This window comes from Gossypium raimondii, chromosome 7 (genome assembly GCF_025698545.1).
Source record: "Gossypium raimondii isolate GPD5lz chromosome 7, ASM2569854v1, whole genome shotgun sequence".
Lineage (NCBI taxonomy): Eukaryota > Viridiplantae > Streptophyta > Magnoliopsida > Malvales > Malvaceae > Gossypium > Gossypium raimondii.
Genome location: NC_068571.1, coordinates 5,068,422 through 5,138,766, shown reverse-complemented (window position 1 = coordinate 5,138,766; position 70,345 = coordinate 5,068,422). Strand labels below are relative to the sequence as shown.

General features: G+C 33.8%; 8 protein-coding genes and 1 non-coding gene across 15 annotated transcripts; 3 read left to right on the top strand and 6 right to left on the bottom strand.

Moving 5' to 3' along the window:
* Positions 1–429: 429 nt before the first annotated feature.
* LOC105804541 (RPM1-interacting protein 4) lies at positions 430–2,890 on the bottom strand. Its single transcript, XM_012637211.2, has 4 exons — positions 2,652–2,890; positions 1,366–1,929; positions 934–1,128; positions 430–836 (listed from the first exon to the last, which is right to left on the bottom strand). The coding sequence occupies exons 1-4, from the start codon at positions 2,655–2,657 to the stop codon at positions 807–809; spliced, it is 795 nt and encodes a 264-aa protein (XP_012492665.1). The 5' UTR covers positions 2,658–2,890; the 3' UTR covers positions 430–806.
* Positions 2,891–26,841: 23,951 nt separating this feature from the next.
* On the top strand, positions 26,842–30,027 carry LOC105804624 (uncharacterized). Its single transcript, XM_012637313.2, has 2 exons — positions 26,842–27,432; positions 29,522–30,027. Exons 1-2 carry the CDS (start codon positions 27,147–27,149, stop codon positions 29,890–29,892), a joined length of 657 nt encoding a protein of 218 aa, XP_012492767.1. The 5' UTR covers positions 26,842–27,146; the 3' UTR covers positions 29,893–30,027.
* Positions 30,028–30,036: 9 nt separating this feature from the next.
* LOC105804597 (putative pentatricopeptide repeat-containing protein At3g25060, mitochondrial) lies at positions 30,037–31,902 on the bottom strand. Its single transcript, XM_012637271.2, has one exon. It carries the CDS (start codon positions 31,808–31,810, stop codon positions 30,059–30,061), a length of 1,752 nt encoding a protein of 583 aa, XP_012492725.1. The 5' UTR covers positions 31,811–31,902; the 3' UTR covers positions 30,037–30,058.
* Positions 31,903–31,918: 16 nt separating this feature from the next.
* Positions 31,919–31,991, bottom strand: TRNAK-UUU (transfer RNA lysine (anticodon UUU)). The gene has a single exon. It is a non-coding gene; the product is annotated as a tRNA-Lys (tRNA).
* A 78-nt stretch (positions 31,992–32,069) lies between these two features.
* On the top strand, positions 32,070–36,059 carry LOC105804586 (uncharacterized). 2 transcript variants are annotated; one of them, XM_012637262.2, is made up of 13 exons: positions 32,071–32,308; positions 32,411–33,065; positions 33,290–33,374; positions 33,459–33,548; positions 33,707–33,780; positions 34,030–34,114; positions 34,207–34,296; positions 34,577–34,707; positions 34,953–35,034; positions 35,113–35,160; positions 35,256–35,328; positions 35,448–35,551; positions 35,696–36,059. In XM_012637262.2, exons 1-13 carry the CDS (start codon positions 32,131–32,133, stop codon positions 35,813–35,815), a joined length of 1,815 nt encoding a protein of 604 aa, XP_012492716.1. In that variant the 5' UTR covers positions 32,071–32,130; the 3' UTR covers positions 35,816–36,059. The 2 variants fall into 2 exon arrangements, with proteins under 2 accessions (XP_052489302.1, XP_012492716.1); XM_052633342.1 differs by lacking the exon at positions 34,207–34,296 and having other exon boundaries at positions 32,070–32,308.
* A 69-nt stretch (positions 36,060–36,128) lies between these two features.
* LOC105804664 (uncharacterized) lies at positions 36,129–53,676 on the bottom strand. 3 transcript variants are annotated; one of them, XM_052633344.1, is made up of 6 exons: positions 53,189–53,675; positions 38,532–38,608; positions 38,153–38,424; positions 37,217–37,291; positions 37,045–37,107; positions 36,129–36,540 (listed from the first exon to the last, which is right to left on the bottom strand). In XM_052633344.1, the coding sequence occupies exons 1-6, from the start codon at positions 53,296–53,298 to the stop codon at positions 36,496–36,498; spliced, it is 642 nt and encodes a 213-aa protein (XP_052489304.1). In that variant the 5' UTR covers positions 53,299–53,675; the 3' UTR covers positions 36,129–36,495. The 3 variants fall into 3 exon arrangements, with proteins under 3 accessions (XP_052489304.1, XP_012492791.1, XP_012492819.1); XM_012637337.2 differs by lacking the exon at positions 53,189–53,675 and adding an exon at positions 39,412–39,861; XM_012637365.2 differs by lacking the exons at positions 36,129–36,540; positions 37,045–37,107; positions 37,217–37,291; positions 38,153–38,424; positions 38,532–38,608 and adding exons at positions 49,956–50,357; positions 50,874–50,936; positions 51,053–51,127; positions 51,950–52,221; positions 52,330–52,391 and having other exon boundaries at positions 53,189–53,676.
* LOC105804605 (uncharacterized) lies at positions 43,905–47,396 on the bottom strand. 4 transcript variants are annotated; one of them, XM_012637292.2, is made up of 12 exons: positions 47,317–47,396; positions 47,156–47,195; positions 46,983–47,081; positions 46,775–46,851; positions 45,946–46,025; positions 45,735–45,795; positions 45,605–45,672; positions 45,428–45,509; positions 45,269–45,349; positions 45,111–45,188; positions 44,311–44,430; positions 43,905–44,230 (listed from the first exon to the last, which is right to left on the bottom strand). In XM_012637292.2, exons 2-12 carry the CDS (start codon positions 47,169–47,171, stop codon positions 44,036–44,038), a joined length of 957 nt encoding a protein of 318 aa, XP_012492746.1. In that variant the 5' UTR covers positions 47,172–47,195; positions 47,317–47,396; the 3' UTR covers positions 43,905–44,035. The 4 variants fall into 4 exon arrangements, with proteins under 4 accessions (XP_012492746.1, XP_012492756.1, XP_012492737.1 ...); XM_012637302.2 differs by having other exon boundaries at positions 46,983–47,078; positions 47,317–47,389; XM_012637283.2 differs by having other exon boundaries at positions 47,156–47,370.
* A 5,697-nt stretch (positions 53,677–59,373) lies between the features above and the next one.
* On the bottom strand, positions 59,374–60,882 carry LOC105764852 (uncharacterized). Its single transcript, XM_012583633.1, has 2 exons — positions 60,657–60,882; positions 59,374–60,248 (listed from the first exon to the last, which is right to left on the bottom strand). Exons 1-2 carry the CDS (start codon positions 60,880–60,882, stop codon positions 59,374–59,376), a joined length of 1,101 nt encoding a protein of 366 aa, XP_012439087.1.
* A 5,499-nt stretch (positions 60,883–66,381) lies between these two features.
* On the top strand, positions 66,382–69,577 carry LOC105764858 (uncharacterized). The gene is made up of 12 exons (XM_052633812.1): positions 66,382–66,618; positions 66,729–66,854; positions 66,955–67,092; positions 67,186–67,250; positions 67,340–67,426; positions 67,530–67,732; positions 67,810–67,925; positions 68,015–68,146; positions 68,247–68,336; positions 68,822–68,951; positions 69,057–69,238; positions 69,454–69,577. The coding sequence occupies exons 1-11, from the start codon at positions 66,382–66,384 to the stop codon at positions 69,161–69,163; spliced, it is 1,431 nt and encodes a 476-aa protein (XP_052489772.1). The 3' UTR covers positions 69,164–69,238; positions 69,454–69,577.
* Positions 69,578–70,345: the final 768 nt, after the last annotated feature.

The window sequence follows — 70,345 nt, the reverse complement described above, 5'->3', positions numbered from 1 at the left end:
GAGGTCAGTGTATAAATTTTCCATTTACTAACATAAAATTATATAAAACGTAAAAGATTAAAAATTAAATTTCACATTTTAGGGACACAGGAGCCCGACAACTCCCTCCCGCCATCCCATTCATATCATGAATGTGTTATGTTATAATTATATTTAGTATATAAAAAATAAAAAGCATATGACTTATATATTTAAAAAGCCTTAAACTATAATGATTTATTTAAAATTCCATCTCATCAAATCTATCATATCTGTTCTTTTTTCCCTCCTCAACCCATAAATAGTAAAATAATACGTTTCAGCGCACTCGAACTCACGTCCTAACAATGTTCATACCAATTAAGCTAAGACTCAATCGGCTAATCATTAAATAGTTATAATAATGCATGCACAACATAGAATCTTAACAATTCTGACCAGACAAACGAGTTAAAAATCATCAACTATCATTAGCCAGACAGTTTTGAAAGCTCAACAATGGACACCATACATTTAGAATACAAATAAAAGAATATGCGTCTGCTGTTTGTTCTTGTTTTTTTTTTCCTCTAACCAAAACATAATTGCGATGTGAAGTGGTATACAAAAAAAGATAATCTAAGAGAGAAAGGGGAAAGAGCAAAAACATAACAAAACATGTGCAACAAACATAATACTATGTTTGTCATTACAAGAAACACACACACACACACATACATAGCAATGATAATCCGCAACTGCAGTGAAATTACTCTGCTCTGAAGGAGCCTTCAATGTATTTACAGTGTTCCACGCGAACTGATAAGGAATCTGCGAATTCACAGATCTTATTTCCTCCAAAATGGGAAGCAACAGCCCTGGGGAAAATGAAGAAATACAGAATTAAACGTTTATATATGTGAGATTTTCAGAAACGACGATTGAACTGCTTGATGAGGTTCCCGAACAACGTACCTTTGCACTGTTGTTAGTTGGTTTCCGATTGCGGCCAGTGTTGTATGGAGATTGCTGACCAGGCATGCCTGATACCCTGCCTCCGTTGTTCCGCTCTTCTCGCACCTGATTAAAAATGTGAGTGTAGCCATCAGCGGATGACGGGTTATTCTCATCCCAGTCACCGAATTTTGGAACAGCAGCAGCTTTATCAGGCTGTCACACCAGAAACCGGATTATTAGCAACAAGCCTAAGAAACCAGATTATTAGCAACAAGCCTAAGGGACAAAGAGCGAGACAGACATAATGCATTATCAATTCCAAGGAACACGTAATCATGATCTAAGATAGGGAAGGCTTTCATGAAGGAAGTGCCATGTAGGCTGCCAATCATGAAGACTTTCAAGTTGTTGATAAGCTATGCATATGATGGGAATAAGAAAGATGATTACACTTTCATCGCCTTTACTTGGCCTCAATTTGGATCTCCCAGGAGTACCATGGCTGCTATCATTCAAAGTCTTTCCTTCCCACGCAGGTGATGCCATGCTACCCCTCCCTGTTCCCCGTGCAGGGTGGAGTGGTGATTTATCTATGCTGTTTTCAGATCCAATACTTGTTCTCGTGGAACGTTTCTGGGATTCACCAGAACTTACTCCACGACCATAACGAGAAGGTGTAGAGTCTCCAGCAGCTCTGCGGTTGACATTCTCGTTACGTGCTGGAGAGTCAGCATATTGCCTGACGTCACCTTCTTCCCTGCTCCTTCCTCGTTCGTGTCCCCTTCTTGCAGGTCCATGTCCTATTGGTTCATCCGATTCTGGTTTTGGTCGTGAAGCAGGGGGAGCTCTAGTTGGAGCTCCGTAATCTTGATGTAATTCCGGACTCTCTTGGGGATCGTTCGGATTCACAATCTTTCCTCCACTGCGACCCTGACGTGCCTTATCAAAATAAGCTGTGTAAGGAACATTACCTTCACTCTCCCAATTGCCAAACTTGGGTACATGAGAACGTTGCTGAAATGGCAACAAAAGCTCGTTACAGATAAAACACAAACAAAATTCCCCTCCATCAACAATGAGGACTAAGTGTAGCAGATCAGAGATGAGGCAAAAACAAAATATTTACACTTTATCACCTTCAAACGAATCAAACAAGGAAATAGTGAAGTTGTTCAATTGAAAAGGAAGGCTGGAAACAATAATATTATTGCTTTAAAGAAATCAGACAAAAATTGTTTCTTAACTGATGAATGTAATCAATTGTATTACAATTATTGGGGTTTTTTTTTTTTTTTTAATTCAATCAATTTTCGAATCAAGCCGGCCAATTCATGGAACCTTAGGTTGAACAGAGATACAAGGTCAACCAATTCATCTTCCATGGGGGAATTCAATATAATTGAGGAAACCAAATGAACACTAAAGAAAGCTAACATTCCAACATGAGCTTAGTAGGCATGAGAATTAAGTAATCTAATCATGCTTCTTCATACGATTCCAAAAGAGTTTTAGTCACAAACAAATTATAGAAGATCGGGGGAGATCGAGAATGCGAAAAGTGAACAGTAACATGGCTTAAAAGTTAAAACCACAAACTCCATAATTCTCGGCGTTCATTTTGTCTTTGGCAAATTTTCTCAGGAAACAAACAGAAGCATAGCGAAAACTAAACCAAAGCAAAAACAACAAACGACAGAGAAAGAAAAGGAGATTAAAAGGAGAAAAAAAAAACTTACTGCCATTTATCTCTCGAGCAAACTTAAGAAAGAAAACCCAGAAATCCACAAAATAACCCAAAAAATAAAATAAAAAATCAGTTTCTTTTGGTAATCAAACGAATTGCAAACAAAAACCAAAAAAAAGTTCTACGACCAAAAGAACCTTTCAACACAAATTCAAAGACAAAAAGAGAGAGAAATAAGGGAGAGATGAAGAGAGCTTTAAAGAGAGAGAGAGAGAGAGGGGGGGGAATATCAACCATTGACCGGCGCCACCGGTAATGTTTGACCATTCTTCCCCCCCTCTCTCTCTGTAAAAATCTATGCTTCCTCTCATTTTCAGTTGTCTCTCTCAAAGTCTCTAAAAACCAAGTCGCCGTAGGTTCACTATCTTCCAATTTCGATTTCCCTTTTTTTTTTTTAACAACATTTAAATTATTTTTCACTCCTTCCACGCCAAATGTAACAAAGATTCCCAGATCACTGCTGTCATTCGAGACGGGAAGGTATAAATTTGGTGCTGCAGATGGCACTCTTTATGTAATGATTCTTTAAAGGGTTAATTCCATTAAACACCATCCAACTATCGCATAAATTTTAAATTGATCCTTTAAAAGTTTTAATTAATTCTTGAAAGTATCCCTATCCTATCAATAATATTCTTTTGTAGTTCAAATGTATATTTAAAACTTGTTAACTAAATTATAAATACATGTATATTTGAGATTATTTTTAATTTCTAAGCAAATAATTAGGTTGACAGAAGAACTTAATTTGTATGATATTTATATTTTATGGGCTAAATTAAAATATTTTAAAATTTGAAGACTAATGCAAATTTTAAATCATAATTTAAAGACATATCATTCAATTAACTCTTATTCTAAATTTAATTTTATTTATATTATAAATTAATAAAAGAAAATTTTCTCCTTAGTACTAATTCCCCCTTTGGATACAATTGATCCTTAAGCGCGTTTAGATTTCAAGCCAAAATTTACTTTGGGTGGGTTTGGATGGGCGATTGGGTGTTATGCGGTGCGTTTAGCTTACTTTTTGTCTCACGCTACAATATCGCTACCGTATCTAATCTTACCGCCACCGCTGTTTTTACATTAACCGCAGATAAATGCACCGTCCATCCAAACCCATCCTTCAACTAGAACGTGACTCAATTTGGCTTTTATTGGAGATATATTTAGATAACACTGTAGTTGAAATTCTAATTGCATTGAAATCCTAAATTTTACTAGAAAACCTGAAACCCAGTTAGAGTTAAAAAAAATCACTTTACCCATTTCATTTGCATTTATTTTTAATATTTATTTTAACATAAATTTTAATGATTATTATTTAAAATAAATATGTTTTCTTAAATATAAATATTAGTTAATAAGTTTTAATGGCTATTATTTAACATAAATATAATTTTGATATATATATACTTAATATTTATTTAATATATTTTTATTAATCAGTGTAAATAAAATTTAGTTATCTATTATATTTAAATACATATTTTAATTTAATATCCTTATAATAGTCATTTCATGTTCTCACCTTACCACTACAGCTTTGTTTGAATCCAAACACACACTCTATCATTGTTTCTAATCTCATTACTACAATATCTAATCTCATCGTCGTCGTTCTTTTTAAACACATCGTCCATCCAAACTAAGCCTAAAAATGACAATAAAAAAGTGGCAGTTTTTTCTTACCCTAATCTCGTCCTAATTTTTATACATTCTGCTCCAACACCATCTTGAACTCCATTTTATTGAAAATTTTCTCCCTCAATCTTTTCATTTAAAAGATTGAGTAAAACAAGATAGGAGCAAATTATTCGTAATCCGAACTCCGAAGGGGTAAGTGGGAAAATTTCCCAATGTATTAAAATTAACGCGAAGAAATTCAAATTAATCCCAAACTGAGTCTTATATTTAACGCCGTTACTGTTAGTGGCGGCTGACTTGTTCATAATAACAGCTGGGAGTTCGGCTTTCGCTACGGTTAATAACTTTTCTTTTTTAATTTCATTTGTCGGCTTATGTCCAGACATTCCAGATTCTCTATTTCTCTTCTAAGTATTTAATCCTTTTCAAAACATTGCTTAATTTAGTTTTTTATTTTTATTTTTACCTTTTTTAAACTAAAATTTCAATTTAATCCTTGTTTAAGGCTTAAGCCTTCATCTTTTTTATATATTTCTTAAAATAAGCACATGTTGTCCACTTCTACATTATTATTTCATAATAATATTAGTATGGTTTCACCCATGTATCGCGTTAGGTTATTTATTTATTTATTTATTAAATTATAGTATAAATTTTAAAATGTTACAAATTGTTCCAAAATTTTATACTCTTCGTATATTTGAGAATTTAATCTCTCTATTTTTGAATTTAAAAGTTAGTTCCATTTGTTAACACTGTTAAAAATAATTGCGTTGGTGTAGCATTTTGAGAAGAAGAAATAAACTTCGTACCCATGTAGAAAAAAATAACATTGTGACGAACTTGAATTTAATAAAGAAATTTAACACTACTACAAAAATTTTAAATTTCATATCATCATTTTAATTAGAATAAAGTATTTAGACTAACTAATTGTAACACCTCTCACCTAGCTCGGTTGTCGGACCCAAATTACGGAATGCTACAACAAACACCAAAATATTCACACACAAATTATAACATTGAATTTAATTAAATTAAATTCATTAAATTAATCCAAATTCATGCAGAATAGAAGTTATTAGTAAACTAGGGACTAAATCAAGCATACAAACATAGTTTAATAGATTCGAGCATGATTAAGGACCAATCTGAAAAATTTTAAAAACTTTGGAACTAGGTACTGGTACTTGATCATATGAACAATAAAACAAACAGAATGCCATCTAGGAAAAAAAAAATTAGTCTCTCTACTTATCGAGTTTAAAAATTTAGGTCTATTTGTTAACATTGTTAAAAAAATTTCGCGTTGGTGTGGCATTTTGAGAAGAAGAAAAAACTTTGTACCCCACGTAGGAAAAAAGTAGTAATGTAACGAACTTGAATTTAATAAAGAATTTTAACGGTACTAACAATTTTTAAAATTTCATATCATCGTTTTAATTAGAATAAAGTATTTAGACTAACTAATAGCATTATAAAAGCTAATATTAAATATTAAATATTAAATATTAAATCTCAAATTTAAATAAAATATAATGATCAAATTGAAATTTAACCATTCTTATAATCTAAAAATAAAGGGATTGGAATTGAAATTTACTGAAGGTGTTAGAGCCTACCTTTTATATAAAATTGTATAGATATCATAGATTAGATTTTAATGTGAAATTAAAACAAAATTTTCTTTGCAATTGGAAGTTAAAATTTTACAAAAAATTTATATTTTAACTTTTTTATCTTTGACACTTTCTTCGGCCATTTGAGAAGGGAGAAGTAAAAAAAAAAGCTAAAATTAAATTGTAATTTTATAATAGTAAAAATTTAATTTCATCATTTTAACAGTCTATTTATTTACAATTTTAAAAATTAGATTAATTTTTATTATTTTTAAAAAGTCAAAATACGAATATATCTTTATTAATTTAAAATTTTAAAATACTTAAAAGGACCGAGGTGCATGGTGCTTGTCATCCCCTAACTACCCCTGCATTTGAGAATAATGGAAGTTAAATTAATCAATGCGATTATTATATAAACTCCATTATAGGTAAAATTTCAGTTTCCTGAAAAAAAAAATAATGGTAAGAATTAAAATTAGACTAAAATTTCAGAAAATACCATTTTTAAAATTATGAAAATAGGCTGAAATTTTGAAAATTTACGAGAATGGGCTAATAGCGTTTATCAAAATCGACCCATTTCCTTAAATTTTCAAAATTTCGATCTATTTCCATAATTTTTTAAATGACATGTTTTGGTATTTCGGCCTTCAAATTATTTTCTAGACAAATTAATATTGTAATCTGCCTCGTCATAAAATTTTAATTAATCTATTTTATTTGTTTTCTATTTTTAAAACTATATAATTTTCCAATTTATAAAATTTATTTTTAAATAATTAATTTTAATTGTCTTTTTTCAAATATATTATTTATATTAGATTTTATACACCCACGATGTGAGTGAACAAAAATATTTTATATGAAAAGTATATTTATAAAATATTTCAACAAATAATTATTAATTATATAAATTTGTTGTTTTGTGTTTAATTCTTAGTTAATGTTTTCCAATTATTTTATTTTAGTGTTTTCATAACTGGGCTGGTGTCAAGTTGGTTCGTGACACCAACTTAATCAACCATTTTATATATAGTATAGATAAAACCATGCCGCAAAGTTTGTTTGGATTTTACTTTATGAAATATTTTCACTTGAGAAATAATGATGAATTAATTTTATGGGAAAAGTATAAGAATAGTCACCCAACTATTTAATCTATTCTATTTTGGCCATCGAACTATTAATTTTTTCATTTCAGTCACTCTTCTGTTAGTTTCCTAACAAAACTCTAACACGGGCTTTGCTTTATTGACCTAATAACAAATGTAACCCTCTAATGTTTACATATTCTATCAATTTGATCCTAAATATAAAAATTAACAAATTTAACCCTCAATATTTACAAGATTTATCATTTTGGTCCTATTTATAAATTTTTAAAAAAAATCTTAAATTTTTAGAAAGTAAATATAAAAATATTTTAAAGACTTTTGTACCTAAAATGATTTTCAACAATATCTTCTACTTTGTTATTTCTTTCGTTCAATTGACGAAGTTAGAAATATCAAATGTCATTACCTTGACTTACAATCTCCCCAATACTTTAGGTAGAAATGATAAAGACACAAGAACACTTAAGCTTGGAGCTGATATTATCTCTTCAATAAAGAGTAAGGCCGTTGGAGTTTGTGTCATCAACCCAATCATTTTTTTAGGTTTATAAATTTGTTAATTTTGAGCTTCTTCTGGGGGTTTTAATTTGAACTAGATTGACAAATTTTGAAAAAAATTAAGAGCTAAAGTTGTTGATTTTTAAATTTATGATCAAATTGATAGAATTATCTAAACATTAGAGGTATAAATTTATATTATGCCAATAAAAAAGCTCACTTTAGATTTTCATTACTAAGTTATCAGCAGAGTGACAAAATATTTAATTTCAAAAGTTGAATGACTAAATTGAAAATGAATAATTAGATGAACAAAATAGAACAAATCAGATAGTTCAATAATTATTCTTGTACTTTGCCCTAATTTTATATCAAGAACGTTGAGAAATTTTATTAAAATTTTTAACATGTAATTTTATAAAAGGACTGTATTTAATAAATATATATTTAAGACATTGAAAATATGACTAAGTTTAGTCATGGAAAGAAAAATATTTGACTTATAATTTTTTATTAGAAATAAAAATAATGTGATCCCTTTGTATTGATTTGCAGCGGCGAATTTAAGGGGCTTGTAGGGCCCGGCCCTCCTAAAATGAAATTTTGTTATTTTTACCTTTTAGAAAGTTTTAAAATTTTAAGTTAGTAAAGATAAAATTGCACTTTGGCCCCCCTAAAATTATGAAAATTTAATTTAATCATTTAAAAAGTATAAAGACATAGACTATTAAAAATTAAAATTTCATTTCGGCCCTCCTAAAAAAGTTTTTTGGCTTCGCCCTTGTAGATTTGATGATCAGGGTGTTCATTACCTCAAATGTGGCTTGAATTCGGGTCACACTAATCGCATTGTTGTTAAGACTTTATCCTTCTTTATAATTCAATATATATGTTTTATAAAACAATACATTAATTTTACTTAATTCACATTTTTATCTATCAAACATTAATTTATGTTAGTATTGAAGTTTTTATGTTATTAAATTAAAGAGAGAGAGAGAGAGACTTAACTGTTTTAAAAAAGCTTAGTAATCTTCATTTATGTTGCAAGCTGTTTAAGAGAAAGGGTGGTTGATGTGACTTGTCCGCATTGCCAGACTTTTTCCTTTGTACTAGTTCAATTCTTATTCATTTAATATCAACATAAGGTGTTTTGGCCAAAATTAAGCGTATGTCTCGGTTTAAAAGAAAAAGTAGGGTTTTTTCTTGAAAAATAATGAAATAGATCGATTATGAAGAGAGAACATATAAATGCATCTTGTAGGATACTTTCTCAAGTGAAGCGGCATAAGGCCGGTAAAAAATGCACCTTATAGGATGTACTTTCAAGTGACGTGGAGAAGAAAGGGTGAAAATGCGTTTTATAAGGCCACCAGTGCAAGTTGTAGGGAGTATACCATCATTTATTAACAATCATATGTTAAAACCCAATATTACTTGTGGATTACCCACCAGTGTAACTTGATAGCATGCCCACATAAGTGTTTCCAACATAGAACTTCAATGTCCCGAAGTTGAAATCAAAGGCAATCACAGGATGTCGAGTTGGGGTCTCCAAGTTTGGGTTACCAACTAACCCTGACTGTATGCCAAAGTTGTAATCGATGGCTGAAATAGATGAATGTCTTCCCGTTGATGATTCTAGTATTTTCCGATACGAGCTTTGTAATAACGCTGTGAAATCGCCGCACAACCATGTGGTTGAACTTTCTGCTTCCTATTCCAAAAACAAATTTATTTGAATTGTTGTTGAACTCGAACCACCTTCCACAACGTCGACAACTTGAGTATATAACTCTAGTATAACATTTCCACTAGAGCAATGCGTATCGAGCATTGCTTTGACTTCCATGTCGTCTTTGAGCTCAAATGTATCATATCTAACAAGGCTCATTGACGTTAGATATCTATATTTCAAGCTCAAAATTATCCTCTAACTTGATGTCAATAATTTCCTTCTAATTCTTGACCGAAGCTCATTCAATTTTATGCATTGATTGAAAGCAAATTCTGTAAATTGGGATGATATAAAAATGACCCTAATGTCAATTTCATGAATTTGACTATCGTAATCAATAACGGCTCTAATTCGTCTACTCATCTTGGCCAAAAAAACTTGTTTCACATGTTTAAAACAAAAACATTATACACAAAAATAAGTATTCATTAATCAAATTCAAACAATGACACTTGCTTGAACTAATTTACTTTGTTCGATCGATTTTTGAACTTCGGATTTTTAACATCAACAATCTTCCCCTTATACAAATCTTCTGCTTTAAAATTAACTATGAAAACCTCTTCACGTCAATATTCATTTTATAGGAAACTCTACTCTTGAATATGAAACATAATTTCAAATTGTTGAAAAAGATTGGACATGACAAGTTAAAAAAAAAACGCTTCTAACAAGAAGTGGTTTTTTTTGAAAATTTTCTGAAGATTCCTATTGTCCCACAGAAAGATGGGATGTAAATTTTATCCTGAGATTCTCAGGTTTTAGAAACTTATCCCGAGATTCTTAGTTTTTTCAGAATTAAAATTGGCACGGGGCAAGGCAAAAAACACACCTTATAGGATGCGTTTTCACCCTCTCTCCTCCACGTCACCTAAAAGGGTGTCCTACGAGGTACGTTTTTGCCTTCTCTCTCCAAAATCAACCTATTTCCCTAATTTTCAGAAAAAGTGACCTAAATCCCTAGTTTTTCTCTTAAGTCGACATATATACCTAAATTTGTCAAAAATTCACTTGAATGTAGTAAAAATTTTAATTTATTATCAAAATATGTATTCTAAAAGATATTTATAAAAAAATTACAATTCAATACTCAAAAGAAAAGTACTGCAAAATACAATACGTTGGATCTCGACATTAGTGAGTATTATGGCTAGTTTGACATTACTATTGTACTTGAGAAGTGTTTTTAAAAAGCTCAATTTTAAAAAAGTGCTTTTAGAAAGTGTTATGGGAAATGGATGTGAAAATGTGTAGTTTGTAATTTAAGGTGTTTGACATTGTTATAAAAAATTGCGATGGAAAGTTAAAATTTTCATTTTAGACGTGATATTGAGAATTTTAAAAATTAATTTAAACCATACTTAAATAATTTAATATAATTATATATAAAATATACATTTTAAATACTTTCCAATAATTAATAAGCTATTTGTAAATTTAATTATATATGAAATATATTAAAATTTTAAATATGATAATAAATCATATTTAAACAAATTAATATAATTATATTTATAAATAATATTTAAATAATATAATATAATGATACATAAAATATTTAAATTAATCTTAATTTTTAAATATATTTTAAAAATTAATACAAATAAGGATATTTTAATTATTTACCCTTCAAAACGCAAAACTCAAAAGTCAAAACACATACCCTAAAAGCATTTTCGAATTACAAATAAGTTAAAATATATAGTAAATCTTTATACTTTTCAAAAATTTAAATTTTAGTTTATATATATTTTTAAGAATTTAACCCTGTACTTTTTAAATTTCAAAATTCATGTTCAACTTTTAATACGATTAATTTTTTAGTTAAATTTAAGTTCATTATAACATCAATTTTAATTATACAGCTACCAAGTGAGTGTACTTTTACAAGATATCACCCCAACAAATTTAACAAAAATATTACAATGTTAATAACTGGACCTAAATTTTAAAATCTAAAAAATAAAAAGACTAAGTTCTTAAAAATAAAAATATGAGATTTAAATTTTAAATAATAAAAATGACATATTTTAACCAAACAAATATTGTATCCAAATTTTCTTTGAAAATTAAAGAATTTAATCTAAATAAAAGGAATAAAATTATTCTATATTACTTGTTGAGACCTATGGCTATACTTATAAACTCCACGGGTGAAGGTAATTCTTTTTTTAAATTATAAGAGAAGGATAAAATTCTAACCGCAACATAATTAATACAACTCAAACTTAAATCGTACTTGAAACGATAAGTATTTTAATCCTCGTGTCAATATTTGACGGGTGAAGGTAGATTTTGGCACACTCTTTAGAGGCTTGAACTAAACATCCTTACATTTATTTTCTTTCTTTTCAAAAAGGGATTGTAAATTTTTTAATATAAATATTATCACACGTGACTCGTTAAATATTATCATTCAAATTATACTCGGGATAATGGAATTTTATTTATACATAAAAATTTAAAAAAAATTGTTTGACTAAGAATTTAAAAATTATGACTGTTTTAAATAAAATTTTTATAAATAAATTATAAATAAGGCTGGCTTGTTTGACAGAATGCCACTTGATCCACTTTACAGCCCACACATTCGTGTCATGCACTTATTTATTTAAAAAATTCCAATAAATTATCTAAACATATTACTTTTTTTTTAACAATGTATTTAGAACTGTTCATAGATCGGATTTGATATGTGTCAAATTTAGGTTCGGGCCTAACTTAGAAATGTATTTAACGTTTTGACCCAGTTCAGATAAAAAAATATTAAACTCGAGTTTGACTTGCCTTGTTCATATTAATTTTTTTACATAAAAATAAAATTAAAAAATATAATACATCAAATACACTAAAAATATTAAAATAAATATTTTCCTAACAAATTGAAAATACATTAAAAAAATTTTATACTTAACTAGCACTAAGATAATTGCAACTTAGCAAGCAAATGTTTATATAATAATAGCAAAATTAACAATAAAATAAGAGTTATATAATATTCAAACAATAACAACAAAATAGTAACAATATAATAGCAAAAGCACAACAATCAGCAGAAGGAAAAAAAAATTTAGGTAGATTCGGGACGGGTCAAACCTGGTCGAAAAAAATTTATCTGAGACCTGACTCATTTAGAAAACGTATCTTATTTTTTTTATCTTAACTCATTTTTCAGACTTATATTTTTACTTAAATCCTCTTACTTTTCAGATAGACTTTCAAACCAGATGACTCGACCTATGATCAGATCTAATGTAGATCATCTTGTTATTTAATTTTTAATGATTTAATAAAAAAATGATAAACAAATTTCCAGAAAACCATTGCAATGAAAATTATATATAAATAAAAACGAAAAAGTAAATGAATTTTCTACAAAAGTTGATAGAATTTATTTTCTTACATTTCATTTAAAAACAGAATATGATAGCAATTTGTTGGCAGAGATGAATTTCTACATGAGCGAAGTCAGAACAAATTTTTAATGGGCGAATGAAATTTTAATATTTTATAGTCTATATTTTTATAATTTTTAAAAGATTAAATTATATTTTTATATTTTCAGGAGGGTCAAAGTACAATTTTACTTTTACTAATTTAAAATTTTTTAAAAAAATTCAAATGCCTTAATAGAAAATTTCCATTTTAGGGGAGGCAGGCCCTGCCATCCTCTTGTATCCGCCTTTGATTTTGACAACCAGTTTTGTTTAGATTTTTATTACATCTATTGTTTTAGATTTAGAAATGTTTTCATAATCAAATCACATCAGCCAGTTAATTTTATTGACTTAGAAAATTCATGTCCAACCCAATTTAAAGGGTGTCGTATTATTGAAATTAATCAGAACCGAAAAGCGAAAATAGAGAAAACCGGTTAAAAATAATTAGAATAGGAAAGTGAATTAATCTAACACCAACCTAATTGATAAATAATTTAAAAGTGGTTCTTTTATAAAATAAATTATATTATAATGATCATTTTTATTTTTATATTTTATATAAAATTAATAAAATTCACCGTAAAATAATTTAAATGTAAAATATACCTTAAACGTTATTATTTCAATCAAAATTTTATTTAAATTTTATATAAAATTTTAATAAATAATAATTTTACATATTCTTTTTATTTATATCATAAATGTGTCATATAACAAGAAGAAATTATTTTATAGACCATTCTCACTACATCATCTATGGTCCCCTTCCAATTATTTAATGATATTTCAATAATTTTTTCTATGTCATTGACACATGATATTGATATTTTTTTACCTCTAACCCTAAATCCTAAACTTGAACTTAAACCTCGAACTCCGAACTCAAACCTAAACCCAATTTTAGGGTTCAAGGTTCGATATTCAGGATAAAAAAGATACCCAAATTATATGTCAATGACATGAAAATAATTGCTGAATTGTCATTAAATAATTAAAAAGTAACCATAAATATCATGTCTATAAAAACAACAATAAAAAAAAACTTACCTGAAATTTGTTTGAATTGGACTCATAGCCAACTTATAAGGTTTACGCAGAACCCATTGCGTTATTGTTGCCTTACTTTTATTTTGGGTTTTTTACTAATATAATATAAAATTTAAAAAAATCAAAATAAAATGTAACAAAAATTATGTACCAAAATGGTACATCCAAAGTGGTGGAGGGTGGTGCATAGGCGGCACCACCCTAATTTCTGACGGATCTGACACAAAAAAAAAACAAACTAATAAAAAATTTGATGAAAAAATAAAGTGGTGATGAGACAGCACCGGTCACGTCTGGAGAAGAGGCGGCACTGGTTGCTGCAGCGATGGGACATGTCATGCATGAAGGCCCGTGACTTGTTTGGGCCCCAATGCCCATTTTTGGCGCCTGAAGAGAGAAAGAATAAGAAAAGAAGAGAAGAATGAGAAAGAGAGGGCGGGACGGGACGGGAAGGGAAGGGAAAAAGAAAGAAAAAAAGAGAAGCAGAATAGAGAGAGGGAAAGAGAAAGAGAAAGAGAAGGAAAAATAGAAAAGGAAAGGAGAGTGTGGGTGCCGCCTATGGGGATGGCGTGACCGGTGCTGCCTCTTCCCAAGGCGTGACCAGTGTGCTGTCCCATCAATTTTTTTTCAACAGTTTTATTTATTATTTTTTCATCAGTTTTTTTGTGTCAGATCCGTCAGAAATTAAGGTGGTGCCGCCTATGCACCACCCTCCACCATTTTGGATGTACCATTTTGGTACATAAAATTTGAAACATGCCATTTTGGTATTTGTTTTATTTTATATTATTTTAGTAAAAAAACTCGTTTTAAAAGCTTATAGACAATGTGAAAGCAAGCTATGGGGTTTTTTACTAAAATAATATTTAAAAAAATACCAAAATAGTATCTTTAAAAAATTATGTACCAAAATGGTACATTTAGGGTGGTGGAGGGTGGTGCATAGGCGACATCACCCTAGTTTTGACAAAAAATAAAAAATAAAACTGCTTAAAGAAACAAAAAAAAATAAAACTGTTAAAAAAACAAAACTGATGGGACATCACACACTGGTCACGCCTATAGCAGAGGCGGCACCAGTCAAGACATCTCCATAGGCGGCACCCACTCCCCCCCAAACCCCATCCGGCTCTATTTAAGGCATCAATAAAAAAATTGCAGAAAAAGAGAGGGAGAAGAGAAGAAAGAAAGAAAATGTATTTTTTTTGTTATTTTCAAATAGAATAGATTATGATAAAAAAATTATTTTGTTAGTATTATATAGTTTGTTTAGAGTTATTTTTATGTTTTGTTTTAAAGTTATTTTGTTTATTGTGATTTGTTAGTAAGTTTTGTATTTAGATTAATTATGTGTTTATTGTGAATGTTATGTTTTAAATTTTTTAATATATTTGAAAGTTTTATGTTAGTAACTATTATAAAGTAATTGCTAGTTAGTGATAACAACAGGAAAAAATAGATAAACACTGAAAATATTTTTGTTATAGATTTTGTTAGAAATGTTAATAAATTTGATATTGTCTGGTGAGATAATAACTTCAGCACAAAGGGAGAAGGTTGATAAGATGATGAGAGAATGTCAAGATTACAGAATGAAATCAGAAGAATACATTGTTCAACACCTTATTATCGTAAATCAAAAGGTGCAAGAAGTGTTATGGAAGGGTCATGAATTGATTAGAAAGAATAAAGTGCAATACTTAACCCTTAGAGGGACATTAATAGAATGGGACATTAAATCATTTTAGACCAACTTTGGAAGGCATTGGTACCATGAACCTATTGGAATTAAGTTATATACTTCGTGAAGTTTATAATCTCTTATGGAGTAAGGAAAATAGCGAGACAAAGTGTAGGTTCACAAAACTTGACTGGGAAGCAAAATGTATTTTACATACCATGGATGGATAAATTAGTTGTTAGGAAATTACCAAGAGAATTTTTAAATTCAATACCCGTTATAAAGATTGAAGAGGAAGAAGATCCCTAAGAATTTCCAAATTGGATTGTAGAAGATGAATTTGAAGAGAATTCATATTTTAATATAGAGAATTTCCCAGAGGAAGATACAGGATCGAAGATGGAAGAAAACGTAGAATTAAATTTAAGTGGTTAAATGTAAAGATAAATGTTGTTCATGTACAAAATGAGAACTGAAAAAGTCTGAGCTTATGAATGAAAAAATTGCATATTGATATAATTTTGGTATCTTTTTATTCATTAAATTTTTTATGTAAGTATTTTTTTACTGTTCGAAATTGTTTTGAGAATTTTTGTTTATTTTTTAACAGATTGAGTATTGAAGATAGATAATCAATTTTTCGTATGCATTTATTTTGATGGAATCATCTTGACAACAACCATTGGATGTATTTTGAATGTCAGAAACAAATAGCAATGAGATTTAATAGAAATGTCTTGTTTGATGCTATGAAGGAAATGATTAGCGTAAAAATTGTTAGACGTTGTGGGAGAAGGATCTCGAAAATTTCTACAAGTTTCCAGTTTCGAAAAATCCCATCAAATTCACCGAAATGGAACTTGTAGACGATGAAGACGTGGAGATAATGATCGCTCTTTATTGTGGGAATAGAAGTGACCAAAATGCACCGATTCAGTTATTTGCTGAGTTAGCTGGTGCGGAGCCAACTGAAGATCTCATTGCATCTGGTGAAGAATATAGAGCTGAAGAACCGTGTATGGTGGCTCCAATATTGTACGCTGATAGTGAATCGACTATATGCGAGATCAATATCGATCTTAATATTGCACCCGATATTGATGTGGTTGGTGATGATGGATACGATAGTAATAATCATTGTGATCAAGATGTCGATAGTGATAGTGATTCTGATGTGGACGATGTCCCCGATGATATTGACGACGAAGACGTGAATGACGATGAAAACATTAACGTTTCTTCAGTGGGGAACCATATTCGAAGTATTGTGATACACAATAATCCTAGGCCACACATGTCGTTCATAGACCTCGACACGGCGCACGTAGTCTAGTTTCTAGAGTACCTTAAAATACTACATGCTCACCGGCTGGCCGTAGATTCCGATCTCGTAAGCTAGAGATTCGAAAGTGAGGAATAGTGCGTATTTGCTATTAAGTGGTATAGCATGAATATATCAGTGGACTACAAATTTGCTGTGTTTAAACCGACATTATTAGGGAGTGTTGGAAGTCGGCGGAAGGCTGCAATTGGCGGGTACGAGTTGCATTTATTCAAAATTCACAGATGTGGGAGATACGAAAATTTTTTGGGCCTCAAACTTGTACATCAACACGTATGACAAAAGATTATCGAAAACTTGATTCTAAAACTATCTGTACATGTATCATGCCAATGGTGAAGGACATGTCGACCATTAAAGTTTCGATACTGATTGCTGAAATGTAAGTACGATTCAGTATTGAGTATCATACCGAAAAGCATGGATAGCTAAACAGATGGCAATTGAGCAATTGTACGGGGATTTTGATGTGTCGTATAATGAGCTACAGAGATGGATAGCCGTTATGCGAGAATATGTATCGGGGATTGTCATTGAGTTACAGACCTTATTACGGCCTGGATGACCAACTACAACCGGGAAAAATAATTTTCTATCGGATGTTCAGGACGTTTGATTCATGTGTACGTGTATTTCCTCATTGCAAGCCATTTGTGCAAGTAGATGAGACCTGGCTATACAGAGAAAATATACACAGATCTGACTTTTTACGGTTGCTCAAAACGGTAACAAGAATGTGTTCCCAGTAGCATTTGCCATCGTAGATAAGGTGAACATGGAGTCGTGGAAATTCGTCCTTACTAACTTATTGGGGCATGTTATTAGCAACGATAATATTTGCATTATCTTCAATAGAAGGAAATGATTAATTACCATCATTAGGCGTTCTGGTGTGCCATAAAGATCCGTTTATTGCATCCAGCACATCGCTGCTAACTTCCATCGAGATTATAAAAATGCAGACTGGCAGAGACAAGTTGTGAGAATGGGTAAATGATAACCTTATCTTTTCAATATAAGTTTTAATGTTTTAGGGCAATACTGTAACTTATCTTTTCTTAATACATATACAACGTACGAGCTAGAGCCACACATTTTCCTCCAAAGAATGACTCGACTTGAGAGTGACATGGAAGGTTAAACGAACACATCTTTTCGACAGTGGTTGGGTATCATGGAGCCATGGCAATGGGCTAAAAGTTTTGACGAGGGCTTTCGTTATGGTCAAATGACCACAAACTTGGTGGAGGGGATCAACGCTGTGTTGTTGAAAACACGACATCTTCCGATTTCATCTGTCTTTTCGGCTACATTCTACAGGTTGGCTACTATAATGCCAAGAATGGGTTAGCAACAAGTCAACCAGTTGGAGACGGGACACGTGTTTATCAAAGATGTCAAGGATACAATGGTTGCAAATCGTAGGATGGTAAGGTAGATGAATGTCGAAGTATATTCACGACGTCTTGAAATATTTCGAGTTACGGAGACTATGGGTCGTCAACCCAGTATACCACGTAGGTCTTGTGGAGTTGATCTTCGAAACAGACGGTGCTATTGTAGGAGGTCCTAAACACTTTATTATCCATGTGCGCACATCATGGCACCGTGTGCTAAAGTTTCGCTCAATGTTGAACAATTTGTCGATGATGTGTACACCCTCGAGTGCATGTTACGTGTCTGGGAGAATGAGTTCCTCGTTCTGCTTGACCTGTCTACGTGAGAGATACCTCTGACAACTTTCGAGCTTGTCCCAAACAAATGGTTGCGTAGGAATCCGAATGGTCGTCCTCAATCATCTAGAATCCATAATGAAATGGACATTAGGGAGAAATCTGACGCTAAGCGTTATGGATTATGCAAATTAGCTGGTCATAATCGGAGTAAATGCCCGTAGCGAAACTACCATATTGAACAATCGTCATTATCGGGTAGGAATTGAGCTTACGTAATCTAATGTACCTAATTTATATTACAAAGTTTGTTCCAATTTTTAATATTGTAATGTATTTAATTTATATTACAAAATTTGTTCCAAGTTGTAATGTTGTAATGTTGCAATTAATCTACTTTATGACCATAAAGTTTGTTCCAAGTTTTAATGTTGCAATTAGTCTAATTAAATAAATACAAAGATTGTCTTTTTCTTTATTTATATTTTATTAGAATAAAAAGTACAAACTTTGTAATATTTAAATTGCAAGAAACCCCTAAAATTGATGGTTTGATGGTGTGGTCCTAGGGGTATATTTCTGCAGGGGTCGACGTTCACGTTGTGGGTGATCGCGGCGATCAACATCCTCTTCAGCCGCAGGTAGGGGTGTGTGAAACATGGAAGAAAAATCATATGCCTCGAACACCATCGATGAGCTAGAGTTGGGAGGAGTGCTGTAATACGATTGTATCGGACTAAAGATATCAATCAAACCCGGAATGATATCCGTGTCCTGACGAGCTCGGGAAATAGTCATTGACCCGCAACTCCGAATAATAAGAACTATTAGCGGAATGTGTATATGACCGCTCGAGCTCGGGCTATGGCTGATGTTCTGGCTCTGGCTCAACCTCTATATCGGGCACTGGCTTGTGTGCCCCAAGTTGATGCATGTGTGGGGGGACTACAGTCGATTGCCCACCAAGTAAATATGGTTTTCCATTACTAGAGTATCATTGTATGTACTCTAATGATGGTTGCAAATCGGAAGAAATATCCATCTGAGGTCTTCGCGTCATCCGGTTATCCCACATTGCAATATATTTCTGGTGCACAACCCTCAATGATTACCTTATTTTCTGTAATACCCTAAAAATTATTACAGTAAGAAAGTAAGATAATATTCCTGATATAGTAAAATAAGGAAATAAAGTGATAAAAAGGGTAATTGTGAGTTATGTCAACATTGGGAAGTATATTATGACATATTAATTCAAGAAAGGATTAAATCGTAAAAGTGAGAAAAGTTTTGTTGCCCAAGAGTAAATATTCAAAATTTGAGGGGTTAAAGTGTAAATAAAAAAATTTGAAGGACCAATAGTGTAAATATTTTAAGGGTGGAATAATCTAGAAACTAAGGAAAATGGATGAATTAGGACCAAATTGAATATGTGAAAAATTTTGAGGACTAAATTGTAACTTTACCAAATTAAGTGATGACTCAATGATAGAATTTTAAAAGATTATAAAGGGTAAAATGGCCAATTAGAGAGAGAGAGAATTCTAGAAGGTAATGATGATGTTGGTGATATTTTTAATTAATTAATTAGATAAATGTTATTTAGTTAATATTTTATTAAGATTTTTAGTATTATTTTATTATTAAATGATTAATATTAAAGGGAGGAAAGATTAAGAGAAATCATCATCTTTCCCATGCATTTCACGTTAGAAGAGAAGAGAAGAAAGAAAGTTTTGCTTTCTTTACAATTTGGTCCTTCCACCAAAAATTCACCATTTTCACCTAGAAATCAAAAGAATTTCCATAGCCATCAACAAAGAAAGATAACAAGAAGACTATGGGGAGCTAGAATATCAAGTTAGATTCAAGTAATAGAAGCTGGAGGAGAGAGAAAATCAAGTTAAATGTTGAAACCAATAGGACAAGATAAGAACATTAAGATTTCAACATATTTTTAAGTGTGATATTATTGAAAAAGTATGTAAATGATGTTATAGTAGGGTTTTCTTATATAAGGTCTTATGTTTTTGATATATTAGTGAAGGAAAATAAGAGAAAGTGATGAGAAATATTATAGAGAAATGGAATAAGGCGTTATAAATTTAGTAATCAACATTTTGCACTAAAACAGTTTTGGATGAAGCGAGAGGTTAACTTTGAAAATCACCATAAATCGTGGAAATCGAATTAGAGTATGAATAAAATATGGAATTAAATATTATTGAGTCTAGTTTCTCATAGAAGAAACAATGTAAGTAATGGAATTGTAAATCATAAGATATAATAAATTTTGTGAGATAAGGTCGAATGAATTTGGGTTCCCTATTCGAATTGGAAAAATCATTAAAATTGTACAAAAATAATTATGGGTTATAATTTATATTTTTAAAATACTTAATGAGTATATTTTCAAGAGAAACAAACAGGGACATCATCCGAATTCTGTACAAAGAGATAATTAATTTTTAGTGAAGAGGGGTCGGAACTGTCAAATAGTGAAATAGGGGAACTTTAAAGAATAAACTGTACTTATTGGTTGAACAAAAATTTTGAAAATTTTATAGTCATAAATAAATAGTGAAATTATAGATAATGTTACATATAATCATGTTATATACATTAAGGATGTGGAATGGAGAGGAGGAGGAAAATATATGATTATTCAAATAGCATGAGTTTTCATTAAAATGGCTAATTTGCATGTTTTAGGTTTAGGGACTAAATTGAATAAAAGTAATATTTTAAGGGTAAATTTGTAAAAATGTCAAAAGTGACCAAATTGCATGAATGAATTGTTTTATTATTTAAATTAATAAATTGAATGAAATATTAATTTAGATAAAGATTGGGTGAAAATTGAGAAAAATAGAAAATTACCAAAATATCCTTGAATTCTAGTATTTTTGCAATTTAGCCTGATAAGTTCGTGTAACTTGAATTATGTTCTTAAATGTTTGAAATATTTGTTATTGATGTGAATATGATTTGAATGTTCATTGTATGAAAATTGATGAAACATTAATATATTTGATAAAAAGGGAAAATAAATCCCGGTTGAATGAAAGGAAAATTCGATGGATCTCTGAAATGGAATTGACGGTAAAAAAAAGGATCTAACCCGGACGGGTGATCCTATCCTGATATAGCCCTCTCGAAGAATATGTGGAAAATGGATTTAGCCGGACGGGTAATCCGAATTAGGGTCTGAATTTACCCTGGACTGGTAATTCAGATCCAAGCTCATTAGAGTAATTGTCATTGCGAGGATTTAGCTGACCGTAATCCCGACAATACTCTATGAGTTTATATTACAGGGGATTTAGCCTGGACTGGTAATCCCGCTATAATGATGAGGTTCGCGGGAGTATGCTCTCTGAAATGGAAATGTGCGCACATGAATATGAATTGACGGACCCGGATTTGTACACTAAAGTGTACCCTGAAAATCCATCGAAAATTCCAAGAAATTCAACGGGATAAATGTGGAAAAAATAATAAGGGAATGGAAATCATGATATTAATGAGCTCATCAATCATGGTATATATATTATTGATACATGGAAATTATTGAACTAACTTGAATGTTGAGTTTGAGCATGTTAGGGGAATAATGCATTGAATGGCATGTATAAGTTAAATTGGCCAACATTAGCTCATTAATGTTTGGATTTTGATTGATTTTAAATATGAATGCTTGATGAAATGAAATGTCTGTAAATTAATTTGTAAACTCCGGTAATGCTTTATAACCCTATTCTGGCAATAGATACGGGTTAGGGGTGTTACATTTTCCTCTCTTGTTAATCCTGTGAGTCTTCCCCAACTGCATTAGTGGACCTAGGATATACTAGATGCAACCAAACTATCGAAGCACTCGATCCCCGTGGTACCACTCGACCGTCTGGAAATTGATAATTGGTACGTTAATGCACCACATGTGAGAATGAATGTGAACAGACGAGGCTATAACAGTCGCAATTTCTGGTCTCCGATACGACATCCAAATAAACTGCATGATTAATAAAATGGTTAAAATTTAACACAGTTTGAGTAAGATATACAAAGTAATTACATGTCACGAATATTGGAATAGCTTATCCCTTCCTCGGCATGCTGTTCAATCATCAGACGATATATCAGGACAGTGTACGACCTCCCGATACCCGGATAAAAACTCTATCTACGAAAACAAATTTTATCACATGTTCATTAGATAAAATACGTATGCTTGGTGCCTAATCGATGCCAAGAATGACATCCGATAAAGAGTCCATGATTGCAGCAATATAAAGCATCCACCTATGTCTACGGCGTCAAGCTGTGTCGTCCGACAAAGCTCACGATACAACATAGCCAGAACTGCAGAACCCCAACTATACGAGCGAACATTCTGCAAATCAGCTAATAAGGGTAAATACATCAAATGAACCCTGTTGTTGTTCCTATCCGGCATCAGTACACCCCCTATCTTATGCATAATGTACGCTCGAGCTGCGCACATCACCTCATGCTCAGTGGCATTAATTGATAAATGTTCAAAATTAGCTTTCAGCCATGAAAATTTCAAACATGTAAAGTTGGACTCAGCCTCGTTGGGCGAGACTCCTAGTAGGCTATAACAAAGGGCAGTCGACTCAGTTATCTACTTACTCCCGTTACGGCACTCCCGTCAATTGGGAGCCCAAGTTGCAATGCAACATCCTCCAGAGTGACAGTGCATTCCCCACACGACAAATGAAAAGTGTGGGTCTCCGGGCGCCAACGCTCGACCAATGCGAATATTAAATCGTACCGCAAATCAAACATCCGGATCAATGCTGCTGACCCGAATCCATCTAACTCCAAGTACGACATCAGTCGTTCATCCGAGGAATACCCTATACCATTCACCCGACCCCTTAATGCTCGGTACGGGCCCTGACACAATTAAATTATAGAAAATAGTTATAATAACATAATCTATTTCTGTAAATGACGTAGAACTTTTTTAAGGAAACCCGTGATTAACAAATAACAATATATTACCATATTATTAAATGTATCTGATATGTGACCATCGTTCTTAATCAATGAACCCATTGCAATACCTGTAATTCCAAAACAAATTTCGGTTATTAATTTCAAAGTTTGATGCATTTTAAATATTTATCAAAATACCTAAATTTTATATATTGCTTTTAATTACAAAAAAAATACCAAACAGTTTTGTCCACATCATATTTTTTGCTATACTACATTAACAAAATAAATATATCTTAAAAATTAGAACTCAAACTCCAACTTAATGGTCCTATTCATAAATTCCATCTCAATGGTTTAATCTTTTACCTACACAAAAACAAAAAAAATTAAAATAATAAAAATAACATGCCAATAAATAAATATAACAAAAACATAACATAAACTATCTGAACATAATAAATACAAATACTTTTATTATTATTTTAAAATGATAATAAGTAAAATGTATTAGTTTAAAATATAATATATATAATAACATGCCAACTTAATTATTGTCAAAAATATAACTTTTTTTTGCATTGAAGGAAGGATTCAAAAGAAATTTCATTTATAATATTTATAAAAACATAAAATAATATTTAAAAACATAAACTTTTTATTCTCAATTATAAAATCTAAAAAATTAGAACATATAAACTATTGGTCCCTAATTGATCTCATAAATTCCAACTCAATGGTCCCATTCACAAATTCCATATCAATGGTCTCATCTTTTACCTACATAAATATATATATATATATATATATATATATATTAAAATAATCAAAATAACATGCCAAATAAATTACATAAAAATATATCTAATCAACCTAAAACACACATAACAAATAAATTACATAAAAAATAAAACATTCTTTGTACATAACATAAATAGGCTTTTTACTTCAATAAATATTAAAAATAAATTATGAATGAATGAAAATATAAAATAAATACAAACATACATTAATAACTCTTTTAACCAAATAATACCTTACAAAATTAAAATTAAAAATTAAATCCGAATTAAATCAATAATAATAACAACAAAAACAAATTAAATTAACATTAATTTATAACAAAAAAAATTTACCTTTTCTTAAACACCAACTCTCCTTTCCTTTTCTATTTAATTTTTTTTCTTCTCTTCCCCTCTCTTTTTTTTTTCCCTTTGTTTCCCGCCCTCTCCTTCTCCTTCTTCTTCTTCTTCTCTTATTTTCTTCAATTTTTTCTCTCTTCCGGCTAGCCAAAATGGCCATTGGGGACCTTATAATGGTCCCCAAACAACTCACGGGCATGAAATGTCCCATCCCTGCTGCAACATTGGTGCCGCCTCTTCCCCAGGCGTGACTGGTGCTGTCCCGTCCTATCACCCTTTTTTTTTCATCAGTGTTTATTTTTTTGTCAATTTTTTTTCATGTTAGATATAAGGTGGTGCTGCCTATGCACCACCCTCCACCACCCTAAATGTACCATTTTGGTACATAATTTTTGAAAGATACCATTTTAGTTTTTTTTAAATATTATTTTAGTAAAAAAATCCTTTTATTTTCTATGTTTTCTCACAAGTAAACTATTAAAATTAACCTATGACGTAGCTTCCACGTGAATAAAAAAATAAAATATATTTATTAAAAGTGATTAAAAATTAAATGATATTTTAATTGAAATGGTAAAATTAAAACTTGAGTAGTAGTGTAAGTTTTTTGTTCTATGATGTCTCTGAGCCTATTCATTTTATATAAAAAGACAAAATACACTCTTGATAATATTTGTTACTTTTTAAAACAAGTCTTTTTAGTCATTTTTCAAATGATTCAGTGTCGGATTGATTCATGATACCAACTAAACTAATAACCTAAACATAATGTAGATAGATGAGCTAATGCGATGGAATTTGTTTAGGACAGTTATTTTATACATTGATAGTGTAATTAAAGAATCATACAAGCGAGATTAAGAATCTGCCAAACACCTTTAAATCAGATGGGTTATTTTGACATAGTTTACTTTTGTAAGTATTAGTGTGATGTTTCGTATAAAAAGGCTCTCTTAGGGAAATTTAGTTCAAAGAATATTAAATTTCCAAGTAATTTAAGATTCCGAAATGATAATTTCCCATTTGGATTTAAAATATTACATTTAGACGATAATTTTACATTCTGAATAGTGTTAAAATTTCAAAATTTCAAGGGTAATCTCAATACCACGTTTTTGTAATGTAATGTAAGATTATCGTGAAAATTCAAGGGTTTAGAAATTTTTATCCAAAATTTAACAATCTCTTTATAAGTTCTGATGATATCTGTTCTTTTTGACACAATACTTAAAATTACCTATAGCTCCTCCCCGCCTCTTAAATAGGAGGATGATGCGCTTCAGCACACTCGAACCCACGTCTTTTTGCACTGACAACAATATCCATACTAATCGAGTTAAGACTCGATCGGTAACCCTTTAACTAAATGATTAACACTTTAAACTAACTACTAGTATAAAAATAGAGAAATTAAATCCAAAATTTAACCAAAAACCAGAATAGAGCTATGTGTAAATTGGAATGCAAGCAAGCGAGAAGTTGGAGAAAGACAGCAAAGACATATAGGGACAGTTGGATTCTTGAAATAGCGAATGCGTAATTCAATCCGCCCAGTAGTTTTACTACCGCTGCCTGCATTTCAATTGGTTTGGTCATTGGATTGGTGGTACTACCTAACTTTGTCAATGCGTGAATATAGGGAAGCTTTACTTTTCTCAGATCTACAATTACCATAATCTCCAATCTCCCAATTCTTTCAAATTCATCTACAATGTGTTTTTTTAAGGCAAAAGGGTCCATTTCTTTTAGTTTTTATTTAGTTTGAAATTAATTTTTTCGTATAATAACTTTATAAACAAATCGTTTTAGTTCTCTATTTAATTTTTTAAGCTCTTAAACTTACATTTTTGTTAAATTATCCCAAAATAAATGGAAAAGTTAACGTGTTTTAACTTTCTTGATGTTGAATATACATGAATCATGTGGATGACACGTCAACATTTATTTAAAATTTTAAAATTCAAAAATTATAAAAATATTTTAATATTTTTAAAATTTTAAAAATAATTAAATGTTGATATGTTATATACATGACAATCCACATGTATGTCACACTAATAAAGTTAACAAACTTCACTTTTTCCATCTATTTTAAGGTGATTCGATAAAAATACAAATTTAAAAATTAAAATTTTGAGAGTTAGAAAAAAAAAAAGGTCATTATGCTTTTTATTTATTTATTTTTTAAGACACTGCCTTACTGTAATTTATGTTTTAACCTAAAATATTGTCTTTCTTTTCATGCCTGCCTTTGCCTAAAAAGCAAGCCCATTAGCAGCATACCACACTCCATTAATAATCCCAATGCTTGGTCCCTTTAACTTACATGAATCAATCGACTTAGCTGTGTGAAGTTTCTTGAAAAGAGCTTCTTGCTTTTTACATTAGGGCTAAATGTATACATCTTTTAGCCTTAAACCCTCCTTTTCCAAACATAATTCCTACTTCACTGAAGTGGGTTTTTTGAGAAACTAAAACCCAATTACCAGAATCAAAGATTCCTACTAGTTTCTTGCTGAGTTCCAGATTAAGATATCTTTTTTTTTTTGGTTCATTTTGAGAGTTTGGGGAGGCAGGATGATTCAGTTGTTGTTTTTGGTCCTTTTTGCGGAGGGTGCAATGGCGTTCCTTCTATTGGTAAAGATCGGGCCTTTGAGAGAGCTTGTGATAAAGAGCATAGATCAATTAAAGATGGGGAAAGGTCCAGCTACTGTGAAAACTATTGCAGGTACTATGTCTGTGATTCTTTTATCCAGTCTCATGAGCATTGTTAAGATCCAGAACAAGGGTGCAAAGCTTGGAACCATGTCACCTATGGATCAGGTTCTTTGGAGGACACACTTGCTTGAGGCTTCACTCATCGGTATCATTCTGCTCTTCATTTTTTCACGCCTCTTCTGGTTCATGCACATGTTAGTAACTTAGTAGTTTATGTACTGACTGTTGAATTATTTGCCTTTATTTAGTCTCTACTAACTACAATGTTGTTGGGTACCTTTGATTTTAAGTTTGTGCTTCATCAGTTAAGCTTATGTTTTCTACGAATTTCCTAAGTTTTAGATTGTAAATAGGTTCCGATCAGGCTCAACTCCAGATTTAGCCAGACCGCAATGTGGGCTATTCGATACCTAATACTGGAGGGTCTCCGACCGAAAAAAGATTGGCCTAACTCAAAATGTTGTAGTTAGTAGAAACTTTATCTAGGCAATTGACAAAACTGAAAACTGAACTCCTAAAATCTAATGAACCCCAGAAAGGACTCTGGAAATCCTCAAAATGTCGATGTCGAAACTTAGAGAGAAAACTTTGCAGCCAATGACAACTACAGGGCATATAGGCGAGACTGACCACCGTTGAATAGTTTGAGTTGTCTCTCTGCATTGGGAAAAACATTCTTAATCATGAAATCCGGTGTACATAAGCTGTAAACTGACTGCATTTAACAATTATAGACTCATTATGTTGTTTTCTTCAATTCGGAGTGCTTTAATCTTTTAATGTGATTTTTGTAAGTGGCACTAAAAGAAGAGTTAGTACTTAGTAGTCTTGAACTCAATTTTGTATGTCAGCTTAGATAATCACTGGTACATGATCCATCATATGCTGTTCAAGCAGTAACGTATAGCTTTTTGAAGTCTGTGATAGAAAATGGTCTATTTGCTTGATAAGTCATTAGGGCATTTTGGTTAATGAAACTGAACCTATATTAATAGTTGGAGATGTGGATTTGAACTCAAGACCTTTTGGAGGTTAGGTGTGGCTAGCTTCATGCCGCTACCTTGGCCTCCTCCGTTCTTATATTTTGTATCTTTGTCTTGCAAATATTTGGTTATTCCAGTCTTATGTAGTTTGTTCTTCTCTTCATCCCTTGTACCCACGAACCACATATGCACCAATGAAGTATCATTTCTGTTTGTTCCCATACCAAGAACCTCTTGCTGGATCTTTTAATCAGTTTACTGTTGTCTAGATTTAATTGAGTCATGAGGAATTTGAGAAATTCACGGAGTGAAAATTGTTGGCTTTCCAGTGGAAAATTGGAGTATCCGAAACTCTACAATTATAAACTTAACTCTATTATCTGTTGGTACATTCTACAAATAACACAAGATACATAATCTAGCATTGCTGCTTTTGTGGAGCATATAGAATTTGAAGCAGTTGGGTTAAATAAGTTTATGCCTGTAACGTAGCTAACAGGACTTTTCTCACTATGAGCTCTACCAGGTCTTGTAGCTAGTATGCTCTACCATCATGAACCCTTTTGTGACTAATTGTTAATTCCTGATTAACTATGTAAAGGTTATAAATACAGTGGATATCAAATTAAAGTTCGGATGTCTCATAATGAAACCCTTGCTTGAAATTAAACTGTTTTAAGCTTTATTACCATGCAATGAAAGTAGAGTTCAAGGTGTTTGCAAGAGTTTTCTCAAAATTAACTCAATTGTTTTTGGTTGAAAAAATAGATGACTTTTCTCTTGATATATCAGAACGGCATGTGACATCCATTAATACGAGACCAAGATGGGATTTCGTATTGTATTGATTAGCAAGTGGTCCTTTGTTAACATTACAAGGTTGTATGCTACATATTGTAAACAAACATATTATAGTTTGTTAAGTGGTCAATAATAAAAACTGAATGGCATAAATATATAATAGATACTAAGGATTTTGGCTAGTCTTTACGGCATGGTACATTTTGAATGTTAGTGATTTTTCTGACAAAAGCTTTAGTATGTTTCTAAAAGTTGAATCTTTTCCATTACCATCGGTGAATTTCAGTTTGTAGCTATTGCTGATCCGAAAGTGAAGAGAATTGCTTAATCATTGATCATAAACTGAATAAGCTTCATGCCTGTAATATCGAGTGAAATGATTTTTCTATTTCTATCCCTTTATTTAGTGGTATTGATGTGTCTTTGTGCTGTCTGAACTTGATCTTGTAGGTTTTACTCTATTTCTCGGTTTCATAATTGATCGCATGCACCATTATATTAAAAAACTTATTGGGTTGAGGAGTAGGGTGGGATCTTCTAAAGATGAAGCTGAACGTATCGAGAAAGAGAGAATACAGCTTAAAGAAAAAGACGACAAAGCCTCCAAGGAGATAAAGCTACTGAAAGAAGAAATCTCTACTTTATCAGAGAATTTGAAGAAGCTGAAATCAGAATCTGAAGAGAAAGACAAGAAGATCGAAATTGCCGAAGCGCACGTTGCTTCTCTACAAAAACAATCTGCGGATTTGCTACTCGAATATGATCGTTTATTAGAAGATAACCAAAATCTTCAGAATCAAGCTTTAGGGTACAAAAGTTGAGGCAAATTTGAAGGGGTCAGATAAAAAAGAAATGTGTTTAGGGTACTGATTAGGCCTCTGCATTGTTGAAATAACTGAAGTTAACTTTATTAAGAATGATTTAATTTAATGATCAGAAGCTAGTTAAAGAAGCAATCATCAATATATGATCATATAAGGAACCCCATCATTTGACTATGAAACTCATCTCACGGTCTAAATTATCCAATACAGTTGCTATAGCTTTATATTCATGGTGGCTTTTATCTCCCATAAGGAAAGCATGGAGCTTCCCATCCACATCCAACACACTGTATCCAGGTACTTTCTTCTTCCCCGAGTCTTTCATGAGTTTCTTTACAACAGCAACTTCATCCCACATGTTTCCCATGGCGAAGAAGTTCGAGACCAACGCATGAATTCCCAAGTCGTCTGGATTTAACTCGAGGACTTTCTTTGCTGCCATTTCCCCGATTGACAACTTCCCATGATTACGGCAGCCAGACAGGAGAGCAACCCAAACAGCCACCCCGGGTTTGTTGTTCATAGACCCTATTAGTTTATAAGCTTCTTCCACAAGTCCTGCACGAGCTAAAAGATCGACCATACAAGTGTAGTGCTTCTCAATTGGTTGGATACCGTATTCATTTACCATGAAATTAAACCAGTATCGACCTTCGTTAACCATTCCCGAGTGGCTGAGAGCTGAGAGAAGTGCTGCAAAAGTTGCATGATCAGGTTTTAAGCTCATTTTTGTCATCTTGAGGAAGAGTGATAGAGCTTCCTTTCCATGCCCATGTACTCCGTAGCTGGCAATCATTACATTCCAAGAGATTATATCTTTAGAAGCTATCCGATCAAAGAGTGCACGGGCATAAGAAAGCGATCCACATTTTGCATACATGTCAATCATTGCTGTGCCAGAAACTGGTTCCAAATCAAACCTTCTAGTGATACATCCATGTGTGGATTTACCCAATTTTAACAACCCGCATTGCGAACATGCCAGAAGAGCACCCACAAGGGACATCGAGTCCGGCTTAAATCCACAACCCTGCATCTGTACCAACAACTCCAGTGCATTTCTAGCAAAGCCATTTTGAGCTAAGCCAGATATCAATGCACCCCAAGAAATATCATTCTTGGTTGGCATCTTGAAGACATGCAAAGCATATTCCAAGTATCCATTCTTAGCATACATATCGACAAGGCTAGTCTGAACCACGACGTCCATGGAAAGACCTTTCCTAATCATATATCCATGAATTGTACGTCCCAACTTTGAGTCCCCCAGATTTACAGATGCTTGAATCAACCCCAACATCATAACACTATCTCCTTCCATCCCTTCCATTCGCATTTTTCTATATGAATCAATCGCCTCACTTGCCCGTCCGCTCTGCGCCAGCCCTGTTACCATAGTAGTCCAACAGACAAGATCCTTTCTTGGCATCCCGTTAAACACTACCATTGCCTCGTCCATTTTCCCACATTTGACATACAAATTCAAAATGGAAGACGCCACAAAAACATCCTTCTGATATCCGAAATCCACCGCTTTACGCCAAATCTCGTCCCCCATTTCCATGTCCATCAAGCTAACACAGGCCTTAATAGCCATGGTAAAAGTGGTGCTGTCAGGCTTAATGCCTTCCATAATCATCTGACGATACAAGTCCAGAACTTCTTTTGGAAAACTTTTACGAGAATAGGCAAGGATCATTGCATTCCATGAATTTACCCTTCTATTAGACAATTTATCGAACACTTTGCGAGCTGACAAGATATCACCAACTCGCGCATAAGATGCTATAAGATTGCCAACAGAGTTTTTATGGCCGGTTTGGATCATCAAGGCGTGAATTTTTGCTAGGGGTTTCTTGTCTTCGCAGGCTAAGAGCAGAGGTTTAAGATGTTTTCGCCATTTAAGAGACTGCATTGCAAGTTAAGCTATAGCCGTTGCATAGAAGACAACTGCAAAAGGAGCTGCACTCTAAAAATGGTATTGGATGAGACATGAAAAAGAGTAAAACTAAGGAGGAGCACACGCCGTCTGTGGGAATCGAACCCACGACCACATGGTTAAAAGCCATGCGCTCTACCGGCTGAGCTAAGACGGCCTACATGTGTTTCATTTATTTCTTTATATTTGTTTGGTATATCTAACACAAGACCAACTTCAAATTTCCGGAGCAGTCTAAGTTAGTAATTTCCGAAAGCAAAGCAGAAGAAAGTGCAGCAGCAGCAGCTTCTCCAGCAATGGCCGAAATCTCAGAAGCTCCAGACTCCGATTCCTCCAAATTATTCGGCAGTGATAGTAAAGCACCACAACGACCCGATTCTGAACCCGAATTCGACCCTAAATTGATGCGTAAAACCAAACCCGGATTGAAGCGCCTCTTTCTTACCTTCTCCGTCCTCTTTTCCTTCCTCCTTGGTTCGCCTCCACACCTCTGGCATAGCTTCATCTATAAATTTCCTTCTTCTTTTTTTCCTTAATAAATAAACAAATATTTTCTTTAATTTAATTTAATTGCAGGTTTCCCATTCTTATGGAAATCCGTCGAAATCTACCGTTCTCCTCTGCCGTTTCGCGAAATCGACTCGCTCTCGACTCAGCTTCGATCCGACACTTTACTCTTTCCGCTCCATTTCCACGCCCTTTTCGTGGGATTCGATTCCGATCCGGATCGCCTCCGTTGGTCAATCCTCTCCGAAATTACCAAACTGACCTCTCAAAACCCTAAATGCTCCGACAACTACACTCTCTCCGTCACCGTGGACTTAGGTTCCCGTTGCCTCCGAGGCCGAACCTCGTCCCCACATTCGAGTTCTTACCAGTGCGGATCGGTCACTGGCGGTGATTTTGTCCAGAACGATGACGTGGCGGTCGATGAGAGGTTGGCGTCGGTTTTTGGCGGGAAAAACAATGAGTATAGTATGGCGGTGGTGAAGGGTGTGAGTGAGAGAGCTGTTGTTGGGAAGTATAGGCACGCGTGGATGGTAGTTGGCGATGGCAGCGATGTGGAGATGGCAGTGGTGAAGGTTGCGGAAGTGCTTATCAAGGTGTTCATTAATGGAGGGAGAGAGGAAGGGTTGATCCGGAATGAGTTTATGCCTGTTGGAGCCGATGGCAAGATCGTTCTTTCCTTCAATTTGCTCAATGCGGATCCCCATGATTGGGTTTATGATTGGTTTGAGGCTTTTTCATGCTAACCTTTCCTCCTTTTTACTTTCTACAGATTTGATTGATTTTTGAAAGCTTTGTTGGTCTTGTTTTGATTCTGTTTATGTTGAAAATCTTTAGTCCTTGAAGTGTTTGATAGAATTATGCTAAACGAAACTCACTAGAGTTAGAATGTTACAGTACTTACTGCATTTTGCTCATATGATATTTCCTTGTATCTCTGGTCTGCAGGGATTTTGAAAAGATTGATGATACCTTGTTAACCCCTATGATAGAGGCTTTGGGACCTGTGGCAAACATCAGTGTAGAGAGTCAGGTCAAGGGGTCATCTTCTTCGTTTCAGTTTTATAGCTTTTATTCTATTTTCTTCTGATTGGGGTTTCATTGTTGTCATGTATAGGTTTTGTACCATACACCAAAGGCCTCATTCTCTTATTGGAATCAAAAGTTGGAGAGCTATGTCTTTAGCACCAAAGATCTTCCTTTCTTTGTATGCATCTTTAAATTTTTTTCTGTTCTGTTTCTGTAGATTATTGATAAAAGAATGCTGCATTTAATTGGTTTTGTGTATGTTTCTGCAATTATTGCTTTCTGGCCACATGAAATGTCGGACATGGAAAATAATGGAACTTCTCATGGTTCTAACAGGTAAATTCCAATGAATGGCACTTGGATACTTCAATTGCAGCTGGTGGGAGATCAAAGATATTGCAATTTGCGGTGTATATTCTTTTGCTCAATACTTCTTTTATCTCTTAACTGTAATGATTGCATTTATTGAGTTATAGGATGTCTATAACCTTTTGGTTTCATCCTTTTAATGTATTTTTGGTTTAATATCCACTTTTGGCGAAGATGTTGGTTAAGAGTCTCAGCCAGATTTGATATTTTCTTGTTCCCTCTCATATTTGTGAGTTGTTTGCATGCCTCTTTTATTTTCTCAAGCTGTTCACTATTCTCTTTGTTGCCAGATATGTACCATCTGCAAAGGAATGCCCTCTTCTTCTCCAGCTGCCAAATGGAGAGATTTCTAAGACAAATGGCTTTATATCTCCAGTTAGTTTTCAAGCCTTTGCTATATTCTTTCCTTTCACCACTAATTATTCTGTGAGACGGGTTATCTTATTTCTTCTCATGAAACCTTTTAGATGTGGGGAGGTGTTATTGTTTGGAATCCCCAAGGCTGTTTAAGGGATTCAGAATTCAAGCCCAGTGCCAAGAACATAATTCCCATACAGGTTAGATGATACATAACTAATTCAACAAAAAAGTTGCTGTTCCTCGTAAACACGCTTCCATTTACGTGCTGATGCAGTAAATTTCCAGAGAAATTATTATTTGGGACTGAAAAGTTCATAAATCTGTTCTGAACCATTTAATTTATAGATTTATTGCCATCCAGCTTGGACCATGGGAAAGAAGGGTATAATTGAATGATTAGAAGTACATGTTCTGTTATAGTAGCAGGTGGCTTCAGTGTAGTTTTCTGTAATTTGATGCATGAACATTCTTAAGCAGGACCTTGAGAATATGTTTGAAGTATTCATTGGGCAATTCCGGCAACTATTTGGTTTCAAATCTTTGAATGTTTACACGGGTGCATCAGGCGATTGGAACCTTCTGCCTAGTGAAAGAGGTTTTACCGAGTGGTAAGATAAAATCCTATGCAACTACCAAGCTATGCCTAATAGTTATATTTTGTAGTTTCAAAAAAATAACGGGTTAGACCAAAACTGATCTCAACTTTGTAGTGGTCTAATCAGCAAGCTTGTTCTTTGTGGTTGCTTAAGCCTTAACTTCCATCCAAATTTTCTTAAAGAATAAATATAGTATCATCTTGAGCGGTTATTCATTCTGTATATGTGGAGTTTTCTTAGTTTCAATTCTTGTCCAGGGAATTGGACGTCTTGTCACGGCAACACACGTGTTTTAATCTTCATTCATGTGCTACGACACTTGGATCTCTTTCAAGATTGGTATGTTGTCATTGGTTTTAAAGAAGGACCATCTGATTCAGTAAGACTTTTTGCAACCAATGACAAGTTTTAATGCAGGTTCAATCACTGCCAAGGATGATTATCAAGGATGAGATAGGAAAACAGGTAAGATACTAAGTTGGACTACAATTGCATTTGTAACTCTCTTTGAAAATAACCATTGAACTATCTGTTTATGATTTAACGGTGGTGTCTTCCAGGTAAAGCTTTCTCTTGAAGCAGCAAAGCTGGCACTAAGTAATGCCTCTAGTGGAGTGTATGAATCTTCAGCTGGTATGTTCCTAGACTTACCTGTGGATTATCATTGTTCAACTGTATCCTAAAATAACCATCTGTTGTCCAAATCTCTTGTCAAATTAGACTCTAACAAACAGTTTACATTCTCTGGTCAGCTTCATCCAGTCAGGCAAGGTCTCTGGCAGAGGATGCCTTTTTCCACCCATCTATTATGTCTGTCAGCTACTATTCTTTTGAGCACTGCTTTGCCGTCTACTCGGTTAGTTAAATGAAACTTTCACGTCTCTCTTGATCATATCATCATATCATTAAACAGAAGTTTAAATTTTTCCTACCAAACTATGTTTTTTTATCTATTGGATTCGAATTACAAGGCTCAACCGCTTTCCTTCTATTTGTGCAGCCATTCTTTTTGCCCGTTTCGATGCATGTTGTGCTTGCAGCTCTAAGAGAATTAAGAAGATATAAGCAAGAAAAGGCCAAGTACCTAGCTTGGAAGGCTAAAGCAAACACGGCAACATAAAGCAAAGGCCCCAACTGCAAAAGGGAATATTCTAAGCCATGGGAGATATTCAAGAAACAATTTGGCGACAGGGTCCGAAACACAATTTTTGCAGCATTGTAACCCTACCAATTTGCCTCATGCCTTATACCATAGAAAACTTATCTAAAAGTGGTTGAATTTGGGACTATTTTTTATGAGTCCAAGTTTTGGCTATATGCGACTGCTGTTTGATGGAAATGCAATGGATGTATTCTTTATATAATCCTTGGGGGTATTATGCTGACTTGACATCTCGATATTCTTAAGAGAGAACAAATAAAACACAAACTCATTAGTTAAGCTCTCAAACACTTGGATTTAGAGTTTAGAAACTTTACAAAAATATAAATTTAAGACGATGCAGCCCAGACGTCAGTTTAAAGTTTCTAACTGAATGCCACTAATTGCCAACAAAGAAACTTCCTACCCTACTTTCAATCTAACGATATTCCATCCTTCCATTTCAATAACAAAGTCTCGTGAAGCCATACTTTTGTTGATAAAACTTAACCAGAGAAAAAAAAAAAGGAAACACCAACAAGAATTGGTACAAATGCAGGTTCTTATCACCCAACACACAACCTTACAATCTTGTAGGAATGGACATTAACACATCTCGAGATTCGACAGGCAACCACCTCTTGCTAAAACTCCGATTATCAGCCTCTTGACTCCAATTCCAGAATTATCTTTTTTCTTGGTCCCTGGAGACGCAAAGGAGAAGATTCTTCAAGTGTTGGGAACACAAAAACAAGTAGAAAATGGGGAAGATAAAGAGTGGGGGGTCTGATGCTTGAAGGAAGCTCTTAAAAGGCAACAAGTGAAGGCCACCTACATTATATAGGACTAAATAAAGGGACTGACACAAATTAGGGATTTTCTACAACTCCTTCAGCACTAATTATCTGTATATTCCAAAAATTCCAGCTTCTTTTGACAAGGTCAGCACTTGCACATAAACTGTTAATTTCAATAATACCTTCAAATAATCATATGCACTTCGAAGAAATTCAAGAAAATCAACCAAAATAAACAGATTTTCTAGGTCCAAGAAAAAAGGACATTCTTGTAAAGCTAAGGTATGCCTTGGCTCTTCAAAAAAGGAAAACATTTGGATGATCTCAAACTTAAAAACTAGGTAAAACAGAGGGGCCATATAATGTAATTGCATGAGTGCATCCAAATTTGAGGATTTGGTTTAAAGTTACCATTGGTATGCCTAAAGCTTTTAGATCCCCATCTGTCATGTGTACAAGTGCAGTCATATCAACCTGCAGAAAAAGTTCTCTTATAACAGACGCAGAAATTTGTTTAATTTGTGTAAAGATGTAAAACAATAAAAGAGGGGTAAATTTACAATAAGAAGCATAAACTACATACTTCCTCAGCTTGAAAAGTGATTGCATATTTTTCAAGACCCAAGGACTGGAGGAAGCCCTCCACGGATGTATCAGCCTGCATGTGAAAGCACATGGCTTAGACACAAATTATAACAAGAAAGCGCATACTGGCAACACTATTGTCATAATTCAATAAAAGATGGGGGAATGCCTCTTATGTTGGATACAACCAAAGGAAATATCAAAGTGCAAACTCGGGCACATTTAGAATTCCATTTAAGAGAAAACCAGAAGCCTTTAGTTCACTTCTTTTTGCATATTCCACACGATCCATAGCTGGGCATTACACATCATAAGTCATAACATGGTTTCTTTCCCGCTTATTAGACTTTCAAACTGCCAACACTTCAAATTCCGATTTCACGTAAATGTTAGTTCACAATCCAGAGTTCACAGGTCAAATTTTCACTCAGCTGACTTCATTGTGCATTCCAAACCAATGTAAACAAGCCCTGGTGACATGCATGCCATGAAGTGGCAGGTGTCTGAACACCCCCCCCCCACCAAACACAAAAAAAACACGCATACGCACAAAAAATACAAACTGACAATGTCAAGTTCACTCAGATCAATTCAACATGCATTGCAAAGAAGCCCTAGCGATATGCATGCAATCAACATAGCAGGTCTCTACACCCCTTGCCCACAACTCAAAGTTTATAGGTCAACTTTACTCAGTTCACTTCACCATGTAATGAAGCCATTGTAAATAAGCCTAAGGATACGCATAACATTACATGGCAAGTTTTTGAACGCCTTCTCCACACACACAGGCATACACCTAGGACAGGAGGAACAGAGATGATAAAACAGAGGTTTGATGTATCATGCTTTTCATATAAACAAATAAATAAAAACAAACATACAACATATAAGGGAAGATGCTAAATGGCAAAAAAGAGCACAAGTTACATACGCTTTGCTTAGCCTTCTTTCTTGCTGGAGTATTTGAAGCTCTCCTGGGCTCTGGTTCAGTTGTTTCAACTGCTACACTTTTCCTGGCAGGTTGGGCAACCTTCACTTTTTGTTTTGGTGGATCAGAATTTATTGGCTGTGCATTCATTGTTCCAGATAACTTTTCACGAAGATCACAGACACCTGAGAGAGTTCCCCTTCCACTTTGAGACACATTTTGCAGGCTTTTCCTTTGCAACTTCAACCGAAGATCTCTAGCATCGACTTTACGATCTTCACAAACCATTAACACACAGTCAAAACTAAATAGAGATGATTTAGTTGCATCCAACACAGCAGCAATATTTTAGTTGCATGAGATTGTGTCAGGCAATCCATACTTGAAACATTAGGTCTTGAAACATTAGGTCCATCTTCTTGGTAAAGATCATGTTCCCACTTGTCATCTTGCCTCTGTCTGCAAAAGATATAGCAAGAAGTCATTCACAGATTAGGAGAATTAAGGCACAAAGTGCAAATGAAACAAACTCAGCTTCTCCCTTGGATGGAAATAAGGTGACATAAACCAAACCCAACTGATCTGAGCTAATATCAGCTTAAAAATCTATCGCCTTTAAATATATATTACCAAAATTGTTACCTAAGAGGCAAAACCACATGCTTACAAGCTCAAATCACAAACAGCAAAGTTCATAATCAACACAACAAGCACGCATAAGATTATTGTAGAAGGTCAAAAGACAAAAACCATATAAGCCAACTGGTTGCCCTTTCCTCATTTTTCTTTCTTAACACTAGGTTAAACAAGACTCAGTACTCCATGGTTTAAAAAAAACTCATAGTTTTCAGTGCAACCAACATACATTGAAATGAAAGGTAAAACTTAAAAGCTCCCTTTCCAGTTTCAGTTCACAATTACTCGGGACCCAACCCCTTTCTTCTTCTACGCATCATATACTTGATTTTATAGAATTAGGAACCCAAAAAGACAAATCTAACCCCTGAATTTTGCGAATTCAAATAAATAACCATTCATTCAAATTGTCTTGAACTCCATCTCAAATCTTTAACATCATATTAAACTCAAATATTCATGGCAAACCCCGCTACGAACTTGATTCATCATCCAAAAATACCAACACAAAGGGAAACAGATTTTTTTTTCTCCCGAAACACAAGGGAGGGCTGTTAAATTACTGCATTTCAAGTAAAAAAGAAAAAGAAAAATTCCTATTAATGCAAATGAAAGTAGAAGCAAACCTCTTGCCAGCGATTTGACGCCGAGGAATGAAGTTACCGGAGGGATTGCCATTGAGTCTCTCCTTCACCGACCTTTTCCCAGCATCCTCCTCCACCCGATCAGCGTACATCTCTAACAGCTAATTAAAACCCTAACCCTAACACTTATCTTTGCAAATCACGAGAAAATAAAAAGAACAGTAAAAACTCCGAAAGATTGGCCTTCTAGAGGACTTCCAAAAAAAATCTAGCAAGCGTGAGGGCAAAATCAAAGAATAAAATAAAAAACCCTAACCCCTGTTTTGTATTAAATGTAAAGATTATTTTTGTTTTAGAAGATTGATTCTCACACCCTCCCCGCTTGTCAATTGGCGAATCCTTTTTGGGGATTTTTTTTTTTTAGTTCCTTTTGGCTTTCGAATTTTGAGAATTCTACGCGAAGCGGACTGTTTGGGATTCTTTATATGTTTAAATAATGCTGGGAATTATTACCGTCGGCTTCGCATCACCGCCTCGTGTCCAAGAGGTATTCATACAAAGGTAAAGATTGTAATTTGAATTTCATCATTCAAAGAGTCTATTTTATTATTTTAAAAATTATTAATTTAATTATAATTATTATTAAATTATTTTATTATTTCTAATAATAAAATGTGTAAATTTAAAATTACCACATAAGCTCAAGTGTCACGGGTCAAAGTGCAAAGCCCGTGATCATGGCATAAGATGCGCCCAATAGAGGTCTATCGATAAGATGGGGATCATTTAGCCCATGAGAACTGACCCGATTCAAAGAACTGTTGGAGAAGCTTGTCAGATTAAAGTCTGGTTGGCCCGATAATGAAGATATGGCAACTTAGGCTAATTTGGTAATTAATTTTAGAAGATTGAGAGAATCATATCTTGTAAATGTTAGATTAGATTTGATACAGCTCAATGATGGGTTGCGAACAATGCAAGAGCAACTCAGGGAATTTGTGTGGGATACTATCGGTTCCTCGGAGAGTAAGCTGGCTGAGAAGGACGATGCTCTCGAGGCTATGGTGACAGGTTTGAAGGAAGAGATCAATGAGCTTAAGGGGGAGCTCAAGATTTTTAAGGCTGCCATAGGAAATGGAATCTTGGCTTCAAAGCCGAAACCACAAGCGATGGATGTGCCCAAGCCGAAAACGTTTAAAGGGGCAAGGTCCGCAAGTGAAGTGGACAACTTTCTTTGGGCCATGGAGTAATATTTCCTTGTGATGAACATCGAGGATGATGTCACAAAGGTAAATATTGTTGCTATGTATTTCACTGACGTTGCTTTGTTATGGTAGCGACGTAGGTTCACTGATGTGAGATGTGGTGGGACTGAGATTGGGACTTGGGAGGAGTTCCAAAAGGAATTTAAAGCACAGTTTTACCCCGAGTATGCCGAGAATGAAGCTCGAGCAAAGTTGCAATGGCTTACGCAACGAGACACAATTAGGGAGTATGTGCGGGAGTTCAGTGAACTCATGCACCAGATCTCTGGTTTGAGCGAGAATGAAGCATTTTTCTCCTTTACGGATGGGTTGAAACCATGGGTGAAGCAAAAATTGCAACGTTGAGGAGTTCAGGAACTTACCAATGCCATGATGGTAGCGGAGTCCATGGTAAACTTGCTCCGAGAAGAGACAGGTTTGAATCTTCCAAGCCCAATAGGAAGGGCAATGGTGGGTACCATGAGGAAGATGAAAAGAGACATAGCAATGATAACAACGGTAGTAGCAGTGATAGTGATGATAGGAAACCATGAAATGAGAAGTGGAGACCTAATAGCCCGAAAGAAAAGAGGGGAAAGTTACGATGCTACTTTTGTAAGGGACCGTACATGAAGAGGGACTGCCCAAATGTATCTTCAGTTTCGGCTATCAAGAGGAATGATGAGCAGGAAGAGGTGAAACCTATTGAGGGAAAGACATCGAGGGTCAATTCGATGGTGCTTATTCCTAAGAAAAAGAATGGTGAAAAAGGGTTGATGTTTGTAGACATCAACATTGCGGGTCAGAAGCGCAGTGCTCTTATTAATACGGGAGTATCGAACTTGTTCATATCGGAAAAGGCTGCGAGGAAGCTTGGTCTATCAATTAAGAAATCGAATAAGAAGATCAAGACAGTAAATTCCGAGGATGCCCCAACTGTGGGAGTGGTTCATAATGTGGAGCTACAAATCGGCGAATGGAAGGACAATGAAGACTTTGAGGTAATCCAATTAGATGATTACGATTATGTACTTGGCTTAAACTTCTTTGACAGGATTCAGACAGTTCTGTTTCTATGGGCCAATGAAATTCATATTATCAATCCGTTAACAAAAATTATTGTGTCGGTGCATCGAGATATGAAGGTAGGGGCAAAGGTGTTGTCGTCAATCCAACTAATCAAGGATGTTTCGTATGGAAGGAACATTGACTCGATAGAACGGAAAGTTACAAAAGTTCATTCGAAAGTGTTAGTGGCGCAAGAGTTCGATATGAAGCTTGCAGATTCGATTGTGGAGCCGACACCTTTGGGAAATGTGGGTTGTGCATCGGGCTTCAAGAAAAAGGGAGCGATGCAAAAACAGTTGGGATGAATAAACACTTTGAGAGTGTTTTGAATTCTGACTTGTTGGCTTGGTAAGGTCGCAAGGGCCCTTTAAAAGTTCATAAGCAAGGAGGCCAAGGGACTATGGGCAATATGAAGCCGAGGTGTGAGAATCAAGACGATTCAAAAGGGAACAAGTCAAAATTGAGGCAAGTTAGAGCGGAGACTTCTTGCTAACAAGATGTACCAACGAGTACAACGGTTCAAGTGAAGACGCGACGGAAGCCAAGGCAAAGGTTCCGAAGGAAGGGACAACCCAATCGCAAGGCAAGTCAGGAAGAAACCAAGGCAACGAGAGAGTTCAAAGGTGAATCAAGTCAATGCCATTTGGAAGTCGCAATGAGGGTGTTGCGAGAATGGGTGGGGGAGAATGTCACAGGTCAAAGTGCAAAGCTCGTGACCATGGCACAAGATGCGCCCAATGGAGGTCTATCGATAAGATGGGGATCATTTAGCCCACGAGAACTGGCCCGATTCAAAGAACTGTTGGAGAAGCCTGTCAGATTAAAGCCTGGTTGGCCCGATAATGAAGATATGGCAACTTAGGCTAATTTGGTAACTAATTTTAGAAGATTGAGAGAATCATATCTTGTAAATGTTAGATTAGATTTGATATGACATATCTTGTAAATCCCTAAAATAAAGGGATGTGGTTAATCTCGTCCGTCGATGTAAATATATCTTGACCGTCGATTTTGGGGAGCACAACTATAAATAGAGAGCCTCCCCTCATTTGTACTCATTCCATTGTATGTTGAATTCTTAAGAGTAATAAAATTCTGAGAGAGAACATTTACTCAAACACCTTGTTTGTATTCTTTTCTGTGGCTTTCTGTTGTTTTTTGTAGCTTCGTTTGGCATAAATCGCTTCCGCTCTTCAACTTGGTGCCTTGGAGGAGTTCTTAAGGAATCTTCACTTGAGTAAAGGCTGACTTAGGCGAGTTTGGACGAACGGATCGCCTAAGGCCGCATGGATCGCAAGATGAAAGATCTAGCCCCGTGACACAAGCATGGTCCAACTTGAGCTAACCTTATTAGACTGGATAAATCGTTTCACCCATGAATATTTCTACTTATATCTATATGAATTACATGATTTGGATTTCACCTGTCCATAGACCGAGTCCGTCCGATCGATCTGTCTGAAAAGTAAAAGGGTTTTAGTAAAAATATAGATTTAAAAAATAGATTTAGATAAAAAATAAAGCCTATTTAAAAAAAGATCGGCCCTCAGGTAAGGTTTTTTGAGCCTGGGATCGGGTCGACCCAAATGAGCATAAATATAAAAAACCTACTATTTTCTTGTTGTTTTCTTACTGTTTTGCTGCTATTTTCTTGTTATTTTTTCACTGTTTTACTTAAAATATACTATTATGTTATTACTATTTTATTGTTATTATTGAGATATTGTATAACTCTTGTTTTATTATTAATTTTATTACTATTTTAGAGGTATTTGCTTGTTAAGTTATATTTATCTTAATGTTATTTAAGTAAAAATATTTTTTAATTTATTTTCAATTTATTGGGAAACATTTATTTAATGTTCTTAGTATTTTTTATGTATTATACTTTTTTAAAAAATTATATAAAAAAATTAATTCAAGTCGGATCGAGCTTGAGTTTTAGCATTTTGATCTGGATCATGCTTGAACAAAATTTTAAACCCATTTTTAGACTAGATCCAGACCTAGCAAATGGGCCTAAAATTTTGATAAAGTCTAAACTAACCCATAGACAAGTCTAATTTAGATTAAAAGTAGAGAGATTAAATTTTATAAACCCTAAAAAGAAATAGTTAGGGGCAAAATTAAATCTAGTTCATATAATCATTGAGTTTTGACCTGTTCCTATATGTTAGCATAGTAGTATTGAATAGATCTAATTAGTAATCCGAATTCATAATATTTTTTAAAAGAAATTTTCAAGATATTTATTGGGACGAGCTAAATGTTTATTTGTCGAGAGGATTATTATTATTATTTGGCTACACATTCAGCCAAATTATCACTGTAAACCTTATACATTATTTACAACTCTAATCTTCTTTCATCTTTTCAAGAAGACCGAAGTATGGATTTGTCAATGCAGATTTTAACATAGAACCAGCCGTGTTAAGCGATTGCACATCGACTTTGTCACGAGGGAAAACCAAGAACTCGTCCCCTTCACTTCTCTCGAATCCGCAAAGCTCGAGAAACTTGATCCCTCCTTTCAAGCTCCCAACTCTTTCCTGGTTTGAGGCGAAGTTCGTTGTCACAAAGAAGAAAAACATTCTCGATGCGATTCTAGATAAAATTATGGGACCTTTACCTGGAATTTCGGGTTGCTAAGTCGGATCTTCCTGAACTTTTCTTCATCGGGACTCCTCGCAACATTTCCGACGTAAATCAGCAGTGTTTGGAATGCTTTCTTAACTTTAGCATTGTCATCCTGGAATCAAAATAAGCAGGGAATCATGTTTGCTTTAATGTAACATATACTAGATAAAGAGTACATTAAAATGGCAATGCAGCTTAAGCCTTCAAAGTATGAAAATGGAAATGGGAAATCTGTATATCTTCAAGATTAGAAGTTTGAGGGTAAAAGTACCATGGAAGCCCCTGTACTAAGCGTCAGATTGCATTTTACCCATCCACTAAAAGAATAGGGAAATTGGTCCCTGTACATTAGATCAAAGAGCAAACCGGTCCTTCTGTTAAAAATTGGTCTCTGCATGTCTAGCATGTCACGTGTCATTGTTTGGTTATTTCGTCAACCACGCCAGTTTTTAATAGTACAAACGGATAGAATTTTTAATAGAATGGACCAATTTGCTATTTAATCTAATGTATAGGGACTAGTTTGCCCATTTCTTGAGTAGAGGGGACAAAATGCAATCCGACTCCTAGTACGGGGCCTCCATGGTACTTTTACTGAAGTTTTACTTGAAACCAAACGTAAACTAAACCAATATTGCTTTCAAAGCAAGCAATTAGTGTCTAGCAGAATTAATGGATCATCAGTAATTTAAAAAATTCAGTGCCATAAACCAGTTTCCTCAGTTACATTTTTCATGCACATGGTCATTCATGGAGCCGATTATAACATATTATAGGCAGCCGAACGCTTACCTTGTAAGCCAGCTTCAGAGATCTTAGACATTCTCTCATATGGTCAGCCTTTGTAATAGACTTAACAGGCAAGGAACTCTGCAATTAAAACAGAATCAAGCTCAATAACATTTCCTAGCATTCCTTGTGTTTCGACATAGAATTTGAAAGATATAAACCTTTTCTTCTTGTATACTAGGTAGAGGCGGTTTCGCTGCTCGGTTTTCAAGTGGCAATCCAAGTGCTTGCTTTCGCTCTAACTGTGAAGTTACAAGAATCATTTGAAGCACGAGCAATTTCGAGAACATATCGAGATTAACATAGTAAGGAGAACAGACCTTATCCAAATCTAATTTCTTAAGCACTTTCTCCCTTGCTCTTTTCTCTTCCTCCTCCTCGGCTTTTCGTAAGGCTAAAAGGCTGATAATATTATACATTCAGAAGTTGATGATGAATGGTACCATTGTTTTATGAAAGTATAGGAAAAAGAGCTTATATATGGAGTATATGCAAACCGTTTTCGTTCATTTTCTTCTGCAATTCTCTTTGCTTCAAGTAGTGCTTTGCCTGCTCGAATTCTTTCCTGCAAAAAGGTGTGTCATATAGGTGGATAAAATCGAAGAAAACGAAGGTCTAGAGAAGTACCTTCTCCCTTTCTCGTTCGAGTTTCTTTTCTTCGTCCCGGTTCTTCATGCAAACTCGATCCCTAAGAGTGAGCAGCTTAATAAGCATGAAAAGGAATTGAAAAAGGGTAATATGAGTTTTATCAAAGACAGAACAAAGTATATCAAAGAAAGAGGGCAGCCATTGATACCAAGGGAAGGCAATCAGATTAAAAAAGTTCTTATAGACAAACCTTAGTTCCTGTTCTTTGAGTTTTATTGCTTCTGTGATATCATTTGGCTGAGGGGACTCTACATCCAAGTTTATTACCACCTGTGTTTAATTAAACAAGAAAACCTTTTGATTACAAAACCAAATCTCAACATTTTCAAGCCTTTTCATGCGAAGTATATCAATATTTTTGTAAAGGAACATGTCTTATATCCAAGGGGACCGATTAGGCCTTAGCTCCTCAAAACTCTCTTAATCCGAAGTATCGTCTAATTCAAGAAATGATAAAATTTTATTTTGACCCCGAAAATTTTGTACCCAAGATAATTTTTTTGCATTTGCTCTTGCCAATTATTACTACTCTAAGTGAGCATCAATACAACTACATTTTATAAGATTAAAATTGAAAACCTAAAACCAAGTAGTCATCTAATGGTATATTTACCGTAAAAAGTATTATAAAGTCTCCTATATTAGGAGTTGGATTGCATTTTGGCCCTTCTATTTATAATGGGTATAGTAGGTTAAATCAAAGAACAAATCGGTCATTGTATTAAAAATTTCTATCTATTTTTACTATTAAAAACTGACTTGGCCGATAGAATAACAAGACACTGACACGTGATTTGGCATGTATAACTTATGCTAATTACAAGGAGCAGTTTTTAATAATAAAAAATTAATGAAATTTTTAACAGAAATGACTAATAAACAATTTGCTAGAAAAAGGTAATCTAACTTTTAATACAATAAGCTCCATATTACTTTTACCTATATTTACCAATAAAAAGTCGATTAAAATGTCCTGAAGTAATTGATGGAACACAATCAAGAAGGTGAAAAGGCCATACCAAGGGCATTTGGTCGATGTCTGCATCATTCTCATGATCAATGAGCCAATTTACAGCATCCTCAACTGTAGTATTCCCTGCGCCAGTGCATAACAAAAGAATCATACAAAACATACCCCTCCCCCCCAAAAAAAAAATCTCTTAGAAGAAAAACATTACATGGAAAATATTGTAAATGCATCTATCACATTGCATTCAAAAAGCTCACCTGTATAATGAAGTCCTCGAACTGCTCTGGCCCGTGGGAACCCCAGCGATTCAAGTTTTCCCAACAAGTTCATATTTACTTCCATGACCGGAACTTCTGCTGTACAATGAAAAGCGTGGGGGGTTAACAAAGAGTTAAACAAAAAGAAGAAGAATGAATGAATGAGACCATACCTTGTTGGGGTTGCATGGATTACAGGATTCAAGAAAAAGGCTGAGATTGTGATTTGAAAAAAGGGAAAGAAAAATGAGGTTTAAAGGATTGTTGAAAGAAAACCCAACAAGTTAAAAGATTGAAATGCGATGAGATCGGATGGTGAATAAGGATTTCATACATATTCCAAGCCTTAGAAAGCCCTGGCAACTTCGGGTTTGGAACTTTCTTTTTCTTCTTGCTTTCTTCTTTGGCAACAGTTTGATTCCCCATCATTATATACCTTTGGGGGGGCGCCATTGTTGTTATCTCACACGCAAAGAAATATTGATTTACAATTAAAGAAAAAGGATAAATTACATTATTAGTCACTAAATTTTCTTTAAAACATCAAAATTTTCATAAAAATTACCAAAAATTTCTAGCTTTACTAATAAGTATTTAATTAAACTATATAGAATGTATTTTCTATATTTTGTCGGTTCATTATATTGATCATTTCTATTTTTAAAAGTATTTTTCAGTCTATAAGTCAACTTTTCATTAAGTCAACTTTAATTTTAAAATTTTGGTTAATTTTTTATATTTTTAAAGAATTTTGTCTTTTACACAACATTTGATTGGATGAGCTGATTCCTGGGGTATTTAAAATATTTTCATTAATTTAAAATATTTTTGTAGTTTTCTAAATTAGATTATGAATTTTAGTTTTTTTATAATTTCCCAAGTTTTGAGTTTTTTGGGGTTATGGATTTTTATTGATTTTTAAAATATATATTTTAAAATTTTTGCTTTTCTACACGTGTAGCATATCGTTTATTACAAAATGATAAAAGACCGAATTTTGAATCAATTTTAACAAAAATTCAAATTGGGATAATCAGGGCTAAGACAGAAAAAGTTTTAGCAGTCAAAATTAAATTATAATTTTTATGATAGTAAAATGTAATTTTATCATTTTAATAACCTATATTTTTATAATTTTAAACAATTAAATAATTTTTATTTTAAAATTTTACCTTTACTAATTTTTAAATGGTCTAAATGAAAATTGTTCCATTTTAGGGGGCTGAGCCCTGCCAGCCCCGAGCTACGCCCCAAGGAATAACATGTATGATAAAATGACAATATAGGGTTAACATGATAAAAAATTGTACAGATACCAAAATAATAATCTAATTATAGTACAGGGGTTAAAAGTGATATTAAGCCTAAAAATTTAATTGAATGTATTTCATTGAGCGATAAGTAATCGTTTACATTCGTACTTTTATCCAAAATTTTAAAAAAATTAGGGCCATCAATGTCGAAATGTCGAGATATAGCCTATAAGGGTATTTTTGAGTTTTCAAATCTTAAATAAATAATAATAATTAGGAAAATATCACAATCGACCTCAATGTCTTGGGTTCCAACCTGTAAACCCTAAACAAAAATCTATACTAAGTTGTTCTCAAGAAAAATCTCCCACTATAATTTAAAAAGTTTATAACATAATTTTTTTACAATATAATAATATCTTTTAAGATTGATTGAGTCTTAGCTTAATTAACATGAGCATTTTTGTCAATGCAGGAAGCAAGAGCTTAATTAACATGAGAATTTTTGTCAATGCAGGAAGCAAGGGCGAAGCCAAAATAATCTTTTAAGGGGGCCGAATGAAATTTTAATTTTTTATAGTTTATATCTTTATAATTTTTAAAAGATAAAATCGAATTTTTATAATTTTAGGAGGGCCAAAGTACAATTTTACCTTTATTAACTTAAATTTTTTTAAAAAAAATTAAGAGCTTAAATAACAATTTTACATTTTAGGGGGTCGGTGTCCATGCCAGCCCCCTCTAGATTCGCCATTGGCAGGAAGATGTGAGTTCGAGTGTGCTGAAGTGCATCATCCTCTTATTTATAGGTTAGGGAGGGGCTGTTGTAAAAAAAAAAAAAGATATATAATCAAAACTTATAATGAAGTGCATGAATAAAAAAAAGAAAGTTAATTTAGAATCATAGATATGATTCTTGTTGAAGTTAATTTAACTAACTTTAAAATATTCTAATTCAATCATTAAAATATTAATATTATATTAATTATATTATTCTATCAAGTTAGCTATTAATTTAGATATTGAATGTTAATTTAAATTTAATTTGGAGCATATTTAATATATATTTAATTATTCATGTTGTTGTTACACATAGTGTTGTTTGAATGACTAGTTGGACTTGAACTAGTTAGGAGATCGATTTTAAATCGATCACTGGTTGGACCAATTGAATCGAATTTTTAATTTATTTTTAATTTTAAATTTTTTAAACAAGCTGGTTGAACCGATGAATTGGTGATCTAATTGGTTCAACCACCGATTCAATTTAAAAAAAATTGGTTACACAAATCTTTACAATTAGCTCCATGTTTCTTTAAACATGCTATGCATCAAATTGCAACTAATACTACTCCCTAGCTAATAATTAATGAATCTTAGACACCCAATTAAAATCCAGGTCATATATATAATCACATTATTTTTATTTGTGTTAAAATTATTATAATATTATATCATACTCTCTTTTTTTTTTATAAATTACAATAACAGGACAAAACTCGAATAACAAACTCGACTACCACAACTTAAATCCAAGTCACACCTGAGACAATGAGCACCCTTGAATTCCGTATATCATACCTTTCATATCATCAAATGTTTTTTTTGTGATATGTCTTAATCCAATCCTTGGGTATCATGCTGACTTGATATCTCGATATTTGTGGAGGAAAAATAAAACACAAACTAGTATGGTCACGACTATCATTATCATAGCGCATTAGTTAAAGCTCAAACACTGGGATTCAGAGTTAAGAAAGTTTACAAAAATATAAATTGAAGGCAATGCAGCACATATGTCACTTAAAAGTTTTTCTAACCCAATGCCACTAATTGGCAACAAAGAAACATCCTACCCTACTTTCAATCTAATAATATTCCATCCTTCCATTTTAATGACAAAGGCCCGTGAAGCCATATTTTTGTTAATAAAACTAAACAAAAAAAAAATACCAAAAAGAATTGGTACATATGCAGGTTCTTATCACCCAAAACACAGCCTTACAGTCTTGTAGGATTGGCCATTAACACATCTTGAGATTAAACAGGCAACGACTACTTGCTAAAACTCTGATTATCAGGCTCTTGATTCCAATTCCAAAATTATCTTCTTTCTTGGGCCCTGCAGGTACAAACGAAAAGATTCTTCAAGTGTAGGGAAGAGAAAAACAATTAGAATATAGGGGAGATAAAGAGTGAAGGCTTAATAGTTGAAGGAAGTTCTTAAAAGCCCACAAGTGAAAGGCACATACATTATATGGGATTAAAGATGGAATTATAGTGACTGACACAAGTTAGGGATTTTCTACAACTCCTTCAGCACTAATTATCTGTACGTTCCAAAAATTCCAGTTTCTTTTGAAGAGATCAGCATTAACTTGCATATAAACTGTTAATTTCAATAATACCCATAAATGATCAAATGCACATAGAAGAAATTAAAGAGAAGTGACCAAAATAAACGGATTTTCTAGGTCCAGAAGAAAAAGGATATTCTTGCAAAGTTAAGGTATGGCTTGGCTCTTCAAAAGAGGAAAACATTTGGATCATCACAAACTTGAAAACTAGATAAAACAATGGGGGCATGTAATGTAATCGCATGACTGCATCCATATTTGAGGGTTCAGTTTAAAGTTACCATTGGTATGCCTAAAGCTTTTAGGTCCCCATCTGTCATGTGTACAAGTGCAGTCATATCAACCTGCAGAAACAGTTTGTCTTATAACGGATGCAGAAATTCATTTAAATTGTGTAATAACGTAAAACAATAAAAGGGGGGCAATTTTACAATGTACATAAGAAGCATAAACTACATACTTCCTCAGCTTGAAAGGTGATTGCATATTTTTCAAGACCCAAGGACTGGAGAAAGCCCTCCACGGATGTATCAGCCTGCATGTGAAAGCACATGGCTTAGACACAAAAATTATAACTAGAAAGCACATATTGGCAAGACTAATTTCATCACTTCAAAAAAAGATGGGGAAATGCCTCTTATGTTGGATACAACCAAAGGAAATATTAAAGTGCAAACACGGGGACATTTACAATTCTATTTAAGAGAAAACTAGAAGCCCTTAGTCAACTTCTTTTTGGCATATTCCACACAATCTATAGCTTGGCATTACACATCATAAGTCATAACATGGTTTATTTCCCGCTTAATACAGATTCCAATTTCATGTAAATGTTAGTTCACAATCCAGAGTTGGCAGTTCAACTTTTCAATCAGTTGACTTCATTGAGCTTCCAAACCAATGTAAACAAGCCCTGGCGAGATGCAAGCCATGACATGGCAGGTTTCTGACACACACCCCCCCACCAAAAAAAACACGCACAAAAAAGTACAAAACTGACAATGTCAAGTTCACTCAGTTCAACATGCATTGCAAAAAAAAGCCCAAGGGATATCCATGTGATCAACATGGCAGGTCTCTAAACCCCTTGCCCACAATTCAAAAAAAGCCCTAGGGATATCCATGTAATAAAGCCATTGTAAATAAGCCTAAGGATTAAGGATATGCATAACATTACAAGGCAAGTTTTTTTAACCCCTTCTCCACACACAAAGGCATACACCTAGGACAGGAGGAACAAAGAAGATAAAACAGAGGTTTCATGTATCATGCTTGTCATATAAACAAATAAATAAACACAAACATACAACATATAAGGGAAGATGCTAAAAAGCAAAAAAGTGCACAAGTTACTCACGCTTTGCTTAGCCTTCTTTCTTGCTGGAGTATTTGCAGCCCTCCTGGGATCTAGTTCAGGAGTTTCAACCGCTACGCTTTTCCTGGCTGGTTGGGCAGCCTTCACTTTTTGTTTTCGTGGATCAGCATTTATTGGCTGTGCATTCATTGTTCCAGATAATTTTTCACGAAGATCACGGACACCTGAGAGAGTTCCCCTTCCACTTTGAGATACATTTTGGAGACTTTTCCTTCGCAACTTCAAACGAAGATCTCGAGCATCGACTTTACGATCTTCACAAACCATTAACACACGGTCAAAAATAAATAGAGATGATTTAGTTGCATCTAACTACAGTAGCAATATTTTAGTTGCATGTGATTGTGTCAGGCAATCCATACTTGAAACATTAGGTCCATCTTCTTGGTAAAGATCATGTTCCCACTTGTCATCTTGCCTCTGTCTGCAAAATAGATGGCATGAAGTCATTCACAGGTTAGAAGAATTAAGGCACAAAGAGCATATGAAACAAACTCAACTTCTTCCTTGGATGGAAATGAGGTGACATAAACCAAACTCAACTGATGTGAGCTGATATCAATTAAAAATCTATCACCATTACTTTAAGCATATATTTTACCAAATTTGATACCTAAGAGGCAAAATCACTGGCTTACAAGTTCAAATCACAAACTCCAAAGTTCATAATCAACAAGCGCCCATAAGAAAATTGTAAGTCAAAACAAAAACCACATCAGTAAACTGGTTGTCCTTTCCCCATTTTTTTTTCTTAACACCATGAGAAACAGGACTAAATACTCCATGGTTATAAAAACTCATAATTTTCAGGGCAACCAACATACATTGAAAGATAAAATTTAAAAAGCTCCCTTCCTAGTTCCAGTTCCCAATTACCCAGGACCCAACCTATCCTACGCATCATATACTTGATTTTATAGAATTAGGAACCCGACAAGACAAATCTAACTCCTGAATTTTGCGAATTCAAATAAATAGCCATTTATCAAATTGTCTTAAAAATCCAATCAACTAATGAACTCCATCTCAAATCTTCAACATCATATTTAAACTCAAAAATTAATGGCAAACCCAGCTACGAAATTGATTCATCATCCAAAAATACAAACACAAAAACGACTGCATTTCAAGTAAATAAGTAAAAAAAGGAAATTTTCCTATTAATGCAAATAAACGCAGATTTCCCATCGAAACAAACAGAAAATGAAGGTACAAGCAAACCTCTTGCCAGCGATTTGACGCCGAGGAATGAAATTACCGGCGGAATTGCCATTGAGTCTCTCCTTCACCGACCTTTTCCCAGCACCCTCCTCCACCCGATCAGCGTACATCTTTGTAAGCAAATTAAAACCCCTAACCCTAACACTTTATCTTTGCAAATCACGAGAAAATAAAAGGAACCGAAACACTAGGAAAGATTGGCCTTCTAGAGGTCTTCCAATTCTAGCTAGCGTGAGGGTAAAATCAAAGAATAAAATAAAAAACCCTAACCCCTGTTTTGTATTAAATGTAAAGATTATTTTTGCTTTAGAAGATGGATGAATCTCACGCCCTCCCGCTTGTCAATTGGCGAAAGCTTTTTGGGGATTTTGTTTTTTAGTTTCCTTTTGGTTTTCGAATTTCGAGAATTGTACGCGAAGCGGACTGTTTGGGATTCTTTTTTATGTAAAATAAATTGGGGAATTGTTACCCTTGGCTTTGCATCACCGGCTCATGTGTTGATAAACCGGGTTGAGAATCCATTAAAGGATTAAATATAAATTTGGTATTCAAATTTGTCAACTTCTCTTAAAATAGTATTTATTGTTTTTTTTTTGCCTCCGATTGGTATCTAAATTTTTTTTCCATCCACTATATTGGTACCGGATACTAACGCCGTTAAAACTTTGCTATGTGACATCCTATTATATTTCCTTGCTTCTACATTTTTTTCATTTTCTTCTTTCTTTCATCTATCAACCCCCCTCAAAATTTTCCCAATGTCCATGCATCTTTCTTTTTCTTTTTCTTTTTATTTTCTTCCTTCTCTTTTTCTTTTTCCTACCTTTGTCTTCTTCACTCTTTTGAACTCTCAGTTTAAGGGCCCAATTGCAACGAAGAAAGTTCTATATGATGATTGTGAAATCAAATCTTACATTAAATTTTTGAGGTTCTGTAAGTAAACCCCAGTAGGTCTTGAAATTTCTGCTCAGTACAGCCCTTAAACACCAAGTTAGTATAAGGCATAATTGCAAAAAAAATCCCACAACCTTTGGGGGCTTTTGGATATATGCCCCTAACCTTTTTTTTTCTGAAATCGGCCCTTCATGTAACAGATTTTTTAGACATCAACTCAGTTGAAACGGTAACCGTCAACTAACTGTTAGTCAACAGCCGATAAAAAAATGGTCTACGTGGCGTTCCAATTGACTGATGACGTGGCTGACATTAAAATAAATAAGCTGATGTGGCAAAAAAATTAAACAAATTTAATAATCATAAAACAAAAAACCCTAAATCCCTAAACCTCCAAATTCGATACTTTTTCCCAACTTCTAAAATCTCTAAATTGTAACAGCCTAAATTTTCAATGGTAACGGAAACGGTGATTTGAAGTTACCAATTCCGATGAGTAAGCTCATAAATTTTATTATTTATTATTTATGAGTTAAATGTGATTTTAGAAAGATTTGTGAAATAGTAATTTGAGTTTAGAAGGAATTATTAGGTTAATTGGTTTTGAAAATAATGTATCGAGACCTCGATTTTATAAACTGAGCTTTAAATATTTTTATAAATATTTACGGAGTGTCATTAAAGTAGAATTAAAGTTTAGTTAGAAAATTTTATCGTTCGATAGTTAATTAATTAAAAGGACTAAATTGAAAAAAATGCAAAACTTGCTAAAGTGATTAAATATCATAAATGGTAAATAAGGGAGGACTAAAAAGGGAAATTAGACACCCAAAGAATAAGCAGAAAAAAATCTTGGAATTAGGTGATTTAAGGGTAAAATTGTAAATTTTGTGAAATTAAGCTTAAATAAAAAGAAATCTAAAGATTTCTAGGCAATTCTTCTTCAATTCTCAGCCAAAAACAGCCATTGGAGAGCTTCTTAAGCTGGTTTTTATATTTTTACTTCATGTAAGTTTGCTTCTTGCTTTTCTCTTGAAATTTTTATATTTTTGAGACTTTACAATTAGGTCCAACTATCTATTTCATTAGTTTTTGATATTATGGGTAATTTTGAATGTTACCATTGATGACTGCTGGATTTTTATAATGAATTAACGTGGACTTTAAGCTTTAATTTTGTTATATGATGATTTTATCAAGAAATTTCAATAGAAATTGATTTTAGGATCTAATGTGAAGAAAATTAAATATTAGGGTTTGGCATTAAATTATATTTATCAAAGGATGTGTAATAGCTTATAATATTTAGATAAAGTGTTATTTGAGAAAAATTAGCTCATTTGATGAGTTAATTGGTAATGGACTAAATTGCAAAAATTGTAAAAGTTGGGGTAATTGTGTAATTTCAAAATTTGAAGGGTATAAATTGTGAAGTGGAATGAAATTGAAATATATACTAATGAATGAAAAATTTTACATTCTAGATCAAGAGCTCGTAGATCAATGAGAAAAAAGAAAATTAGTCGAGTAGTCTCTGAACTATTACCAATTTTACAATCCAACCCAGGTAAGTTCATATGGTTAAACTTTCATGATTATTTGTTAATTTAGGAATGGTATAATATATTTATTCATATTTTGTTGTTGAAATTAAGATTATTGTAAAAGTATGAAAATTGAATTGAATGTTTAAAATGAGTAGAACGTAGGATTGAGTACGATTGTTCCGTGGCAAAGAATGAATTGACGGATAAGACCATGGTTGGACCATGGCAGTGTTTAAATGTAAGACCATAGATGGGCTATGGCATTTTAATGAAAAGATCATAACTAGGTTATGACACCTTGAATGTAAAACCATGGTTGGACCATGGCAGTATATATACATGTGTAAGACCATAGCTGGGCTATAGCATTCTGATGATAAGACCATAACTGGGTTATGACACTACAAATGTAAGACCATGGCAGGGCCATGGCAATGCATGTTTAAAACTATAGTTGGACTATGGCACAAAAAGAACGATATACTCATATCCGTAAGCCGTTCTTCGATTCAGTACGAAATGGTAAGAGACTTATGTAATTAAATTGAAATATTCATAAATTATTATTGATATTGATCTGAAGGAAGTGTGTTTATTGATAATATTGTATTTGACAGGGAAAAATGTATGATTTATTTACAATTTAATTTATTATATTATATTAAGTTTGATAAGATCAATGTTTAACCTATTGAACTTACTAAGCTTCATTAAGCTTACTCGTGTTATTTAATATTATCGTAGATTAATGTGTAGTCGGAAGATCGGATCAACACATCAAGCTACACTATCCAGTTTAATTCGATAGTTTTTGCAATGTAAATTTTGGTTTATATGGCATGTATTGGGTTGAATTGGCAATTATATAATTTGAAATGTGGTTGTGAATGATATATATTGTATGTATGTTTATGTAATTAGTAGTAGAATTTGATAAATCAATGAAATGAGTTAAATAGGTAAGTATAAGTAAAGGAAATATTTGTGATGTTATGTCATGTTGTGAACATGTTTTAGTTTGTATTGATTGCTTGGTTGGGATATATTGGTGTATGTGAATGTTAAGTGCAGGTTAATGTCAAAATGGGTGAGAAAAGTGGCCTTAAAATGACCTATTTTTGTCCATACGGGCAGAGACACGGGCGTGTGTCTCAGCTGTGTGTGACACACGGCCTGGCACATGGGCGTGTAGTCTGGCCGTGTGGCCCTTGCACCTTAATTTCATAAATTAGTTACCCACACGGCCTGACATACGAGCGTGTGACTTGGCCGTGTGACCCCTGCACCTTAATTTTATAAATTAGTTACCCACACGGCCTGGCACACGGGCATGTAACTTGGCCGTGTGACCCAAGTCAGAGAGTTACACGAATAAGGACGGGCTGGGATACGACCTTGTGCCTCATATCAAATGCCCACACGGCCTAAGACACGGGTGTGTCTCCTAACCGTGTGGCTCACACGACCGGCCACACGGGCGTGTGTTCCCTGCTTCTAAGAAAATTTTTGAAATTTTGGAAAAAAATCCCTAAGTACCCGGTTTAATCTCGATTCACTTTTAAGGTGAATATTGGGCCTCGAGGGTCTATCTAAGGGACAATATGAGTGTTATATGATTGATTCTTAGTATGTGTAACAAAGGTTAGGAAATGTCCGTATTTAATTCGTAAAGTTCGGTAATGCTCCGTAACTCTGTTCCGGTGACAGATAAGGGTTAGGGATGTTACACAAATCGTGAAATTCCCCAAATCTCTAACCTCCGAAATCTTCATTGAATCCTTAAAATATTCAAATCCTTAAATCCCTGAATCTTAAAATCGCTAAAAATTTTACAAATCAAATTGTTGAATCCCTAAAACTATTAGGAACAAAGTCGTGAAATCCTTTAGAACCAAATCGTGAAATCCTTAATCTTTCCAGAAATTTTGATTTTATTCCTTGTCGTTTGAAATCATGGATTCACATAGTTCGAATAGTCAGTCTAGAGGTTGGGTAACGCATGGATCGAATGGTTTGAAGAAAAAATTGCCATATACAAATGATGTTACTTCATCACAGAAGGAGTATGCCTACGATGGACCAACAGTAAAATATCACTGCAACAAGTTAGCTCCAATAGACACTTCATGGAGCGATTTAAATCCGGGGAGGAGATTTTATGGTTGTTCAGATTTTCGGGTAAGTGAAGAATTTTTATTTGCAAATTGAGCTTGAGCTCAATTTTGATGATTTCATAAATCTTAGTATTTGTTTTGTTTTCATTTTGGATTATTTCAATTTGGCTGAATTGGGATTTGTTTGTAGGACGGTGGTTGTGATTTTTTCAAGTGGTACAATTGGAAAATGTGTGACCGTGTGATTGAGTTACTGCGTCCATTGCATGATAGTGAACGAAATCTTTTGAAGGATAATTTAGCACTTAGAAAGAATGCTATGGATTTGGTTACATTTGATGGTAACCATAATGGTGGCAGTAGTGTTGTTGGCATTACGGTTGAAGGAAGTAGATTAATTTGTGGTGTTGAAGGAAAAGTAGCATTAAGGAACAAAATGTTGACCATGAAGCAAAAAATTAAAGTTATCAAGAAAAAGAAGTTAATGTATAAGATATTATTTTCTTGCTCTATGTTATGTATTGTATACATCACTATAGGTTTCTTTTTTGGCAGTAGTGGTAAGAGGCATATGCAACTAGCAGTTGCAAATGTTGATTGAAAATATTGGTTGTTTTTTTTATTATGTAATTTAACATTATGCTTGGAAGTAATAACCAATATTTGTTGTTTATGCCTAATTTAATTTAGCTTAATAAAAAATGCAGTGACAATAAACATAAAACTAAAAGGACAAATTTGATCATTTATGCATATGATTTCCCCATTGCAATTTGGATAAATGTACTTTACAAAAGCATATGATTAGTCTATACACCATTCACCCTATACACCATCAACGCTATACCAGCCAAAAACCAAAATGTGAGTAAGCTATACATGAACCAAAAAAAAAACCAACATTTTGTTTTTCAATACAACAAAATAACATTCAACAGTGGTGTATAAACTAGAATGTTGTAGGCTTAAAATGTGACTACCATCTTCTGTTCCAAAACCAGAATGTTGTAGGCAAAATACCTTACACCTTACTTTTTGGATCACGAGCTATCGCGAGATGGTCCTGCAAAATAGAAAATAGATACAAATAGATAAATGAATTATGGCACAAGTTCAAAAGCAAGTTATCATTGTGAATCACAAGACAAACAACATAAGCCATTCAAAACAAAATAACGATGATTTACTCATGTTTCCTACAACTGATTCTTGTGTTCCCAAGTGGTCAAGAGGAGCCTTTCGCTTGTTATTTCGTGACTTGGGTGTTGAAGAAGATTGTCCACTACCATCTTGGCATGAAGCTGTCGTCATGCTCATTGTGGTTCTACCAGACTACAAGAGTATTTTATATTAATATTAACAATATATAAAATAACTCATATCAATAGTAAAAGGAAGAAACTTACACAAAATATTTGCTTTCCCTTAGATTTATCTAAGGTAGTTGACCTTTTAATGGAAGATTTCCCCTTTTGTTTAGGTGGTTGTGCATCTTGCTGCAAAAAATGGATCATAATCATTGGTTAGACAAAATAAAATAAAAAATTTACTCAACATATTTAACTGAAGAACAACACTGTACCTGTTTCAAATTTGTGCAAGACTGCTTGTTATGGCCATGTTGGCCACATTAAGTACATGTCATGAGTAGACCTTTCCTACTCAAGTGGCCATGCTTCAATTTTTTTAGTTCATCTTTGGTCATCCTCCTATTCTTTTTGGCCCTTCCAGGCATATTCCTTTCAATAGGAGGTAGCACTGGCTGAATACCAGTTTTTTCCCAATCATGTGGCCCATATATAGACTGTATTGGAAAAGAGTAAGCTTTTTTGTAGGTATCAATGTGATAATATTCATGCAGATATTCATCTGGTTGAAACCCTAAGTGATATATGGCAGCATATGCATGGGAACATAGAATCCCACTAATTTGCAAACTTCTACAACTACATATCCTTTGACTTAGGTCCACTATATACTGATAACTTTCTTTCCTCAACTCACATCCATTTTCACCATTACATATCAGTTGCCACCCTACATAGTCCTTCTTGTTGGCATCAAACTTAGCTTTCACCAATGGACCATAATTTTCCTTCCATCCATTACATAACTTCGTTTTTTGTACTATCACAGTCATCATCTTGGTCCTAATATCCTCAAGCATTCTGATAATGCTTTTGAACCTAGCTTCAACAATGCTTGAATTGAATGTTTCACACAAATTGTTGTCAACTATATCTGATTTACAAGTAGTCCTCAAAAATGCCCTAGTCCACATCTTTGGAGACTTTTTCATCAAATTATCGTAAGCATCCTTATCTTTCTTCTCTAGTGCTGAACATAGATCCTCCCACTCCCTCTTAGTCGTGCACTTCACAATCTGCCAGAAATCACACTCATAAGATTTCCCTAACTTCCTCCCTGACCAATTTGCAAACACGTGCCTCGCACAATTCCTATGCTCCACCTTTGGTAGTATGTCAGAAATTGCAATCTCAACGCCTTAATTCAAATTAATGAATGAGATAGATTGTTAGAAAATTTTAGTTAAATACAAATAACAGATTAAAAAAATAATACCAAGCTTAAAATTGCATATTTATTAACCTTTTATTGGTCACTAATGATTGTGTACCCATACCCATCTTTCAAGCCCAAATCAGTTGATAGGAGACTGAGAAACTAGACCCGTGAATCAGTGCACTCCACCTCAACCATAGCCCATGCAATAAGGAACATTTGGTTGTTTGCGTCTCTTCCAACAGCTATGAGAAATTCACCCTTAAATGGGCCTTTTAGGAAGTAACCATCTAGCCCAATGAGTGGCCTACACCCCGCTTGCCAGCCTCTCTTTAGTATATCAAAGTAAACATAATACCTTTTAAAATGAAGAAGAGAGTCTGCTGTCACCCTTTGACCTTAACTCATGAGCATAGTCCCATAGCAAGCCAAATTCCTCCTTAGGATTCCCAACCGTTTTCTCTTTCACTATTTTCCTCGCTCTATAACAACAGTCAATTGTCACATTTACATGCATATCAGAAACACATCTTCTTTGAATTTCCCTCAGCTTCATCTTAGGGTGATCCTTGATAGTTGCTTCAAAATATTGGGCAATCATAGCAGCAGTCACCATTTTTTTCTTAAAACTAACTGAACAATGGTGCTCATCCTGAAACGTCTTTATTTGCAAGCATTTCGTAACAGGACTGTAGCTAGTCTTAATTCTCCATGGACAGTTAGGGGAAGAAATGCACCTCACAACAACCTTTTTTGGTTCATTCTTAATAAACTTTAGTTGTCTTCTACATTCTTTGGAGTACTTTCGAATTACACACTTAAACTGTTTGCCATAAACAACATTCCCAGACTAAATTTTAACTTATCAGTATATAAGGGAAACTTGCTCCTCCTTCTCTCACGATCTTCATGTTCTTCATCTTTATCGAACCCAACCAAGCCTCCATGTTCATCTGAGTCCCATACCTCAGTCTCATTCCCATCCTCCTCTTCTCCACTACGTGCAACATCAACATTATCCAATCTATCTGATGTTGCAAAATCACCAGCTTATTCATAAACAACATTATCCACTCCATTTGATGTTGTAAAATCACCAGCATATTCATCAGCAGCAACTTCACTATCATTATCCTCTCCAATAGTAGACCCTAAACTAATATGTCCATCATTTTCCATACTAATATCCTCATTTACCTCAATACCAGTAGCAAACACACCCTCCCCATCAGCTTGTACCTCTCGTACTTCACCCTCTCTGCCAAATTTTACCTTTTCTAGATCTCCTTCACCATCAGATTCTACCCCTTCATCATCACCCTCCCCATCAGCTTCCACCCTTTCAACATCACCCCTCAATAGTCAACAAGAAAATTTCGTCTACAATTATAGGGTTATCAACCTCATGTTCAACATATAACTCAATCTCCTTAAACTTGACCTAAAAGTCTAACATAGCTATGGTGGAAGTGTCATCATAAATCACCCTTAGATTATTTTGTAACCCTACTGTACTAGGCTCATGAAAATATATTAACATGACAGTGTTAAACCCTAACCCAATTTTTACTATTTTACATAATTCAAAATAAGATATTGTGTCTGGGTCCTCTTTAAGCCCAATCACTTCCCCACCTACATATCTAACATATGGGTCCTTTACAAAGTGCCCACCCACATGCAAAATAATATAATATTCATTATCTGATGACATCTACAAAAAATAGTAACACATTGTAAGCAAAAAAATTAAAAAAACAAACAAAACAGTAGCAGAAGTCTACAATTTTAACATCTTTTCTGAGCAAAAAACAAATTGCTTTGAATAAACAAACAAATTTCTAAGCAAAAAACATTAAAAAAAAACAATACTCACTACCTACATCGGGACCACTTCTTTGAATACAAAACAAAACAGTAACACATGTCTACAATTTTAACATCTTTTTGCTTGGGTAACAGAAATCAACATCATCGGAACCACTGTCGCATCACAAATCGACAAAACAAACCCTACATTATGGCACTAAAATTGCAACAATAAATCACAATTAACCATCTACAATTTTGACAACAGTTTTATCAACAACATCGGGACCACTATCGCATAAAAAATCGACAAAACAAACCCTACATTGTGGCACTGAAATTGTAATAATAAATCACAAATAACCAACAAATCAAACCAAAAATGAAATTTATTTTCCCAACAAACCAAATAAGAAAACACCTACCTTTTGATTTTGGGTTACGAAAACTGCTCATGATTGTTGAAGCTTTTTTGTTCCTAATAGTTTTAGGGATTCAACGATTTGATTCATAAAATTTTTAAGGATTTCAAGAATATTTTGGAATGCTAACGATTTAGAGATTTTAAGATTTAGGGATTTGAAAATTTTAGAGATTCAACAAAGATTTTGGAGGTTAGAGATTTGGGGAATTTCACGATTTGAAGATTTTAGAAGTTGGAAAAAAAGTATCGAATTTGGGGATTTAGAGATTTAGGGTTTTTTGTTTTATGATTATTAAATTTGTTTAATTTTTTGCCACGTTAGCTTATTTATTTTAATGTCAGCCACATCATCAGTCAACTGGAACGCCACATAGACCAATTTGTTTGACCGGCTATTGACTAACGGTCAGCTGACGGTTACTGTTTCAACTGGGTTGATGTCTGAAAAATCCATAACGTAAAGGGCCGATTTCAGAAAAAAAAAGATTAGGGGCATATATCCAAAAGCCCCCAAAGGTTGAGGGCTTTTTTTGCAATTATGCCTTAGTATAATCTGCAGCTGTACCAACAAAAGGAAATGACCCAATAAAGATTAAGTTATAAGTTCCATTTTGTTTTTCAAATTTTCATTTTATTTTTTGTTTTACCAATCCATTTTCATGAACAATGAAGAACAACATTCAATTCAAATCCCAAATCATTCACTATAGCACTAATATTTTTTTAAACCCATTTCTCGAATCCACCATTTCTCTTCCCATTTTCACCGTTTCTCTTTTGCTTTCACCTAAAACCTAGATCCAAAAACCAATTATTTGTGTAAGAAGAAGTAAAAGAAGAAATGGGTCTGACAAATTGACTAAGCTCACACTCGAGTTGATCTCAATTTTGGCTTCAAATCTCAAGATTTAGTTGCTACAGATGAAGGAGGGCTTGGGTTTTTGAACAGCTTCAATGGAGTAAGATTTAAAGAATGGAAAAAACTAACAATGAGAAGATGAAACAAGAAGAAAATTTTAGGGTATTGTATTTTTTGATTGTTGTTGTGTTGGGGTTTTTGTAGTATTGTGATTAAGGGAAAATGAAGCAATGAAATGGGTTTTTGGCAGAAAAAAAAGAAGAAGAAGAAAATGAAGAAATGTAGAAGCAGATGCAAAAAAGAAAAAAAGAAAAGAAAAGAAAGGAAAAAGGGAAGAGGAGAGAAAACAAAAAAGAAAAAGGAAGTATAATAGGACGCCACGTGGCAGCATGTGATTAGCCAGCACTGTCACGTCAGCAAAAAATTAACGGCGTTAGGGTTAGGTACCAATATAATGGACGGAAAAAAAGTTCAGGTACCAATCTAGGACAAAAAAAACTATAAGTACCAATCTAGAAGAAGTTGACAAGTTCGGATAGTAATTTTATTTTTAACCCTAAATTTAATTATAATTATAATTATTAATATAAAATTATATTTAATTTTTGCACTGTTTTTTAATAATAAAGTGTGTTGATCTATAATTAACCTTGTGAGTTCAAGCCTGATCTAAATTGAATCTAGACGAATTGGATCGAACGGACCGTTTGACCCAAAAACACTTTTGTTACAATTTTAAATAAATTCCTATACTTTTTTATATATTTAAAATTTAATTTATTTACTTTTAATTCAAGCAATTTAGTCATATTACTTGTCCGATTTAAATGTGTTATTAATTAAATTTTAAATTTCAAAATTATAACTTTAAATATTAAAATATCATATATTTAAATTTATTGAAATTATATAGAAATTATTATTATTTGTACTTTAATTATTAAATTAAATAAATAAAAATGACTAAATTATTAAAAATAAAAGTATAGAGATTAAATTTTAACAAAAAAATAGATGCATAATTAGATCTAAAAGAAAAACGATTTAACATGAAGAAATATGATGTTTGGTCAACAAAAAAAAAGGATGTAATGGTAAATTTCCTTTATAAACAAGTAGACCTACAAACATATTTGTTTACACCTTTCTAGAGAAAGATATAGGTTACGTATGAGCTAGTTAGTCTTAGAAAGAAAGCGAGTTATAAGGGTGTTGGAGCTTTTGCTCTGAGATGCTCTCCAATGCATGGCTTAATGAGGAATTTAAAGGAATATGTAGAAATTTATAGAGAGTTGTTCTTTGGTTCATGAGTACATAACGATTGAGTTGTTTTTTTATCCTTAATCAACAACCTTAGTAGGTTAGTGTGCAAATTTAACAATTTGTTAGTCCAGCCTGCTACAAATGTTAGTGCTGAAAGCTATGGGCTAGAAGCTAGTTAGCCATAGGTTGTCCTTTGTCAATGTAGTGAGCTTATGGTTCGTATAATCATTAGGTTTTGGCATATTAGTATTTAATTGGATCTACTTCATGATCCAAATTCATAATTTATATTAACGCGGTTTAAATTGGACCAATTCAGTTAGGATAATTGTCTAAAGAGGGATAAAGAAAATTTATTGACTCGCAAATTAATATAAACCGGTTGAATTGAGTTAAAAAATCAATTGAATCGGTAATTGAACCGATTTTGGCAACACATCCCAATCATTTTATTCATTGGTGGCTGCACACTATAACCATTCACATTTAACTAAAATGTCATTGTAAACCTAATATATTATTTACCACAACTTTAATCTTCCTTCATCTTTTCAAGAAGACCAGATAATGGATTTTTCAATGCAGAATTTAACACTGTTAACCAGTGAGGTAAACAAGAGAAGAAGGTAAAATTAGAATAAAGGAGAGAAGGATGAAGGATGCGAAGAGAATTTTGTTTTGGGAGTGAGTTTGAAGATTAGGAGGACGAAGGGTGAGTTTGGATGGGCGGTGCGTTTAACTGTGATTAGTGTAAAAATAGCGGTAGCAGTGAGATTAAACACTGTAGCGATACTGCAGCGTGAGACAAAAAGTAAACTAAACGCACCGCACTGCACCCAATTGCCCATCTAAACTCCCCCGAAGTATCTTATGTTAGTCTTTATGAATTGGATACCTGTCCTAAGGTCACTAATGTTGAAGTCTGATTAGTAGTGACAGTGATGTTATATCACGTTGTAAGGTGACTAGCAATATGTCAATTATAGGTTGAAAATTAATAGATTGGATGGTAACAATGAAAACCTTTTGTTCCTTTTTGTGTGCAGAGGAGGAAAAAGAACCATATGAAGCAAAGGCTAAAGTAGATATAAAAGACGATACGATGTTGAAAGGAATGCATATAAAAATCCTCAGCCGATGCACACAGATTCAGGAAGTGAATCTGACAGTGAATAAAATTTAGAAGGCAGTTGGGGGTGCTTTAGGGTTGGAGATTCCATTTCATCACTGGCGTAGAGAGATTAGAAGGAAAAAAAATGGGTAAGAGAAACTATTTTGTAGTGAATAGGGTTTGGGTTTCAGAGTGTGTATTCGAAAGATATTTACATGTTGTAGGAATATGGAGAACGAACATATATATTTATATACCCTGAAATCCTGAAATATAATTGTATGGTTGTAGTATTAGAAAGGCATTATTTGAAGTCTCAGGTTTGAATTCTATGAATGGATTTTCTCTCGATTTATTCAGGTCGTGAGTTTTTTTTTTTTTAATACAAGTTCACACGATGATGTTTGAGAAAAACTTTAATCACAGTTTATACAAATCAAAATAGATATATTATGGTTATTAGTTTAGTTGTTCGTTCATTGTTGAGCAAATTTGAGCAAATTTTACCTTCATTTGTTTTTTTACTGTGTTTTAGTTGTAGAAATTAAAATATTTGAAAAAAAATTGCTTTTTCATCAATTTACATTTGAGATAACCTTGATTCTAAAACCATGGTTTTGAATATTTTTCAGCTTATTAAGAGAGTAAGATGGCAACCACTTTCATAGCCATGTCATCAGTTGGCTCATTCGTTGCACCTAATGGTCTGGTCATGGATAAGAAGCTTTCATCTTCTTCCTACAGATTGTCATCTTTAGCATCCATTTCTTCATCTTCATTTCTTAGTAGACGAAATGTTGTTCTTAGAAGATCTCGTCTGCCCAAGATTTCTGCAGCAAAAGAGCTACATTTCAATAATGATGGGTCAGCCATAAAGAAATTACAAGTGAGTCTTTGTTTCAAATGCTAAAAAGTTGCCTAACTGGTTAAGTATTCAACTGAACTTCACAGCCTTTATATGTTTGCTCTAGCTTACTTCATGTTCTTTTGTTGTAGACTGGTGTGAACAAGCTTGCTGATTTGGTTGGAGTCACTCTTGGACCAAAAGGCAGGAATGTCGTTCTAGAGAGCAAATATTGCTCTCCCAAAATCGTTAATGATGGTGTGACAGTGGCTAAGGAGGTATATTGCGTTTGCTCTAACCATTTTCTGAAGTTGAAAGCTTGACCAAAAGTTTTAAGAGTTTTCATTGATTGAATGATGTGCCTGTATCAATTTCAAGGTTGAGTTGGAGGACCCAGTTGAGAACATTGGGGCTAAGTTAGTAAGACAGGCAGCTGCTAAAACTAATGGCTTGGCTGGTGATGGAGCAACAACTTCTGTTGTTCTTGCGCAAGGTTTGATTGCTGAAGGTGTCAAGGTTCGTTCATTTATCTTCATATAATTATGTTTGGGGTACATGAGAGAACTTTAAAGTTAGACATTTCCATGCTCTTTGTGTTTAATTGCTAAGAGCTATTGTAATCTAGTTACTTGGTTTACATTTGTTCATGAATATACGAATGCAAAAAAAGGAAGGCATTAAGAACTCCTGAACAGAAGTCTAAAGAGACTTACATGGTTCCGGTAACCTGAGTGCTGATGTGCGTTTTTTTGTCATCATATAGCTTTGCCAATCCAAAAGGGAAGTCCCATCCTATTCTTCAGCTCTTTGATCCTTCTCCTCATCTTCCCTCTGTTTCCACTTGCTGCAGGTACGACCTATATATGATTATAATATTGGTGTGCTCTGTTTCATGTTCATTGCTTTATAATTAGTTGCATAATTCAATTCTGCCATTTCATTAAACGTTTAAGGTGCATAGATGTTGGATACTACAAGATCCTGCCTAGCCTATGGCTACTTGTTTTGGGACTGCTAGTTGATAAAAAAATTACTAATGCAAGAGATCTTATCAACATCCTGGAAGATGCCATTAGGAGCGGATACCCAATTTTGATAATTGCGGAAGACATTGAACAGGAAGCTTTAGAAACTCTGGTTGTGAACAAACTTAGAGGTGCTTTGAAGATTGCTGCTCTCAAAGCTCCCGGCTTCGAGAATTTTATATTCATGTTAACCTGTTTGTGCTATTAGTGCCAGGTACCCCAGTTACACTGCCAGGTGCTGCTGGTGATTTTGCAGTTGGACTAGAACAACTTGCTTCGATGACCCGGGATCATAAATTATCAGCTCTTCAACAATATGGTGGGGTAAGTTACCTGTTAATGTAATTTTGTCATTTTACTTGGTGTTTCTTTTATGGTCAATTGATGTGATTCATGGTGGATTCCTTCATCAGGTTAAGGGGTTGTCTGATCTGTTGAAAACAAATTTAGAGACGGGAATTTACGGGGATGAGGTTGATTTGTTAAACCGCAAGACTGCATTTGGATCAAATACATATCCACGGAAAAAGGGACGGAGTTTCTGGGTATATTATTTGCTTCTTAGTCCTTAATTATTATTTTTAAAATTCTACCGTTATGTTCAATTTTTTGCTTGCTGGTAGTGATACCTATGCTGTTTTGCAGAGGTTTCTTTGGGAGGCATGGCAAGATTTAACCCTTATCATATTGGTTGTAGCTGCTTCTGTGTCTTTGGGGTTGGGAATAAAGACAGAGGTTCAACTTTTCTTTTTACTATTGTATTTACTAATGTTTGTATCTTGGATAATGGTTTCTTTGCTAGGGTGTTAATGCTCCCCTTCTTTATACGGGTTTGAAAGTTTTAACTATTGTGCTTTTTGGCATGAATTGACACTTTGTTTATATGCTATGATTGCACAAGGAAGTTAATGTAAAGGCAGATTCTAACACAAAGTATAACCTTCTACAGATATTATCCTCTGAAGCAATAATTAAATTCCTTTTTTGTGCAAAAATCTGTTAACATGTTCTTTTCTTCCCTGTAATCTCCTGGTTATGAGTCTCGATTAAACCTTAGCGGCCACATGCAAACGGGATACTTTTATAATTTTGGTAAACATATTTTTAATGTCCTTTTGCAATTAAATGGATTGTCCTTGTTTTTCCTATTATTGCTTCTTTCTTTTGGCTGATTGTTTTTCTTTTCTTTCTGATGAGTTAGCTAATTTCATAACCTACAGAGCATGGAGAAGGTCTTCAAGTTCTCCACTATGAAGTTGGACAGAAATATGAACCACATTTTGATTACTTCGTTGATGAGTACAATACTAGACATGGAGGCCAGCGTATGGCTACTATGCTCATGTATTTGTAAGTTTTATAATTTTCTCTGTACATGCCTATGGAAACTGAACCCAAGTTAAAAAAAAAGAAATGTTACCGCTTACATTAGTCAATGCTACTGATGCAGGTCAGACGTTGAAGAGGGGGGGAGACAATATTTCCAAATGCCAAGGGCAATATTAGCGCTGTTCCATGGTGGGATGAATTGTCCGAATGTGGCAAAGGTGGTCTTGCTGTGAAGCCTAAGGTGGGTGATGCATTGCTGTTCTGGAGCATGAAACCGAATGCCACAGTAGATCCTTCAATTTTGCATGGTTTGCAGTCAATCCCTTACCTACCTTTCTTGGGTTTTTCTTTACTTGTATGGTTCAAGAATGATTGAGCAGTTTTGCATTTCCATGGGAAAAATATCTGCAGCCTTACTATAATATTGTGACACTTATGTTAAAAAACATTTCTCATTCACCACTACTTTTAGTTATCTACAGCCAAATCCCAGTTTTTGATGATTATATTTTTCTTGATGTAGGTGGTCAGATGTTGCTTGGAGCATGCAGCATCAGTGGCCAAGACATTCTTGATGTCTGATTGTGTGGTTGTGGAAATAAAGGAACCCGAGCCCCTACCTGCTGGGAACCCCATGGATAATTCAGGTTTGCACTTCTGAATCTAACATGATTAGTAATGGAACACTTTCTTGTTCTTTATATTTTGCATGCTAATATGTCGGGTTCGATTATGTCAGGATACGGCTACTAAAGCAGATGTTGAAGGGAAGCCGAATAAGGTATCAAATCTCCATCCTAGCAATGATGAACCTGTTTAGAGTAGAATGCTTATTTTCGTTGTTGATTTATTATTAAAAAATCCTTAAGATCCCAGTGATATATAAGATTTGCATTTTGCAGTTCAGTGTAACAATTTTGAACATCAATTTTCAGTGAAAGGAATAAAGTTAATATTTATTGTTTGCTGTTTTTGATTGGTAGAAAATTTTTCAACTGAATTTTATTTAAATGGCCGTAATAAATTGAATTTCAACACATTATTTATAATTCTTATAAATAAAACTAATTTCATGGGGAGCGTTACAGTTGATATTACTATACGAACAAAAAATAAAGGTAAATGATGAAGAAAAATCACAGGAACTACAAATTATGAGGAACATCAAATGTGAAACATGAAAGAACGATAAAAGCAAAGAAGCAGCTGGATAGTGGTGACTTTAAAAAACATGACATTTATCGGTGTTTTTGGAAAATCACATTGAAGAACATGTTCTTTAGCGGCGTTTGTAGGAAAAGCACCGCTAAAGGTCATGTTCTATAGCAGCGTTTTTCCACATAAGGGCTGCAAAATTTAGCGGCACTTATAGGCCCAAAAAAAACGCCGCTAAAAACTTGTTTTGTTGTGTGACT

Bases quoted from the DNA above. Each gene is read 5' to 3' on its own strand.
- LOC105804586 (XM_012637262.2), top strand. From the start codon at position 32,131: ATGGCCGAAATCTCAGAAGCTCCAGACTCCGATTCCTCCAAATTATTC. The intron at 33,375-33,458 runs GTCAAGGGGTCA...TGTCATGTATAG, and splicing joins ACATCAGTGTAGAGAGTCAG to GTTTTGTACCATACACCAAA. The intron at 33,549-33,706 runs GTATGCATCTTT...TGGTTCTAACAG, and splicing joins CCAAAGATCTTCCTTTCTTT to GTAAATTCCAATGAATGGCA.
- LOC105804541 (XM_012637211.2), bottom strand. The intron at 1,129-1,365 runs GTAATCATCTTT...CTGGTGTGACAG, and splicing joins CAAGTAAAGGCGATGAAAGT to CCTGATAAAGCTGCTGCTGT. The intron at 837-933 runs GTACGTTGTTCG...CATTTTCCCCAG, and splicing joins CAACTAACAACAGTGCAAAG to GGCTGTTGCTTCCCATTTTG.
- LOC105804624 (XM_012637313.2), top strand. From the start codon at position 27,147: ATGATTCAGTTGTTGTTTTTGGTCCTTTTTGCGGAGGGTGCAATGGCG. The intron at 27,433-29,521 runs GTATCATTCTGC...TTGATCTTGTAG, and splicing joins GCTTGAGGCTTCACTCATCG to GTTTTACTCTATTTCTCGGT.
- LOC105804605 (XM_012637292.2), bottom strand. The intron at 45,350-45,427 runs GTCTGTTCTCCT...GTAACTTCACAG, and splicing joins AGAAATTAGATTTGGATAAG to TTAGAGCGAAAGCAAGCACT. The intron at 44,431-45,110 runs GTAAGCGTTCGG...TTTTGATTCCAG, and splicing joins CTCTGAAGCTGGCTTACAAG to GATGACAATGCTAAAGTTAA.
- LOC105764852 (XM_012583633.1), bottom strand. From the start codon at position 60,882: ATGGTGACTGCTGCTATGATTGCCCAATATTTTGAAGCAACTATCAAG. The intron at 60,249-60,656 runs GTGACAGCAGAC...ATTTGAATTAAG, and splicing joins TCATGAGTTAAGGTCAAAGG to GCGTTGAGATTGCAATTTCT.
- LOC105804597 (XM_012637271.2), bottom strand. From the start codon at position 31,810: ATGCAGTCTCTTAAATGGCGAAAACATCTTAAACCTCTGCTCTTAGCC.
- LOC105804664 (XM_052633344.1), bottom strand. From the start codon at position 53,298: ATGTACGCTGATCGGGTGGAGGAGGGTGCTGGGAAAAGGTCGGTGAAG. The intron at 37,292-38,152 runs GTATGTAACTTG...TTTCACATGCAG, and splicing joins GAAAGAAGGCTAAGCAAAGC to GCTGATACATCCGTGGAGGG. The intron at 37,108-37,216 runs GTATGTAGTTTA...CTTTTTCTGCAG, and splicing joins TCACTTTTCAAGCTGAGGAA to GTTGATATGACTGCACTTGT.
- LOC105764858 (XM_052633812.1), top strand. From the start codon at position 66,382: ATGGCAACCACTTTCATAGCCATGTCATCAGTTGGCTCATTCGTTGCA. The intron at 66,855-66,954 runs GTATATTGCGTT...ATCAATTTCAAG, and splicing joins GTGTGACAGTGGCTAAGGAG to GTTGAGTTGGAGGACCCAGT. The intron at 68,147-68,246 runs GTATATTATTTG...GCTGTTTTGCAG, and splicing joins AAAAGGGACGGAGTTTCTGG to AGGTTTCTTTGGGAGGCATG.